The 72,089-nt window shown below is 38.0% G+C and overlaps 1 protein-coding gene and 1 long non-coding RNA gene across 3 annotated transcripts; both read left to right on the top strand.

The window, feature by feature from the left end:
• The first annotated feature begins 32,829 nt into the window (after positions 1 to 32,829).
• Positions 32,830 to 63,952, top strand: PTGFR (prostaglandin F receptor). Of its 2 annotated transcripts, none has more exons than XM_036446726.2 (3): positions 32,830 to 33,027; positions 34,544 to 35,413; positions 61,826 to 63,952. In XM_036446726.2, the coding sequence occupies exons 2-3, from the start codon at positions 34,616 to 34,618 to the stop codon at positions 62,153 to 62,155; spliced, it is 1,128 nt and encodes a 375-aa protein (XP_036302619.1). In that variant the 5' UTR covers positions 32,830 to 33,027; positions 34,544 to 34,615; the 3' UTR covers positions 62,156 to 63,952. The 2 variants fall into 2 exon arrangements, with proteins under 2 accessions (XP_036302619.1, XP_036302620.1); XM_036446727.2 differs by lacking the exon at positions 32,830 to 33,027 and adding an exon at positions 33,601 to 33,983.
• Positions 63,953 to 66,553: 2,601 nt separating this feature from the next.
• Positions 66,554 to 68,220, top strand: LOC118723910. Its single transcript, XR_004989411.2, has 2 exons — positions 66,554 to 66,958; positions 67,189 to 68,220. It is a non-coding gene; the product is annotated as an uncharacterized LOC118723910 (long non-coding RNA).
• Positions 68,221 to 72,089: the final 3,869 nt, after the last annotated feature.

Here is a 72,089-nt window from a genome sequence, read left to right as displayed (position 1 = left end):
CCTGGCCTCCTGGAGCAAAGCACTTAAGTGACACATATTTGGCAATGAATGTAAAGCCCTTTGCAATGGTCTTCAGTTTGTTTTGCTCACTGCTGCTGGGGCGATCTCTCTGAAACGAGAATTTGTTTTTGTCACTCTCCTTGCTTAATAACCTTGAGTGATGTGCTTGTTGCCTAATGAAAAAAGGTCACATTCCTTTGTATGGTTTTAAACTCTGATCCTAGATGAATTTTCCAGTCTCTACCCACTCCTTCTCATGTATCTTAGGCTGTGGCCAAACAAGAATACTTGCTGATCCCCAAACATCTTGTGTATTTTCATGCCTCTGTGCCTTTGCTCACATGGTCCCTTTTACCCCTCCTACTTGCACTCAGATGTCTTCCTCATTCATTCTTTTGGCAAACTTCTACATCCTCATATGCCACCTCTTCAATGATCTCTCAAACGTAATTCAGTGTATTTCTGTAGCATTTTGTTTGTCATTTAAGCATAATTTAGGATAGTTTTTTTTTTTTTTTAATGTCAGTCCCTTGGACTAGAAAACAAGGTCTCTGAGTGTTCTAAATTGGATGCATTTAAGCTTAAATAATCTCTAGAGCTGAAGCTTCCTCAATACTATTTTCTCAGAGATTGCTTTTCTTTCCCCAAATAAGAACAAAACTGGGTCCCACCTTTTGGAGAATTTCTAAGTACACAATCTCTTTACACGTTAGAACTACCTTGTGGAACTTTCAGGGAAAGTAGAATTGCATCCAATTCACAGTCAAGGAATCTGATGCTCAGATCTGTGAAATGTTTGTTTCAAAATAATAAAGTGTTGGGATTAAGATTGCTTTATATTCTCGCCTCTGTTCATTCACATCAATTTGGCTATCTACACCAAAATTTCATATAATCACACCTCTTTCCATAAAACTGATAGTGATACCAGAAATGAAACCCAAGCCATGGCTCTTAGCCTGGACTGAATAATTGGCTGAATAGAATAGATTCCTTTCTGTAGTCCTTGTTACCAAGTTAATCAAGGGCATGGGTCGTCATGGTGACAGTTTGTGCTCTGACTTCACCAGGTGGTATTACTGGCCTCTCTTTGGGTCTAGCTTTTGGGTGCTGAGGACTCTTAGCTGTGAGCTGTGGTTTCAACTCTTGCTGCCTTGACCCCAGGGCTGCCTTTTGTCAGTGTCTAGATTTTGGCCACTGCTCTTTAAGCAGTGTTGGTAGACCAGTTCTTAGAACTGGGGAATATGATTTCACAGGAAATGAAATTTTGTGTCCGCAGAAAGGAACCCAAGGACATTGGCTGGGCCTCACCCTGAGAACTGAGTCTTCACTCTCTAGCAGTGATCAAGTTAGGGCTGCGCCTGAGTCTTTTCACATCCTATGTTAGCGTGAGTTTCTTACAGTTTTATAGTGGGTATTTTATGCTCTGTTTGAGACAACTCTTTGTTATGCTTAGTGTACCAATCTTGAACATTATTCCTTAGTGCTCTTCTTTTTTACAAGAGACTTTATGAGCCCAATACAGGAAGATTTTTCATTCAATTGTCTTTCAACCAACACTTATTGAGTACCTAGTATATCTTAGGAAATATGCTAGAATGTATGTAGCATGTTCCATTTAATAGTCTCAAAATTGCAACTTTACCCCAAATTAGCCCTCTGTTACAAATGAGAGAACCTTGGATCTGAGACTCCAACAATTTGCCTGAGGTAACAAAATCAGTAAGTGGCAGTGCTAGGATTGAAATAGGCCTGTCTGTCGGACACTGGGGGGTGGGAGTGGCCGGGGAGGGGTTGATAGGGGAAAAAGGAGACATATGCAATACTTTAAAAAAGAAAATGAGCTGAAACCGGTTTGGCTCAGTGGTAGAGCCTCAATCTGAGGACTGAAAGGTGCCAGGTTCGATTCCGGTCAGGGGCATGTACCTTGGTTTCGGGCACATCCCTGGAGGGGGTTGTGCAAGAGGCAGCTGGTCCATGTTTCTCTCTCATCAACGTTTCTAGCTCTCTATTCCTCTCCCTTCCTCTCTGTAAAAAAAAAAAAAAAAAAAAAAAAAAAAAAAAAAAAAAAAAAAAAAAAAAAAAAAAAAAAAAAAAAAAAAAAAAAAAATCAATAAAATATATATTAAAAAAAAAAGAAAATGAGAAAAGAAATAGGCCTGTCTAAACCTAAAGTCTTTGTTCTTTTTGCTGCCTCATGCTGCTTCCTAATAAGGACACTATCATGGTCTATAGTCACTTAAGATTCAGAGGATTTAACAAGGAAGAACGACATTGCCCTGAAGTTAGCATTTAAGAATTTACTGGGAGAATACTCCTGCTGAGGCTGCAAGTGCCAAGAGAATATATAAGATTTGTAAGACATCGTAAATGCCAATAAAAGGCAGCTCCCTGTACATATTTAATTTTTGCTCTCCTTCTTTAACTATTGTACAAATGTAGGGGAAAGAAAGACTACTATTTTTTTTTTTTTATCCACTTAACTGTCTAAGTGACTTGGATATCCTGGAGGAATTCTTATTTTCTCTACTCTCATGAGCCCTCTAAGGACCAACATGCTAAAAATTATGATTATTCTTTCCAGATGTTGGAGTTTTGATTGCAAGTAGAATTGGAGTAGCTAAGTGGTGGTGGAGCTGGCATTGGTTAATGGAAAATGTTCAGACAACACATGAAGACCTGCCAAGTCTCTTGCAATTTTATTTGTATTGATAAGTGTTTGGCTCAATTAGTTGTACTTGAGGTTGTGTGGCTGACTTGAATGCACAGGCAAAAGAACTCTCAGGGTATTTCTCACCATTCCACTAGAATTCCTGAGCATTAAGCAGATTAAAGATATCAATTCTGCATTTAGGTAAGACATTGAACAAAAGATATACCATCAATGCATATGTTAAGTATCTTTTTAAAAATTGCTTAAGTCAGAAAGGAAATGATAAATCACACTGGAGGGAAATTCAGAGTATTTAAATGAATATTGGCCTCTAAAATTACCTCTATGTGATTTAAGAAAGTATAAAAATTACCTCTATGTGATTTAAGAAAGTATTAAACTATTTAATTATGTTAATTTGATTTCACCTCTTAAATACAAGTACCTTAAATCGTTTTGTTTTTGTACTTCATGGAGATTCCTTGCCTGTGCTAAGAATATGCTTTTATTTATAATATTTCCAGGGTAATTGCTCAGTTTGCCTTTCCATCACTCTTGGATTTTCTAATGGGAATCAACACTTGATCCATCAAAGTTTCCCATGCAGAATTATCTTGTCAGTCTAGGAGCTGACATGTATCAGTAAATCTGGTGGCAATTTTGACCATGACTATATTCCCATTTTGAACTAAAAGGTGTTTCATACTCTCCACGTGCTGTGGGAACATGTTTGTTGCCGACTTTTGGCTTGGTGTGTAAATTTGCCAACGTCTTCTCAACCCTGAGAAACGACAGCGGGTGTCACACGGTCCCGTGGCTGAGTTCACTTCAGTGAGAAAACCTCCACCTGAGATTCCTGCATGTTGTCTGTTGGTTTCTGTTGAAAAGAGACACAGTGGGAGGTGGGAAGGAGCTGTGTAAACCTTCAGCTGCCCAGGTGATGCTTTTGTCATTCTAAAATCACCTTTGGTTTCTCTGATATTGGGAAATTATTGTGTAACAAAATCAAACTGCAGAAACATTTTCTTTGTGTATAGTTTTGTTGAAATAGTGGTTAGCCAGTTCCAGACATCTCTTTGGAGTTAGGAATTCTGGGCTCAAGAAGAAAGAACAGTTTAGAAAACAATCTTATAAGTTCAATTTTATTAACAAAAGTTTTCCAATAGAGGCAGCATGACAAATGGGAAGACTCTGGGGACAGATAAGTCTAGGTTTGAATCCTGTTTCTGCGGCTTAATAACTATGTCAATTTGGCAAGATTATTGAACTCTGAAAACCTCAGTTTCTTCCTTTGTAAAATGATGAATATATAGGAATTATTATGAAAAATCGATGTATGAAAACTGAGACTAGAGAAGTCCTCTTAATAATTGGAAAATATTTTAAAAAATTATAATGTGAAAGTTGTTATTACATGGGTTAAATTTGCACTGGGAACCATACTAGCCACACAAAACAAAAGATTAATGCTATGTAGACTAAAATGTGGATGTGAATCTTCCTATTGCCATAGCTCTAAATAATAATAACTAATAGCTGTCATTTATTGTGTTTTTACACTGTACTAAGTGTTGTATAAATGTTGTCATTTAATTTTCAAAGCTGCCCTATAAGGCACTTTATGTGATTTTAAGCAGTGAGCTTACTGAAATTGAAAATTTAAAGGTAATGTACTTGTCATCATGTAGACAGAGAAATTGGATTTTTATGAAAATAACGTAGGCTAAATCAACTCTCTTCACAGACCTTAGACATCAGGGTTCTAGTCATGTGGGGAAACTCCAAGAAAAATAAAGATGTAAATAAAATCTGAATGTTTTATTTATTCATTTTTAAAGCAGGTATAAAAACGTCTCACATTTAAATCTTATAAATAAGTATATAAATACTGTAATTTAAAAAGTTTTATATCTTGAATAGCCATAGAAGAGAAATGGTAAAATTTGAAACAGTCCAATGAACTTAAATTTAGAAAACAATCCAGTTCCTCTGCTTTCTGTGAATGTTTTTGGATTACAGAGAGTACATTAAAAGGATAATACACATAGCTAAAATGTTACAGTGCATATAATGTCCTAAACCCTGCATCATGTGCATTGTTTCCTAATCCTCACAATACCCCATCAGGCAAGTATTACTATTCTTTTCATTTTACATGCGAAAAAAACTGAGGCATGGAGTTTAAATAACTTGTGAAGGTCACACAGCCAGCAAGTGGCATAAAGAGTTTGGAGCACAGGTCTCTCTGACTCCACATTTCACAATTCTGCGGGTCTGCTATGCCCAGAGCTCAGGAAGAGCTTGGTGGGTACAATTCCTGCAGGAACTGGTTCCCACAGTGTGCAGGGATGGGGACATCGACCAAAATACTGAGTCCAACTAACAAATAACTTGTTGTTCTTAAAGTACCCCAAATTATTTGCTCTGACAAAAGAAATATCCACGTTAGTTCTAAAATGATCTGATGAGGGAACTCCAGGTTAAAAAAGAATGGATGTGTACAAGAATAAAAGGCCCATTTTGAAACTAAAATGATTTTTTTTTGGAGATATTACAGAGTCAAGCTGAATAGTGAGGAACCTTATAAACTATAAAGTGTGATTCCTGATTTAATATTATTGCTCAGGCTAGGAGTTCTGAAGAAATGCAACTGTTTGGTTATAGCCCCCCACCCCCCCTACCCCCGCCGCCCCCCTGGTGTTAGACCAAACTATTTTGCAGACCTAGTTTGGAATGTGTAATAGCAGATGAAAACCATTCATGAAGCATCATTCTTTTAGGCTAATTAATGAAAAATTATGATTCTTTGTACTTTATTCGAAGTGGTTATTCTGTAGGAGTAAAGAAATTTAAATGCAAAAATGATTTTTATGTAACATTATGTTGATATTTTCATTACAATAAAATAAATATTAAAGTTAAAAGAACTGAATACTAATCCTATCTAATAAAAGAGCAATATGCAAATTGACCATCACTCTAATACACAAGATGGCTGCCCTCATGTGGTCAAAGATGGCTGCCCCCATGTGGACACAAAGATGGCTACCACAAGATGGCCAGCAGGGGAGGACAGTTGGGAGGGACCAGGCCTGCAGGGGAGGGCATTTAGGGGCAATAAGGCTGGCAGGGGAGCAGTTAGGCATTAATTAGGCTGGCATGGGAGTGGTTAGGAGGTGATCAGACTAGTAGGCAGAAGCAGTTAGGGGCAGTCAGGCAAGCAGTTGGGAGCTAGCAGTCCTGGATTGTGAGAGGTAGGATTGGGCCTAAATGGGTAGTTGGAGATCCCTCAAGGGGTCCCAGATTGGAGAGGGTGCAGGCTGGGCTGAGGGACATTTCCCTCCCCCCCATGCATGAATTTCGTGCACCAGGCCTCTAGTCCTATATAAAAGGCTAATATACGAATCAACTAAACAGAACGACTGGTCTCTATGACACACACTGACCACCAGGAGGCAGATGCTCAATGGAGGAGCTATCCCCTGGTGGTCAGTGTGCTCCCACATGGAGAGTGCCACTCCAGAAGCCAGGCTCATGGTTGGCTAGCATAGCAGTGGTGGTGGGAGCCCTTTCCGCCTCCACAGCAGTGATAAGGATGTCCAACTGATGGTTTAGGCCTTCTTCTTAATCAGATATCCCTTGAGGGTTCCCAGACTGCGAGAGGATGCAGTCTGGGCTGAAGAACCCTTCCCCCCAGCCTCTGAGTGCATGAATTTCATGCACCAGGCCTCTAGCAGGAATATAAGAATTTCCCCTCTTCACTTAATTTACAATGTCTTTTTACTACATTACCTTCTATATTATAAGATATTTCAAATAAAAATAATAATTGGATGATAAAGAGGAATTTTTACTTGGCAACACGAAAAAGATTAATTTTGAAAAGCCCAAATAAATGTTAGATGTCAGCTCATATACATTTAAGTACACTTTTCTCTAAATATATTTAACTAGCTAAACCCAATTATCTTGTATTTTATGTGTTTCATATAGTAGTGCTTCAGAAAGCCAAAACCAAGTAGAATAATCAGAAGAATGTACAGTATTTTGTAACTATGTTGTCAATCGTGTCACCTATAATTATTTGGCTATCCACTCCTCAGAAAAAAATAAATGGATTTACAAATTTTCTAAAACAAGCTCAAACAAAAAACAAAAAACAAAAACAAACAAAACACACACACACACACACACACACACACACAAAATCTCTACCTCCAGGGTTAGCAAAAAGCATGAGACGCCCAGCCTAATAGGTAATTGGTAATTGTTTTGGAAAGTTGTTTCTAAAAAGGGGAGAGGTGGGGGCAGCAAATGCAAACACCATCTCAACTGTAGCTAATTAAAAACAGTTGGTGAGTGAGCTGATTTTGGCAAAAAAAAGTGAGTTGTAATACTTGAGTTGACTGGTGTTGAACCAGGAAAGAAATCCAAGAAAAGTATTTCTTTGCCTTGTGGGCAGTTGACTTCAGTCAACCGTCTCTGGGAACTACAGTAGTATCCAAGAGGTACTACTGAGGAAAGTAGATAACCAGCCTTTCAAGGCAAAAGTGTTCTAACAAACAAAAACTCCCTGGTGCTCAAAATTGACTCCCTAAGCAATATATATTTTTCAAGGAGTGGTCTACCTAAGTAGGCATAATTATTTAATTATTTAATAATTCATTTCATTTCACTGAAATATGACAATATTCAGTGCTGGCAATGGGGAGAGGAAATGCTCATGGGAGAACAAACTGTTAAAACCTTTTTGGAGAGCAATGTGTTAATACTACCAGAAATCATAATGTGTGTACACATTTTGGCTTGTCTTCCAACTTTTAGGGAATTATCCAAAAGAAATAATCAGAGATTTAGATGAAAAGAGTAGACTGTTTGTCAATTAACAAGGAAATAGTTAAAGAAAAATAGATACATCTATTCAAGGGAATTCTATGAATTCAAGTTCTGAAAATGTTTCTTGACATAAGAAATAATTATTATATATAATAAAAGCCTAATATGCTAAGTGTCCCATTGTCTGGTCAGCCGTTCAACCAATCAAAGTGTAATATGCTAATGATATGCTAAGGACACTCAACTGCTCACTGTGAAATGCACTGACCACCAGAGGGCAGATGCTCTGACCAGTAGGTTAGCTTGCTGCTGGGGTCTGGCTGATCAGGACTGAATGAAATGGCCCAGACATGCTCTGGAGCCCTTCCATGGTCCCTTCCCAGCTGGTCAACCTCCTGTGTCCCTCTTCAGCCCCAATCATGCACCAATGGGGTACTTTGGCTTGGCCTGCATCCTTTCAGAATCTGGGACCCCTAGGGGGATGTCAGAGAGCCAGTTTTGGCCCAAGGGGAGAATGACTGGTTGCTATAATGCATACTGACCATCAGGGAGCAGATGCTCAATGCAGGAACTGCCCTCTGGTGGTAAGTGCATTCCCATAGGAGCTGGGCTCATGGCTGGTGCGTGCAGCAGTGGTGGCAGGAGCCCCTCCTGCCTCAGTGGCAGTTGGACATTCCCCGAAAGCACCCAGACTAAGAGAGGGTGCAGGCCAGGCTGAGGGAACCCTGGAGTGTAAGAATTTTATGCACCGGGCCTCTAGTATTTTAATATGTTGGTAAGGGAAGAAAAAGACAGACTAAAATAAATATATAGAATATATATACCATTTAACTAAAAATAAAATGAATATATTTCCTGCATTGGGGGAACTTGATAAGATGCAAACCACAATAGGAAAAAAAAAAATAATTAATTTTGAAAATGACTGAGATTGCATGACCTATGATGTGTCAACTCCCTGCTGGAGGTGGGAGCTGTGCTGGAGCAGCAGAACCTTCTGAGATGCCTTAAAGTTATGAACACATTTGTGTGGTTATTAGCTATAGTTTCATATCTGCAATGGCCCAGACCTAGATAATGTTGGAGAAATACGTTTTGTATAAGATCATGGATTAATTTAGAACACATATATATTTGAAAATTCTCAAATGATTGTTAATCACCAGAGACATTAAGACCAAGGTTGTTGTTTGTTTTCTTACATTGTGGGATTTCGCACTCTATAAATCATGTCACCAGTGCTGTCCATTACATACCTCCTTAAGCTGTTTATTTACTGCTCCTGGCCATTAACCTGAAAGCCATTTTGGTTCAGGGTACTTGCCACCTTTTTAATGACATATTCTTATAACCACACATGTCACAAACTGTCTGTCTGGTACTGAAATAGACCCATTGGGGTGCCAATTTTGGTTTTAAAAAATTAGCTTGCATATGAAATCATGATGGTAAGAAAGAGTTCCTATGCTAGTAGATAAACAAAGATGTGGATTGCCCTGATGGATCTTGAGATTCAAAGTTGTCATGCTCTACTTGAAAAGCATTGGTGGTGGCAACAAGACACCCAGAATGAAATGGCCATGCTACAAACAATAAAAGACCATTTTATTCTACAAACCTTTACATAAAACTTGCCTGGTAGCTTGTAGCAACTACTGACTTGTTTCAAAAGTTCTGTTTCTATCTTTTCCTGATGTATTAAAAGTTCTTGTACTTCAGTGAATCTATATCAGTGTGTTTATTTATCAAAAGGTGTTTTATATGAAAGCAAACTCAAAAACTCAAATTTACAAAAATATTGAAAGTACAAAATTTCTCCCCCCTCCCCCCCGCAAATATTTGAGAGAAGTTGCCATCACCCTTGGGTAACTTTAGTGCATTTTCTAATACTGCCAACAGTTTGCCCATTTAATGAACCACAATAAAACCATACAATTAGGAAATTAACACTGACACTTTATTGCCATCTGTTTTTAAAACACCATGCAGGTTTCATGAATTATCTTGGAAATGCCCTTCTTAGCAAAGGATCCAAGTCATAATCTCTTATTACTTTCAGTTCTCATGTGTGCCTCTTTAGTCTATTCAACTTTCCTCACTTTTTTTTCCTTTCATGACCTTGTACATCATAGAGCAGTTATTTTGTGGTGTTTCCTCAATATATACTTTTCTTGTTCTCTAGTGATTAGATTCAGTTATGTGTCTTTGGCAGGAATACCATGGAAGTGGTTCAGGGTTTTTCTCATTGTATTCCATCATAATGTCTATTTGTCCCATTATTGATATACTAGAGGCCTGATGCATGAAATTTGTGCAAGGGACTTGGTCCCCACTGCTGTGGCAACTGCCTCTGCCTCAGTTCCCCCCACCGCAGCTTCATTCGGAAGGTCATCAGGTCTAATTAGCATATTATGCTTCTATTATTTTAGATTCACTTTGATCATTTGATTAAGGTGGTTTTTGTGAACTAATCTTTGTAATTAGTTACTTTTTATAATTAATAAATGTTCTCTAAAGATATATTTTGAGACTAGTAGATATCCCATTCCTTATCAAATTTACTGTCTGTCTACCAATCTCTATCTCAGTATGGACTTATGAATTTTAGAGCCATGAATCAATCAATCTGTATGTGGAGAATATTCATGTCCAACATGAAAGTTGTAGAAAGAATGACCTAATAAATATATTTGTATTATTGCCTTGTTTTATTTGATTCCAAAGGTCCTTCCTCCCTTTTAACTTCTTTTGAGCAGGAACCAAGTGAGATCATGATCATTTCAACAAATATTTATGACTCAAGTTAGGTGATATTGAAAATCGCTTTGTTGTCAGTATTCTTTCTATATCTGCGTTGAACCAGAGTAGTATCAAATCATGCTAGTGACTGGCCAGTGTTGCTTAGTGGTTGAGCATTGACCTATGAACCAGGAAGTCACAGTTTGATTCCTGGTCAGGGCATATGCCCTGGTTGTGGGCTCGATCCCCAGTGGAGGGCATGTGGGAATCAACTGATCAATGATTCTCATCATTGATGTCTCTGTCTCTCTCTCCCTTCTTCTCTGAAATCAATAAAAATATATTTTTATATTGCATATGATTGCAGACTCCCTGCCAGTTGTTTAGACACCAGAATCATAATGGGAAAACATACTTCAATTTCCAGGATCTTTCTTTAGTCTGGTGTTGGCACCTGTTGTAAATATTCAATTGGTATGTTTCAATCATTCTATAATAAATAGAATATAGTTTTGGTTTTATAGTTTCCTTCTGAGGAATAAAAGTAAAAAAAAATGATATATGCAAAAAAGAAGTTTATAGCTCTCTTTCCTCCAATAATTAAGAATTAAGATTTAGCAGATTTGGCTCAGTGGGCTCAGTGAATAGAGTGTCAGGTTGTAGACTGCAGGGTCCTGGGTTCAATTCCATTGCAGCTCTATCCCTGATCTTGGTCAAAGCTTGTGTGGGAGGCAACCAATCAAAGTGTCTCTCTCACATTGGTGTTTCTCTCTCTCTCTGATTCTCCTCCCCCCTTCCACTCTCTCTAAAAAACAACAACAACAACAAAAAACCCCAATTCAACGGAAAATATCCTCAGGTGAGGATTAATAAAAAATGAAGACTTTGTGAAAGAAAATTTGAGCCTGACCCAGAGCTACAAATTGAATTCCACCAGACAGCCTAGCCCGTAAAATTATGAAGCTTTGTAGGGTCTTACAAAATGCTTGGATCAAGAAGCATAGTAGGGGAGGGCCAGCATGAATTTGGCTCAAGGGGGAGGGAGTAAAATCTACTGGCAGGCTCTCAAGGTCTCTTTTCATTTGTTATGTTCCCTCAAGCAACCATTATTCTGATGATATCATGTTAGTTGGTATTTACATTATCTTTCTATATGAGTCACTCATTGCTTTTAACACCAACTCATAAATTTTCACTCTATGCTTGGGTAGGTGAGCAACAAATAGCACTGCAGATATTGTGCAGATGGAGAATTGGTCCTTGTCTCTCTGAAATGATGTGGAAAATTGAACAATTAAAAGGTCTTTCAAGTTAGAAAGTTAAAATGCTCATCTCATAAAACAAACTAGGGCTATGTATTTAAAGAACTATTTTAAATTTTCTGTAAATCATAAAGTTTTAATATGGTTATTGCTTTTGCCAGAGAGCTAGACCCTGCTATGAAGATAATTTAAATTTTATGATAAACATCATATTGGTAATAAACTATTAGACTATTTAATGTTAAACATAAAAACAAGTTACTCAAGCTGCTTGAAGAAAATAGGATGACTGAATGTTGAAAGCAGGTACTTATTAGGTAATTACAATATATTCTACACAAGTGGGAGGTAGGACCACAACTTTAAAAGAAATAAGGTTATGTCCACATTTTGCTGTTTAGTTTAGCAAACTAACTTGTATCCTAGATACAGGGATAGAATATTAAAGAGTTAAACTAAAATATTGCAGGGGTAGAGAGGATTTTGGAATATTAAGGCTTTAAAAAGTATTAATGCAAGAGAGAAATAATATATTACTAGTGGCCTGGTGCACAAAACTCATGCCTAGGGACAGGTGGTGTTCCACAGCCTGGTCTGCACCTTCTCCAATCTGGGACCTCTAAGTGGATGTCTGATTGCTGGTCAGACATCTCTCTCACAATCAAGACCACGGATCCTAACCACTTGTCTGTCTGCCTGCCTGATTGCCTTTTACTGCTTCTGCCTGCCAGCCTGATTGCCTCCTAACCACTCCCCTGCCAGCTTGACTGATGCCTAACTGCTCCCCTGCTGGCCTGATTGCCTCCAACTGCCCTCCCCTGCTGGCCTAATCACCCCGAAGGCTTTTATTAGTATAGACTAGTAGCCCTGCACATGAATCCATGTGCCAGTAGCTCTCTGCGGGGTCTAGCCACTCCGTGCCCTCTGCCCAGAGGCTCTCTGCAGCCCAGAGGCCCTTTGAAGCCGGGGCATGGCTCTTGCCTTGTCTCTGTGGCAATGATGCAAGCATCCTGCTCCAGCTGCTCCATGCATATGTGTGTGGGGGGCCCAGAGGCCCTCCTTGGCTGGGGTGGAATGCTTGCCTCATTGCCACGGTGACAAAGCAAGCATTCTGCCAGGCTGCTCAGGCTTCCCGCTAGCTCTCAGGGGCCACCCCCCAAGACTGGGAAACTGACAGGGCTGAGGGGACTGGGCACCGCCATCTTGTGGCTATGGGCACCACCATCTTAGTGACGGAGTGACAGTGAATTTGCATATTACCCTTTTATTAGATAGGTAGGCAATTATATTCTTAAGTGATCATAGAGAGTCTATTATACCTTCGCTGCTATGTATAATACATGGTCATTTCTTTTTCTTTTTTTAAAAAAAATATATTTTATTGATTTTTTTACAGAGAGCAAGAGAGAGGGATAGAGAGTTAGAAACATCAATGAGAGAGAATCATCGATCAGCTGCTTCTTGCACACCTCCTACTGGGGATGTGCCCGCACCCAAGGTACATGCCCCTTGACTGGAATCGAACCCGGGACCTTTCAGTTCGCAGGCTGATGCTCTATCCACTGAGCCAAACCAGTTTCGGCTACATGGTCATTTCTGCAATTACTTTGATTTAAATCTCAGACATATTATTATATTTTAGAACCTAACATAGTGCTGTGTACAGATAGAAGCTTAATGTTTTTTAAGTTTTAATAAATATATATCAGTAACTCAGCAACTCTTTAGACAACTTAAGGCCAAAATTTTATTAAAGCTTGCTCACTGTAAGTCAGTAGTTCACTTTTAATTATAATTAACAAGTTTGAAATATCAAATATGAAGTAAGCATAAAGGTAGAGGACCTTTATGTTAATGAATTAGAAGTTCATATGGATCTTAAGAAATAAAAATGTTTATAAATATGAAGACAACTCTTTACAGAAAAGGAGAGTTTTCCAGACAAATAAGTTGCCAAATGAAGAGTTTGAACTTAGAATACAAGTATGATAGTATAACCAGTGAAACCATCTAACCTAAGAGTATTGTAATTATGGCAGGAAAGACCTGCAGAAAAGGGAAACCATTAGGTGATCCTCAAACATCAGGGAGCTCAGAGTGAAAACAGTACCCAAGACTTAACCTTCAGAGCACCAATGAGCAAAGTGCAGAGAGTTGTTACTTGGCTGTTTGTCTTAACATTCTGATTCTTCAGGGATGCTCAGTGGGCACACTTGTTTAGGTTGTGAGTCAATGACTAAGAATTCAGTGTTGTATGGAGATGAAACAATAAGAAGAGCAACAATTAAATAACATGGACATTTTCATTAGTGTCCTCCCAGGTCCTTTCAGGAAAGCTCTAGTCTGCTGGCCAGGGGAGGATTCTTTTGTTTCCTCTCTGGGTATTTTTCTTCCACCCTAACCACCTAAAAACTATTGCGTACATTTTCCCTCTGTATTAAAAAAAAAATAAGTAGACAGTCACTCATCCTCTTTAAAGCTTTTACCACAATGAACAATAAAAATTATTGAAGGGGAGAAGAAAAGGGGAATGTGAAGGAAAACAAGCCCACCCACCTTTCTTTATGAAGGATGGTCCTTCCCCTCCGCCCCTCCCAGAGACTGTAAAAAGAATCTACTGGAATGTGAGATGACTAAGCTGATGAATCTTTAATCTTTACAATAAGCCTTGTTTTTGACTTGTGAAAGGACAGAAGGAGCTACTTTGAAGTAGGAGAAAGTTAGGGACTTCACAACCATCTTTTTGTGATGCAAAACTGATTGAAAAAGGATAAATAGTGTTCATTAAGTCCATGACAAGAATTAAGTAACTGGACAGCTGCATATACATTTATTCTCCTTATGCATACAAGGCACTTGAACATTCAAATATCTTATGAATGTGTATCGTATTATGTGCCAGGTAGTACTATGGTGGACATTTTATTTATATAATTTTTTTAACTCTAAAATACCTATTAAATTATTGCAGGATGTTACTCATTGAATTATTACAGGATTGTTATGAGGATTAAAAGAGATAAAAATAGGTAGTATCTAGTACACTAAATTCTCACAACAACCCTATAAATCTTAATAAGGTTAAGGTGACCCAGCCAATATCACACAGCTAGAAAGTGGTCAAGATGCTGTTTTAATCTGGACTGACCCCACAGTCTTCACTCCTGCTGCTGCACTCAATGACTACAAAACAGATAATTGCCTACAACATATGTGATAAGATGTCAGGCCAGAAATTCCAAGCAAAAACCATACTACTGTTCAATTCTAGTTGGAGTAATAATTTGTAGTTACTGGGGGGAGTGAGTGTACTTTTATGTCTCTTCTTTTGAAGTACAATGTTTTGCAAATTTCTCCATTTCCTTCTTATAAACAGAGTACTATAGGCAAGCTATGTTTTCTAATGGCAATGTATTTCTAAACCGATATATAAAGAATAAATTTGAGGAAATTTGATATTCCAAAAATTGTATAATGAAATAAATGTGATACCTATTTGATAATTTTGTGTGCTTGTGATGATAATTTATTTTTTCTAAGCCTTCATAGATGGCATCCTTTAAATAGTTTCTTGATCTGATATAATGATATGAAATACAGGCAAATATTTAATACTCATAGAGATGTCAGGGATATGTTTTTTGTTCTCATAACTACTCATGATATTTTTTGGATGCAAACATTAGAAAGGTGCACAAATATGTGAAATTATAAAGAGCTTAAGCATGAAATACTTTTGAGCACAAAAGTGATAGTTAGTTAATCCACTTAAGTAGATCCTTAAATGTAACATTTAACTTTAAGTGATTTACTATTACTTATCCTTTCTGTCTAGTTAATTTTATAATAACATAAGCTCCAAAAAGACAGAAAAAAATTTTTGGCCAATTTTGGTTACATCTGTATTCTTAGAACCACTACATTTATTTAAAAAAAAGAATGAACAACTTAACAAAGAAATAGAAGGTTAAAGAATTAAACTCTAGGAATGTAGGAATATAAAGAATTCTCTGAGGAATAGAATATTAAAGGATAAATTAAAGTAGACATAAATAGTTGTACAGAATTAAATTTTCAAATAAATTATAAACTTTTTATTATTGTTGATATTTTTATTACAGAGAGACAAAGAGCCTATTGAAGAGAGTTTGTATAAATTCTTTAGGTTTTTCAGAAGAGAAGATTAAAAGGATCATACTATGATGTCAAATATTAAATTCTGAGGTCTCACATGGACTATAGTGAGGTGATTATGGGGCTGGAGGCAGTGGATGAAGGTGAAAAAAAGCATGGAGGGATAAAAAGTGATGGAAAAAAAATAAAATTTAAAACAAGTTCTGAGATCTCATTTTTAAAGAGTGTGTGTGTGTGTGTGTGTGTGTGTGTGTGTGAGAGAGAGAGAGAGAGAGAGAGAGAGAGAGGTGAAAGAGAAAATGAAATGGTAAAGTTTGCATAAAAATATTTTAATTAAGTCTTGATTACATATTATTTTAGAGAACCAGCAAACAACAAAGGCTTTTCATCAATTTTGCCTGTTGTCTTTTTGGTTTTAGCATTAGCAGTGATAATATGATGCTGCAGTGTTACTTCTTTATTTAATTACTAGAGGCCCTGTGCACAGATTTGTGCACCAGTGGGGTCCCTCGGCCTGGCCTGCACCTGCACCCTCTTGCAATCTGGGACCCCTCAAAGGATGTCAGATAGCCAGTTTTGGCCTAATACTCACAGGCCTGATTCAGATAGGAGGGAGACTGATCCTGTGTGTTGAACGTCTTTCCCCTGGTGGTCAGTATGTATCATAGTGACCTGTTGACTGGTTGTTTGGTAGTTCAATTGTTAGTTGCTTAGGCTTTTATATATATAGATTGTTTATCTTTGCCTTTGCTATACAGACTTTACCAAAGTTGCTATTTTGTTTTCTATGAGATTAAATCCCTTGCATTAAATTTTTTAAAACACACATAATATTTTTTTTCCACTAATGATATATAGAAAAAAAGAAATGAAAAGATAGCAAAAAAATAAATAAAATGTTTCAGTTTTCTTTATTCATATTACTAGAAAAAAAACAGAATGTTTTTCATTTCTAATTTAAAAAAATGCTAGCTTTTATATCATAGTTACTTTGAGGTCTAAATTGGTAGGGAAAGGAAAAGGTTTAACTGAATTCAAGAAAAAAAGCTGTCTATTTCCAGAAAAAAACAGCTTTAAAAGGTTATTAATGTAATTTTTACAGTTTACAATATGTGTCTGTTTGACATCAAATAGTTCTTAGAAAACAAAGTTTTATTTGTTTATAAATATATCAGAAACATATGAATTAAATTTCACATAAAATACACTTAACTTAAAAAATTAAATGTAAAAAAGTACTTGGCAAAATCTTATTTGAGATTTAGTAAAGCACAAAACGTGTTTTGGATTTGGAAAAGCCACAGACATTTGAAAAATATCTTGAAATAATTCCCAAGCTCAAAGTGTTCTGAAGTTAGCCTATTCCTTAGAAACTTTTATTGTGATGGTGTCTGATGATTAATCATTTATTTCTTTTATTAAAGAAAAAAAACCCATTATGGAAAATTCAAGGAAAAGAACATTTCTTTTTTCATCAAGTTGTTAGAGTTTAAAAACCCAATAATTTAATAGGCATGTTGTTTTTAAAAATCTCCAGTAACACTCTTTCCCCCCCTCTTTTTACAGTTGAACTATCATATAGCATATGAATATAGAGAGAACTGGCATCTTTATATTCACAGCTCATGTTTCCTCTTACAGTTTGAAGAGAACTTGGGAGTTTATCTAATTTATCTCTTGATCATTCTTCTCCTGTTCCTCCTCCTCTACTTCCTCCTCCTTCTCAATTTTTACCTCCTCTTCTTGCTCCTCCTTTTGTGTTTCATTGCTTTTATTGAGTATATCTCAATAATAGTATCCTTGGTTTGATGTTGGTAATTGTGAAGTAGACAAGTACAGAATTAACTTTAGTCCCCTTCCATTTCAGAAAACCTGTTCCTCCATTATAATTCTTAGCATTTCTTGAGGTGCCTGGTGTCCCTATTCTTTTTAGTCTCCGGCACACACAGATCTATTTATACCTAACACTGTGGAATCCCCAAACTATCTTCTCATCAAAGTTAATCTCGTGGCTAGCCAGCACCACAATGGGGAGAAAAGTGTTGTAAATGGGTTGTATTATTTAATGACTAGAGGTTTGGTGCATGAATTCATTCATGGGTGGGGTCTGGCTGGCTCACCCTGATGGGGGCCCACTGGGCCGGGCCAATGAGGGGAGAGGCTGAGGGTGGTTGGCCAGCCACCTCACCCCGGATCAGGGAGTTGAAACTGATCGAAGGTGAGGCTGGTGGGGGATTGGGTGGGCTGATTGGGGCCTGAATCAGGCCAGTTGGCTGCCACAGTGCGTTTCATAGCTACCAGTCATTCTGGCTGTTCCACCATTCTGGTAGCTGGGCTTTTATATATATAGATAGTTGCTCACATTACTTTGTTGAAGAACGGCATTAAGATTTAGTTGGAAAGTTTCAAATAAAATTCTCTTGTGACTTTTTTGGTACAAGCAGCAAAATTTCATTTGAGCTAGATTAAAGCATTCAGAGGATGCATGGCTATCTCCTGGCACTCAAGGATTGAGAAGTAGTTATATCCAGAACCAGGTGTTACAATATCATCAGACTCTCTGGTTCTCTTATTAACTACTCTGGATGAGTTTGTATCATTTTTCTCTCCTGTAGACAAATTTCTTCTACTTCTTTGGTTTACATGGAAGAACACTACTCATCTCCTTTCCAAGTTTACTTGGAACAAGTTCAACCATGAGAAGAGAGATAGGGGCACTCCACTGAAGAAAGAAGAGTCAGTGAAGTACAACTTCAGCTGTTATTGTTGAGAGTTGGGAGATTAAGAATCAGACAGCCAGGAAGGGGCTAGGGGCAGGGGAGAGGTTGGAAGTCTGAGGAACTTAGAATCCTGGCTTCCCACAGTCTCTTACTGGAGGACCATAAATTTATGACAGCTCTATAAAGATGTAAAAGAAAAATATCTTAGAAAAATATCTTGGTTAATAGATACATTTGGCAAATTTGGAAAAAAATTGGAATTAAAAAAATTGATCATTAGACAATTTAAATTTGTCTAATGTATCTATTAGACACCCACATCTTCCTCTATCTATAATACTCCAAACAAAGTAGCTTTTAGCAATTGTTGCTATTAAGGTTCAGAATACTATAACATAGATTCCAAGATATGAAGACTTAAACTACACTGAAATGGAATCTCTTTTCTTTATCACTCTGAGCCCAATATTAATAGAGCAGTTCCTTGATACTGAACTTAGGCTCTGCCATCCCAAAGTATTGGCCTTGTCCAAATGGTCAAAGAACATCCAAACCACAGTCACTACATCCACATCACAATCAGTGGGCAGACAGAGCAGGACAAAGGAGGGCACATTTATCCATTACCAGGACATGATGCAAAAATTGCACGCATCATTATCCATTACCACTGACCAGTAAGACAGAATGTCTTAGGTTAATATCCCAGGGAAATACATTCTGAAAGAGAGTTTATTGGGGAGTACACTAATGTATTCCTGTAGGAAAGTGGAGGAGGAGACCTGGGCAGTGGAAGGAGTTGAACTGTTACCATACAGTCTTCCCAAGAGATCTGGATCAGGGGAGGCATTTCCCAGTTGTCTCACTTTGAAACAAGGGGGCCTTTGTAGTGCACCTTTTTTTTATTGACTAATGATGAAATCTTAGCTGCCCTATGCAAAAAGATTCATTTTAACCAAGGACAATTTCCCAGGGTTCAGCTGGGATTCAGTGCCTCAGTTTTGAGGTGGGGATCTGAGTAGCACACAGTACAGTGTGGTAGGTATTATGACTCATTAGTGGAATGGTGTTGCAATACTATGGAGAATGATAAAGGCATTTTCTGTGTGTATGTGTATGTGTGTTTCTGTCTGTTGATGCCAATGAAAACTTTCATAGAAGAGATGATGCTTGGGATGCCCGGCAAGATGGAGCTTTACCAGGTAGAACAGAAGGAATGGTATTCTGGGCAGAGAGAGTTCTATAAGTGAAGCCAGGTTCTTTCAAGGAAATGCATGTCTCTTAATGTGGCTGAGAATGTAGGATCCAGGAAGAGGGGAGGAAGAGGAAGATGGTGAGGTGATAAGAAAGGATGAAGTTGCAGAAGCAGCAGGGCCTAGATTTGGTGGGTTTGTGGCATTCTCACCAGTTTTCATTTTATTCCAATAGCAATGCAGGCTTCTAAGCAAAGGAGGGTCTTGATGAGATCTGGCTTTTTTGAAAGATCATCCAGGCTTCTGGATAAATTGAAAGGCAGTAAAACTAGAGGCAAAGAATTGTCAGACACAGTTGCAGTAGCCTGTGTTTTATTCTTCTCTAGATTTTGAGCATCATGAAGGCAGGGCCCATGAATAAATAAGTAAGTAAATAAATAAATGATTTTATATACATAAATATGTATAATTCTCTGTCATAGACTTTATGATTTTATTATGTATAAATGTGCATGATTATATAGAAATATATGATTATATATGAAATATGTATGATTATGTATTTATATGTGAGTATATATATACATAATCATACATACTTTAAAAATACATATCCTTTCTTTTTTAAAAAAATATATTTTATTGATTTTTCATAGAGAGGAAGAGAGAGGCATAGAGAGGAATATCGATGAGAGAGAATCATCGATCAGCTGCCTCTTGCACACCCCCTACTAGGGATGTGCCTGCAACCAAGGTACATGCCCTTGACCAGAATCGAACCCGGGACCTTTCAGTCTGCAGGCCGCCGCTCTATCCACTGAACTAAACCAGTCCCAGCCCATATCCTTTCTTAAGGTACATATCCTCCTTGGTGCTTGTGAAATAGATTCATTATTTTGTACACTTGAAAGTAGTAAAGCTGTAATTCAGAGTATGTTTGAATGCTCCAGGTTAGTGGTCAGCAAACTCATTAGTCAACAGAGCCAAATATCAACAGTACAATGATAGAAATTTCTTTTGAGAGCCAAATTTTTTAAACTTAAACTTCTTCTAATGCCACTTCTTCAAAATAGACTCGCCCAGGCCGTAGTATTTTGTGGAAGAGCCTCACTCAAGGGGCCAAAGAGCCGTATGTAGCTCGCGAGCCTCAGTTTGCTGACCACAGCTTCAGGTGACTGAATGGAGGGGAGAGAGTGACAAGGCAGAACAGGGAGGTAACTGCAGAAAAAAAAAATTGGGGACAATTCCTGTGTTCTTAATCTCCCAGTTATAAAATTATCATAGGAAACTGTTGGCAACTCAGAACCTTATCTTGTGGAGTCACCTTCCTATACACAAAAGTGTCTCAGTAACTGAGAGTCAAGGGTTTGAGGGTGAGAGAGGACTGCTCTGCTTTTTCCTCCTTCCTCTTCCACTGGCTATCACCCAAGCCTTTGCTCACAGATGTGCCTGTGGTATAGTATTTTTTCAGCTTTTATCATACTTGAATGTGACCACATTTTCCTCAATCCTGTATTTTAATTTTATAGTTTTTTCCCTTTGGTCTACCTATTTTAATACCGTAAGTCTTCTTGTATGACTAACTAGGTTTTACAGGCCTGTAGGGATGATATATATACTTTTGTTTGCTTTTGTTGGAACTTTTTGCAAAAAATATTCTGTTACTAGGAATCTTTATAAATCCTTGGGGCTAAGGGATTTCTTATTAACAGTGCGCCTCATTCTTAGTCTCTCATCTCCCAAATAGGTAGAACAATTCTTTTTGTTGACTCCTTACCCAGTAGATGGAATTATTATGAGATTTCTTGAACAACAGGAAAAAAAAATTGGCGATGAAGAATGCAGTATTTTGCTACTTGTAAAGCTTTCAGGCTGTTACTTACCCTATCCCCAGCATAGACATTTGATAGGCAGGCATTGAATATTTAAAAAATAGATCAATAATTTGAACAATTTATTTAAGAAACATTGCTATTTTAAATTAGCAAAGGCTGTGTCTTCTGACAACTCTAGCTGTTATTTCTGACTACACATAAGTCTGTCTGGACAAATTATGAACTCATTGACAGTAGAAATCAGTTTACACACATACTTATTTTGTATCTAGCAATTTATTTGTTATTGTCTTTTTTGAAGTTTTAATTAACTATCTTGATCTTGAATTTTTTTATGTAGGCAATCATATAATTTACAAATAGCATTTTTTTTTCTTTTCCATATTTACCTCTTATTCTTTTCCTCTTATTGCATTGGTTAGGTCATCTAAGAGCAGCAATTTTTATCTGGTGTACTGAGGCACACTAGCGCGCCACAAGAATTTCAAAACATGCAATACCTAACTATTTAATCAGGGGAATTGACGTCTTTTTTTTGGATTGTCAAATAAAAAAATGTTGACAGCTAACACAATAACTGTCAATGAATCAAAATTATACCTATTTTTTGTCAGATCGGCAAAAATATGCTACAGAATTTTAGTAATTAGTTTATGTGTGCCATGAGTTGAAAAAGGTTGAAAATCACTTGTCTAAAGTAATGGTGAGTAGTAGCTGTCAGAGTAAGAATCCTTATTTGTTAATATTTAAAAAAAAAAAAAATATATATATATATTTTTTGATTTTTATAGAGAGAGGAAGGGGGAGAGAGAGAAACATTGGATCCTGCCACCTTCTGCATGCTCTCACCAGGGTTCAAGCCCACAACCCAGGCCTGTGCTCAGACCAGCAACTAAACCAATGACCTTTTGGTGCATGGGATATCACCCAACCAATTGAGCCACATCAGCCATATTTGTTGGTAATTTAGCGCAGATGCCTTTGGTACTGCAGAGCAGCCTGTCTAAACTGTGTGTTGAAATGCTCTCATAAGGGAGAACCAAGGTTGGGTAGTCACAGAAGCTTGGGTAACAGCATGTTAAATGCCCTTACAGAGGAGCTGCAGAACAAACCCATTGGCACAGTAAAGCCCCTGAGGAATCCCCCAGGATAAAAGAATCCCGGTTAACTTGCTTAACAGTTAAACAAACTTATTTGTTCTGGGAAAGGCTATTTTTTTTAAACACATTTGTGGACATCTCTTCCCTAATGCTAGGACTGCTGCTCAACAACATTCTGTTTGTGTAGAGACACTATGTTCCCTGGCATTTATTTGGAGATAACAAATATTTTTGGAAAATAACCCAAAATATAGAATTGATGAAAGTCTAAAACCTAAATCAAGAGAGAGCAATACAATACAATTGCTATATTCTATTAGTGGTATATAATACAATATAATGGTTAATTTAATTAAAAATAAATATTATTATATAAAGATATAAATATATACAAGTATATATTTATATTATATAATTATATACACTATTTGTATATATATATAATATATTGTTATATATTATATAATATACAAAATATGTGCAAGAGTAGGCCTTTGCAGCCTTGGCTGCCTCAGCTGCCTTCGCAGCCCCAGCTTCATCTGGAAGGTCATCCAGAAGGTCATCCAAATGGCATGTTTGGTCAATTTGCATATTATACTTTTATTATTATAGATAATGCAATATTTAATGTATCATGCGTGACATATCATACAATGTATATAATATATCGTATATTACATATAATAAACTATGTAGTATATAAGTTTATTAAAATTTATAATTACATATTATAATTATTTAAATATATTAATAAAGTACATATAATTATATATAATACAAATATATATTGTTAGTGGAATATAGCAATTGTATTATTCTAACTTGATTTAGAATCTTAGCAATTCCATATTTTGGATTATTTTCCAAAAATATTTGTTATCTCCAAGTAAGTGAAAGAGAACATAGCACTGTTATTATTGAATATTAGTAATAATGTATTATCAATTGGTGGTGGAGTTGAATGCACACTGTATATTGCATAGAATATTTATATGTACATATTCATTTCTGGAGGATTTTCTAGTTTGTTAGTCTAGTAGTAAATCACTCACAGAGCATTTGGGAAGCAATACAATATAAAAACCAAGCACAACTTTAGGAATTTGGCTGAAGGTAACTCATGGAAAAGTCCTGTGAAAGAATTAAAAGGTCTGGAAAAACATTAGAGTGATGCAAGAAAGAATGTAAAAATTTATGAATTTATTTAATAAAGAAATTTTATGTTATGATTACTGGAATAACCTATTCCTGAAAGAAATTCTTCTCAAGAACATAGGAATGGAATAAAATAGTTAACGATCACCTCTTGCAATCCAAATTGAAATGTCAAGACATAAGAATCATTGTTCTCTTAACAAAAAATTCTACATAGTATTTTATATCCACATTTCTTGTAAGGTGTAGGTAGATAGCCCAAGATGTATGATTTTGAAATAAACAGATGATAAAAGAGAAAAATGGGTAAAGAGTGTTATACAATTAACCTTTCATAGTTTTAAGATCACCTGGAAAATAAATGACATTTGAGCATTTTAAAATCAATACGTAATAGCCTTGTAGATATCTCTTTCCATTGCACCACATAGGAATATCTAAGACTTACCATATCTGCAGCTGAATTCCTACCTTTCTCTACCCCTCACCTTACCCTTCTTAGCTAAGATAAACTTTGACTCTCTTTCTTTCCTCCCCTATTGTCTTTACCTTCAAAATATGTTCAATCACTTTTTATATTTCCTCAACCTGGTCCAAGCATCCATCATGTCCTTTCTGGGCTAGTACAGTGTCTGACAATGATCACTTTTCATCACTTGTATCGCTTACTTTGAACATGGATTCTTTAAGGTAGATATTGCTATCCGTGTTCAATTGCTTTGCATGTATCACATAATTTACTATTTACAATAAGATGATAAACTAGATTTTTTAAATATCTATTAACAGGTGAGAAAACTGAGGGGCTGGTTTTTAAACCCAGATGTTTGTGACTGTAGTGTTCTTAGTCATCATTGCATATTATATGTTGTATCGTGTTTTGCACATTTCATCATCATATCTTTCACTCATGCTAAGAAAAACTTTTGCTCCCTAAAAGAACTGACATTTCCCCTTTCCTTCTCTCTTTGTAACAACCACATGGCTACTTCTTCCTTTACATAAATGTCTGTTCAGAAGCTTAGATACAAATATGAGGCTCAGACACAGAAATTCTATTATGCTGATAAAATATGTGTTTAAGCTTCTCTGGTATTGATATCCTGATCTCTTATTTGTATTTTGCCCAGTCTTGATTTTGAATTCTAAACTTGTATTTTCATTTAACCATCTGTTTATTAAAACAGCACCTTTTAAGCCACAGTCAGATTTTTGTGTGGAATAAAACAAATGAATAAATAAATAAAGCCTATATTCATAACTTGATACATTGCTCAACATGGTGGTTTAAAGACCTAATAGCTGACCATTGCTTTAAGTTTTTATTTGATTGTTTATGACTCCCAAACAACCAAGTGACAAAATATACATTTCTTAAAGTTAATATTGTAGAGTATTATCTGGAGTTGTAATTCTTTTCTGGGAGCATGCGAGACCAATAGGTCATTCAACAATTGTATTTTATACAGTTTAACTGGCTAGCTAAACATTCTGATTTAATAACTCCAAATGTATGTATCTCAAGAATTAGTCTTTCATATATATTTTATAGTGTATAGACAAAACAGAAAGTTAAAATAAAAATAAAAAGAGAAAACAGAAGGGAAGCTCATATTTCAATCTCATCATTTAGTCAATATTCAATTGAGGAGAGAACTTATTTCTTGCAGAGAAAAAAATATTCTAAGATGTGGCAGAGATAAAAGGATTAGGTAACACTAGGCTGGATGGCTTATTTGGATGCATCTAGCAGTTTGTGGAATTCTCTGTGAATGATTCTTAAAATTGCATATGATTCGTTCAAGTTGCGACCTAAATATTTAAACTACTTCTATGATTCTACCTTATTCAATAGTTTAACATTACTAATCCAATAGATACTTATTGAGTCCCTACTGTGTTCCAGGTTTTAGTTTGAGGTACCTGAGGGAACAAAATAGACAAATTCCTGTTCTCATGGTAGGCTAAATAACACCCACCAAAGATGTCCATCATGATCCCTGAGCCTGTGACTATGTTATTTTACATGGCAGAAACGACTTTGCAGATATGATTAAGTTAAAGATCTAGAGAAGATGGAATACTATCCTAGACTATCCAGGTGAACCCTAAATCTAATTACAAGTGTATTTATAAGAAGGAAGCAGAGCAAGATTTTCCTTCAGAAGAGGAAAGGGCAATGTGATGATGTAACAAAGATTCTGAAGTCATGGAAAGGGCCCAGGACCCAAGTAATGTGGGTGGCTATGAGAAGAAGAAAAAGAGAAAAACAGACCGTCCCCTGAGCCTCCCTGCCCACACGTTGACTTTAATCTAGTGAAACCAATTTTGCCCCCAAGAATTGTAAGAGGACAAATTTGTTATTTTAAACTCCCAAGTGTGTGGTAATTTGTTATAAAGGCCATGGAAAACAAAAGCATTCCTGGAGATTTCATTCTAGAGAAGGAGACAGACAGTAAACAATTACAATAAGAAATAAATCAGATAATAAGTGCTGTGGGAAAAGAAAAAAAAGAAGCTCAGGGTAAGAGGGACAGAGAGGGCCTGGTTCCTGTAGAGGGGCTGGTGAGGCATAGGGGGCAGTTTATAGTATAACTTGGATTCGGTGGAATAGACCTCACTGACCATGAGATTTGAACAAAGACAGGAAGTTGGTAAGGAGACAGACAAGTGTATATATATCTGTGGAAAACTATTCCAGGCTGAGGGAACAATAGTACAAATCCCCTAAAGTAGGGGTGTGCCTGGTTGTCTAATGAATAAGGCCGGGGGGATTAAACAGAAGGGACAGTAGAAGGAGGAATAGATAGTGGCAGTGCAAAAGCCTACCATCAGGAAGAGAAACGATTTCACAGATTTGCTAGCAGTTATTTTCTACATGATAATACAGATCTGGCCAATTCAATTAAATCATTTTGAATGGAAATAAGCTTGGATAAGGTAACTATAAACTCAGAGACACCTTCTAAATTAGGAAGCACCAAACAGTTTGGAAGAATAATGCCAATTATTATGTATGCAAGAAAAGGTTTGTCATTGATTTTTGTTTTCAATTTATTCATTCTTTTTTCTTTAAATAATTTTTTTTTTTTTTTTTTACTTTTCAGTTGACATAGAATATTATATTAATTTCAGGTATACTACACAGTGATTTGACATTATATAATCCCTTGTAAGGACTCAAGGCCAACTGAATTTCAACTGATATCACTGCCTTCTTTATTTTATAAATTTTTGATTGGTTATTTTAAGGTCAAACTCACTAAGAATGATAAGCAGCAGGACTCCCGTGCACACTGTGGTTGGATTCATGGGGTTGTGCAGGGACGGGTGGCTATCTTAGAATATCCTTTTATGGTTACCAAGGGTCATCTTGAGTTCTTAACTGTATTAGTACTTGCCCATGATTTTCACTTGAACTTTGCTTTAGTGAAGCTTCAAAACATTCGCATCCAAAGCCAAAGCGAATCTGAAACCACCATGAAGAATAATGAGATCACCCTTGGAAAAGTAAAGAAAATCAACCATTTAAACACACACACACACACACACACACACACATTGACAATTAATCTTGAGTGACAAGTCAAGTTGAGATTGGCGAGGGACATACTGGTAGGCTCAGTGTTCCTCTAACTCAGCACAAAAAGAAAACGGCTTTCCCTAAAAGATGAGCCTTCACAGCTGTGGAAACAGTACAAAGAGCTGAACTTCGTGGGCATGCAGCCAGTGCAATCCTGAAATCCTGAAGAATTTTATCTTTGACTTTGGGACAATGGAGCATACTCCAGGACTTAAAACCTCTGATTCCTTCCTGCACAACCCCACCTCGCTGGGATGGGCCTCCCGGGGATGGGTTCTCAGCCACCCATTCCCCAAGTCCTGGATCCCAGCCAGTCTCCCCTCCCCCATTCCACCCCAAAGTTGCTGCCATTCTTCCTCTAGGAAGGGGCCTGGCCACGAGCTTGGGTAGAATTGGGGTCAGGCGCACACCCTGCGGCATCTCAGCACCAGGCATATAGCTGCTGCCATTCCTACTCCGGGTGAGACTTGTCTGGGCCAGGGCAGGCCAAGCCTCTTACCCATCCTCATCCAGGTGTTGCAAGCACCTGGCTTAAGATCTTTAGGGGGTCACTTGTCTACAGTTGAGTTGATCAGACCTGGGACTGAATTCTTCCTCTACTGCTTTGTAAGTTAACCCCTTAATCTTTCTGTGCCTCAGTTACCACATGTGCAAAATGAGGATCATGGTTTTGCTCCCCCCTTTTTATTTATTTATTAGCATTCTTGTGAAAGTTAATTAAAAAATACACATGTAAAGTGTTTAGCTTGGTCCTAGAGACATAGTTCTCCATAGATATAAATTCTATATATTTTCATATGCAAGCAGGAACAAAAACGTGAAAGAGGCAAAGTGTCTTTTTTTGTCCCTCTGTGCTTTGATCCTTGGTGCCTTCAGGCATTTCTGTGATGCTGTATCTGGTCCATTCCCTTCCATGCAACAAACTGTTGCTTGTTACTTTCATTCATGTCAAACACTATGTGTTGGGCCCATCCACTCAAGGCCATGCAAAGCAATAGTTCACTAGGTAGATTAAATTTATTTATTTATTTATTTATTTATTTATTTTTTACTGAATCCTAGATAGCTGTATTAAATATTGGAATCAGATAAGTCAGGAAGAAAAGTTCCAAAAGTGCAAAAGGATGAAGGCAAATTGGAAATAAATTTGGGGTTATTAATAAGAACTAGCATGCCACTCCAGGGCAGAAGCATGATATCTGCACTTTAAGAGTCTTAGCATCATGCTTGCTCACTTTAAGAGTCCAATAAATTCGTAGAATAAATAACAAATAGTGATAGGCACCCTGGCTCTGGAAGGAGTGGCCAGGAGAAGGGTCCCGCTGAAGGGTAGGTGTGGAGATAGACAGGAGTTGTAAGAGGGTCTCCTCCCCTGAATGAAATGAAGAGCAGAGTATTTCAGGTTTGTCTTATATCTTGGGCAAATAATTTATGCATTTTGGGCTCAGTTTTCTCACCTGTCCTCTGTATAATGAGGATAAAATTAACCACCTGGGGTGTTAATGTGTGCATGAAAAGACCCTGTCACAGTGCTGGGCACCGGGCAGGAAATCAATGAATATTATCAATCCAACCTTTCCCTCCTTTCCACCTCACAGACTTTCTGTTCTGCTCTTGTCATGAAGAGTTAACAAGAACATTAGCGCTTAGCAGTGCCACTGTTGGCCTTGAATGTTGTGAAAGAGTGTAGATGGATTGTTGCAAAACTTATTGCACTAAAAGAAAAACAACACAGGCATCTGTTTTTTTCTGGTGGTAGGATTAGTAGCAACAAACCCTCTGTGTAAAGGACAGGACTTGGTGATTTATTAAGCCCAGAGGCAATTGGAAAAGTTGGTAAGTATACGGGTTTGTGGTAAAACAAGACTTGGTTTTGTCCCACGTGTTTGCCATTCTAATCAGGCAAGTTACTTAACGTTTTGCGCTTAGGTTTCCATATCTGTGGCATGCCTACTTGCGTTCATTCATTCATTCATTCATTCCTGAGTACCTCCACAGTATGTGCAGGGCGCAGGAAACACAGTGGTAATGCAGACATACAGATAGCATGGTGTATAGAAAGCACACTAATGTGTGGGGAGCTAGCCATGAAGCCGGAATAGGAGCCAGGCACTGCATGAAGGGCTGAAGAAAAATTGTTCAAAATAGGGGGTGAGTGAAGGCCAACAGGCAGGTTTCAGGCTCTGAGAATGTTAGTGCTGCTGAGGCATAGAGTTGTAGGGGCAAGGAATGAGGGTTAAGCTCCAGTGAAAGGGATAGCTGGGGTGATTAGGAAGGGCCTTGAAAAACACGTGAAGGCATTCAGAGTTGATCCTTAGGGTGACAATAGCACTTCCCAAGCAATGCTTCCCAGTGGGACCCTCTCCAGTGGGGCCTACTGAGCATCTTCTCCCTTCTACAAGATTTATAGGGCACATGAGTATCTATTCTTTGGTGAAGAATTCTGTTTAATATTTGTTTAACAGTTTTTCCAAAGCTAACTTATATTTAAAAAAATTAACCTCTTCTGAACTGAGGCCTCTGAGAATCTCCTTGGGGAAAATGATGAGTAAAGGGAAGCCACTTTATGGTTGTAAGTTGTGGCCCAACAGACCCCTATTTGCATGTTATAAAGAAATGATCATTTTCTACCACAAATGATACACCAGGTTCTCTCCAAAGCACTGAAATTAACTTTATTTCATAACAAGTCCACGAGGAGGGTATTAGTATTCTTTTATGAACTGTTGAAATGAGAAAAACCAAAGCATAAAAGAATTCAGTAATTTCCTAAAATTATGAAACTAGTTATAAGTGGAGGATCTTGAATATGAGCTTGACCAGTCTGGTCTTGGAACTTATACTTAGATCATTCTGACTGCAAGATAGAACGGATTCTCCCTCATAGCCCTCAGAAGGAACCAACCCTGCCAACACCTTGTTTTTAAACTGCTAATCTCCAGACTGTAAAAAAAAAATTTTTTTGTTTTGTTTAATCCACCCAGTTTGTGGTACTTTGCTTCAGCAATCCTTACACTAGGTAGTAGATACATGGGTGTTTATTTTATATTATGGTTTATGACTTCTAAATGTGTTACATGTTACTTTTTATGTACCAAATGTTTACATAATAAAAATAAAAGACAAAAGGAGTTATTATTCTTTTCATTACTATCAAACTGGGGCATGTTTCTGCTATTAATCTTTATGGTGAATTCAGGAAAAGCTTTTCTTGACATTTTTATTAAAACTATAAAAATCAACTTCCAACAGTCCTCTGGTTTTTATAAGGTTCTCATTTCAACCTCAGTGTCACATCTTCTGAGCAAAGCATCCTGTATCTCCTGAATGAGAGTGATTGCCACACACACACCTGTCTTGGTATGCTGTCTTCCATGGACAGGCTGACATTTAACACAAGGAGTCCTGGACATATAAAATCACATGAAGATTTTGAGCATGCATGCACACTCCGAAGTTAAGTGCCTTCCTCCGGCTTAGAAGCCATGCAGAGCTGGGGCTGCTATGCTTTGTTCGCACAGCTGTACCCCTGCCTCCTACAAACAGTGCCTGACACAAAGGAGGTCCTCAAGAAATTTGAAGGTATAAATGAATAGTTTAACATGAGTGTCCACTTCTCAGAAATAACAATACCAACTACTGCTTTTCAGAAGACTTTTTCAGCCTTCCCCCAACATCTACTAACTTTTGATCTGTTTATTTCCCTGATCTGCTGATTAACTAGTTCTTCTCCCTAACTTGAGCATGTGTGTGTGTGTGTGTGTGTGTGTGTGTGTGTGTGTGTTTGTATTTTTCTTTTAAGGATATTTAGTTGTTTAATTTCCCATATTACTACTAATGGTAACATATTCTTTCTATCTTGAGCAGAAGAGGTGTGAGTGCTTTAGAATCTTTTACGGATATTCAGATTAAATGGATCTTGACAAAGGAATAGATTCTAAAAATGGAACTCCAAGAATATATGCAAAATAAATATCCATTTTAAAAAAATGGAATTTATCTAGTACTCTGAAAACCAAATCAATATTTTAAATATATTACATAATGAATGTTATGATTTGACATTGCACGAATAAATTTTTTTTCTTTTTTCACCCAGTAGATAAAGCCTCTGATGTTAGTGAAGTGTCCCAGTGAGAGACATCGAACTATAATACTGGAATGCTGATTGTAACATTGATGAACTCAAACAACATTTGATAAGTGACCAGGCATAGTCCTAGGTGAGGATGGAGAGATGAACAAGATCTCTGCGGAAATTTGGTTCAGTGTGGGAGACAAAAGTAAACAGATAATTGCAATGTAAACTGATTAAGTGCTATTAATCATTAAAAAGAAAGAATAGTGCTCTATGCCATTCAATTTTTTTTACTGTGGTTTATTACATATTCTTTTCTTTTTTGAATACTAGCCATCTAGATAAAATATTATTCTACTAAACAAAATATTTGATTACTCAAATTGTTTAATTTCCCAACCATACATGAGTAATGATTTATTTTACAAGTTACAATCATATCATTAAAAAAAAACCCTCAATATCTATTATAGGGGAAAACTGTGCAATTGTTCTTTTCTACAGTTAATGGCTAATTTATGTTATCTTGCTTAAGCATTTTATGATCCTTTTTAATTTACAGGAATTTAGATGTCCCTTCTGGCTTTAGAATGGAGAAAAGAGGGTTTATTTCCATGTGGCACTGATTTTTGCCATAGGTCGTGGCACTACTGCTCTAAAATAAAAAGAGCAAAGGTCAGTGATAGATGCCCTCAGTGTTTATCTGGAAAATGAGGCCTACTTAATAGGTATGGGTCAAAACGATATCAACAAAAAGCAGGTATAGAATTAAAATGGCTAAAATTGTAATTTCTAACGAAGTAGTGGATACTTCTTGATCGTAAAATGATCCCCACAATATCTGCTAGGTTCACATCTCTTTGGGTAAACACATCACTTTTTAAACATATTCTTTTTAAATAATTAAAACGTTACTAATCCCTTATCTGCAGGTGCCCTTTAAGAATACCCCACATCCCTTCCTTTCCCCACATTACTTAGTAGCTTGAAATGCAGTCCAGCCCTCTAAGTGACAGTGAACCTAAGCAGTGACTGTTTCCATTCACAACATGTGGCTTGAATCCCCGTTTTTAGCTCCCTGAGGCTATCAGCCCCAAAGCCCTTCCTCACATACACCATCACCGGCTCCATCTTTCTACCTGGTTTCCCTACCCTATTCGAGCTGGATGTGGGATCAGTTCAGTCTGCAAACAAATTACAATCTGACAGTCCAACACGCTGTTACCACAGCTGTTTGTAAGCTGTCCTCACCTCCCCAGATTCCTAGTTTGCAGCCTTCGAGATGGCGCCTTGAGCTTGAAAACGAGTTTGTAACAAAACTTTTCTTCGCAAAGTGGTCAGGCGACGAGAGAGCAGCTCTGATGCTGGGGTGGTGGTGGTGGTGGTGGTGGGGCATAGCATGGGAGCGCGATGCCCTCATCTCCATCTCTCAGTCCATCTCTGGGCTCACGGAAAAGGGGGCGGAGAGGAGAGAGAAGAGAAAGGGGCGGAGGTCACCCTTGTCCTCCATCCCTCCCAGGCTGCAAGCGCCGCTAGGTGCTGAGGGATCCGAGGAAAGGAGCAGGACCGGCAGGTTCCGCGCAGGGGGAGCGTTCAGCGGGGCCGGCAGCGGGACTCAGCTGGAGCCCGAGCCCGAGCCCGAGCCGGGAGCGCAGCGCTGCGCCGGGCACCGTGGCGATGGCGCAAGGAGCGGCGCGCTCCTCTGCTCCGCCGTGAGCCCTCCGAGCCCGGGATGCCAGGTAACCACCCCTCCAGCCGCTGATTCCCAAGCATTGGCCTCCGGATGCTCAACTGCCACCGAGCTGTAGCCACCCCAGCCCCGGACGCCCAGGAGGGCGCCTAAGCCTGCGTGTGGCCACAAGTTTGGACCAGATGCCCGCGGTGGGGAGACCCATAGACAGAAGGGTACTCGGGCGGATCCATTCCCATTCTTAGCAGCGGCTTGAGGAACAGGTAGACAGGATCCCAGAAGAGGGAAACGGGCAAGAAGGAGATGATCCCCTTTGCGCCTGTGGTTCCCTGCCCCCCCGGCAGACCCTGAGTCCGGCACCCTGGCCAGCGCTGGCCTTTGGGGCCCCGAGCCCCTCGGGGTGGGAGGAAAACCGGCCTTTGGCGCCCCCCCCCCCCCCCCGAGGGTGGGTGGGAGGAAATCTGGCTTTTGGTGTCCCCCAGGGTGGTGGGAGGAAAACCGGCCCGCTGGTACTTGAGCGATTGCAGAAAGTTTCAGCAAGGAAGGAGGTTTGGGAAGGATGTTGCAAACAGACACATGGGGGCGGAGGGGGGCAGTAATGTGAGAAAGGCGGGCGGTGAGTAAGATTTGAAGGAGGCAGCCTGGGCAGACCCAGTCGGGCGGGTCCCGGGGCAGGCTGGTTCCAAGCATTCCCAGCCTCCGGGAAAGCTGCTTGGGAAAAGGCCAATGGGACTACCTCCCGGCGGGGTGGGTCTGGTCGTGGGTATTGAGGGTCTGTGACTCAGGCCTCAAGGCATGAAGCAAAGAGCGACGAAACATACTTCGCATCTGACGTTGCTACGTGGCTACGCTTAAGCTGTAGCTTAACCAACATCCGCTGGGCAGATGTGCGCCTCGCACACAGCTCGCCTCCCTTCCTGGGATTTCTGCGCAGGTGGCAGCTGCCCCAGAAAGCCTTCCTAGAGACTCACCGCTCTGCCTTCCCTTGGGTCGCTGGTGCGTGCGGTGAGCTGTTATTTGATCTCAATCAAAATAGTTTCAGAACTTAATTGAGGAAAGCCCCATGTAGCACCAGTGACCTTGCTGCCTCCTCCCAAGGTTTGGGGAAGCTTGTTTTGTCTGCCTGGCAAACAGGTCGTTTATCCAAGCAATAATCTGCAGTTTGGGGACAAAGCCCATTTGGGAACTCCCCTCCCCTCCAAAAAAACACAACCAAACAAACACAAACAAACAAACAAAAAACCCCAGAAACTTTAGAAGATCATCTAGTTATTTACATAGACTGGGGCTTTTTCACACTTTACTGGGTTTCAATCTCATCTTGTTAGTGACTTTGCAAACCCATCAAGAGGTTAATCAAGGGAGCCTCAGTCTCCGCAGCTTCTTTTCCTGAAAAATGAGACAGGGGACCACGGGCAGAGGTGTGCTGCCTTCAGGATGATGCAACCCTGCTTAGGATAGGTCGGCTGCATCTGATGCCTACCACAAGGGACTGGGGCCCTTCGGCCTTCTGTACTGGAGGAGCAGTTCTGCAGTGCTATCATTCCTCTGTCTTTATGCCACAGATGCTGGGAGGACAAGCTTGCACTCGTCTCAGAGGGAGATGACTTGAGCAGCCCCCGTCTATCTCCACAACCATGTCCATGAACACTTCCAAACAGCCAGTGTCTCCCGCAGCTGGGCTCCTTTCCAATACAACGTGCCAGACGGGCAACCGGCTCTCTGTCTTTTTCTCCATAATCTTCATGACGGTGGGGATCTTATCAAACAGCCTCGCCATTGCCATACTCATGAAGGCCTATCAGAGATTCAGGCAGAAGTCCAAGGCGTCCTTTCTGCTCTTGGCTAGTGGCCTGGTAATCACAGACTTCTTTGGCCACCTTGTCAACGGGACGATAGCCGTGTTCGTTTATGCCTCCGACAAAGACTGGATCCGCTTCGACCAGTCAAACATCCTGTGCAGTATTTTTGGCATCTCCATGGTGTTTTCTGGCCTGTGCCCCCTTTTCCTGGGCAGCGCGATGGCCATCGAGAGGTGCATCGGAGTCACCAAACCGATATTCCATTCTACAAAAATCACGTCCAAGCACGTGAAAGTGATGCTGGCCGGGGTGTGCTTGTTTGCTGTTTTCGTGGCTTTGCTGCCCATCCTCGGGCACCGAGACTATCAGATTCAAGCCTCGAGGACCTGGTGTTTCTACAAAACAGAACATATCCAAGACTGGGAAGATAGGTTTTACCTTCTCCTCTTTTCTTTCCTGGGGCTCTTAGCCCTCGGGGTTTCCTTCGTGTGCAATGCCGTCACAGGAGTTACCCTCTTAAGAGTGAAGTTTAGAAGTCAGCAGCACAGACAAGGCAGGTCTCACCATTTCGAAATGATCATCCAGCTCCTGGCTATCATGTGCGTCTCCTGCGTCTGCTGGAGCCCGTTTCTGGTAAGAGCCTGTGCCGAACCTCTGGACGCGTGTTGCTTTCTTCTGTGTTTCAAGTCAGAGCAAGATTTGCTGTCTTTTGCAAAGTTATTAGTCTTGGCGGGTGACGCTGCTCAATCTTTTAAATGCTGTGGTTTGTGCCTCCTTAAAACGTATGTCAGCACTCAGCCCTGGCTGTGAATGGAGCTATTGGTGAAACACAGTGTCCCTTCCCCACAAGCCCCGAGGTGAAAGCGATGTCTTTGCTAAGTGATTCTAACAGTATACTTGCAGTGCAGTTTAAAGTAGTTTTAACAGAAGTAACATCATTTTAATGTACTGAATATGATTAATTTCTAAAATGTGGGGGGAAAAATGACAACTCTAAAATACAGTATTGGAGTGGACTCCAGTCAGTCTTGCTAGAAAATCACACAGACTTTTAATTTATAGAAAAGGCATATTAGCTACTGGGTTCTTCTAAACACACAATGACCAGCTCTCAGCTGGCCAAGGGTGGTGTTGAGTGGAGATAGCTGGATAGTTCAGGTGAACTGTACACCTAGATCAGGTGAAGAAATCTCTCGTTCACAAAGCCAGTAGTGCAGGGAGAGATACGATCGGCAGGAGAGTGGAGAAATTCCACCCTTGTCATTCATTCTTTAAAAAAGCTGTGTTTAACAGCTTGTTGTTTTTAGAAGTGAAGGCTTAGGTTAAGGAATGGGCAACACATATAAGTCATTTATGTTATTTGGCAAGTAGAAGAAAAAAATATTTATGTTTGACAAGTGTGACCTTAATGCCCTTCAGTGTTTTCTTTTAGGATAGAAAGAGTGACCACATGCCATGAAAGAAAAAAAAAATTCACCTGTCCATAGCTACTGATGGCAACAAAGATAGTTTTCATTCATTTTTCTGTACCAATGGGGAAATAGGCTGGAATCCAGAGACATACAGGTGACATACAGGTAGAGGTGAGGCAAAGGGTAAGACCAAGGTATACATAACACAAAGGGCATGGTCAGACCCTCCACGTTAGTATGAAGGGGTTTGTTACTCATGCAGTTTTCCTAAGGCTCCAACAGATCCATTGCCCAAGAACTGTTGCCAGTGGAGTTTAATAAATAATCTCTGATGCACAGAAAAAAGTGCGAGAGCTGCTGACACAGACAGATCCTGTGACATCTAATTTTATTTTATAGAAGGATTTCAACTTTTTGAATATTTTTTTATTTCTATCCATATTATTTTCTCATAATTTGAATTTAGCCTGTTGAATAGTATTTCTTTTTATGTTGTTCCTGAATTTGTCCTAGGAACCCAGCCAAGATGAGGCTAAACTGGGTCTGTCAGTGGTAAGTCAAAATTTTGAGGCCTGCTTGTTATCAATGTCATAGGCCTTGAGTGAACCCAAACTCGGATCTGATCTGTGCTCGTGGTCATGGTATAGTTAGTTGAGTCTTAGCAGCTGAGAACAGTTCTGTCAACCCTTGGAATCACTTCAGTGTTCATTCCTGAAGAGCTTAATTTATGCCACTTGACTCAGGAAATTTCCTTAGAATAATGCTTCTTTTTTTCTTCTTCTTCTTAACTTTGAAATGCAGTAGGTTTTCAAAATAGAAAGTGAGTTTGAATAGAACTGAAATTGATTTGGAAGTTGGAAAGGGAATACCAAGAAGGTGAGAAAAGAGGTAGTTGAAAATATTTAAAGACTTTTTTTTTTTTTTAAAGTAAGGTCCTAGTTCTGGAGAAAAACCTTAAAAAGTAAAATATGAACTCAGAGAGAGACAGATAATATGGACACCTGAGGTAATCATTAATATTTTAGTTTTTATTTGTTCTGAGTCACCTTTAAAATTCTGCTTAGTTCTGGCTCTGATTTTGATAAAGCAGAGTGATAGGTTAACTATTGTAAGACTATGGGAAGTAGGAAATTTCATTTTTGCCATGGATATTTTGGTTTTAAGTTTTTCTCTAATGTATTTTTCTGAATTCTTGGATTCCTTCACTATTAAAATGGACATTACCATTTCACTCACATTTTGAATATATTTCTTAGTGGAAACAATTTTATTTTCATGAAACATTTTCTGAGGTCAACATTGTATTTAGCTATGAATTATTGAGACATCTATGACACCAAGGTATTAATACTTCTAAAATGCTTTGTATTATGAAAATTATTTCTGTGTAATAGATGCCTAGTAGGTATACAACAGGAACTCCTTGGTGGATTGATATTTTATTTCAAGCATTCTTTTTTTTTTTTTTTTTTTTTTTTTTTTTTTTTTTTTTTAACATATTTTATTGATTTTGTACAGAGAGGAAGGGAGAGAGATAGAGAGTTAGAAACATCGATGAGAGAGAGAGTCATCGATCAGCTGCCTCTTGCACACCCCCTACTGGGGATATGCCCGCAACCAAGGTACATGCCCTTGACCGGAATCGAACCCGGGACCTTTCAGTCCCCAAGCCGACGCTCTATCCATTGAGCCAAACCGGTCTCGGCTATTTCAAGCATTCTTTACATTCCTGGTTTCTCTTGTGCAGACATGGGTCTTCCTGGCAAGTTCAGGCTAAAGGGCTTATACAGTTAGTGGTCTGGACATAAGTGCCTTGGGCATTAGGTGAAGGCCGTTCAGACAGCTCTAAATCGAACCCTAATAAAAAGTCAGGCTTGGGAATGCCAAAATAATAGCCAACATGAATATCTCTCAGTTGAAACATTTCTCCTTTTTTTCCTTAAATGCCCAGGAGGAGTTGTATAATTGTTAATGACGGAGCCATCTGTCTATACCCTGTATTTTAAAAGCTTCTTAAGTTTTACAAATACCTCTGAAACCAGAATCCCATACATGTATGATAATGATCGCTTCTAGGCCAATGCTCTAATTTATACCACTGCCTTCTGTCTTAATGGATAAGTAGGAATTGTTGGATTTGTAATTTGAATGAATGTCTCTACACGCTCTTCCACCTGTTGTCACTGTCACTTTCAAGCTGGAAACTGGACAGAAGGTACAGGTACACACACCAAGAGGAGCAAATTTAGATGATAGAATCTGTGTTTAATAGGACTTACTGCATCAAAATTGATCAATAGTGGCATCATTTTTAAAATGATTTAAATTTGTAGCTGATGACAAAGGGGATACTTTATTAATTTTGATGACTGAGTTTAACCAATACAAAGGCAAGATGGTCATGATGTTTGTTTGATTTCTCTCTCTCTGTTTTTAATAGGCTTTGGTTTTTCTTGATTAGTTTTAGATTTACTGTAAAATAAAATGGAAAGCACAGAGTTCACATTTACCCCCTCATATCTCCATCTAACCCCCAGTCATCCTTATTAACATCTTGCATTGGTGACATACATTTGTTACAATTTATGAGTAAGTACTGAATACATTTTTATTGATTAAAGTCTCTAGTTTACATTAGGGTTTTCTTTAGTATTTTACATTGTGTGGCTGTTGAAAATATATATTGACATATTTCTACTGTTATGTGCCCTAAAAATCCCCTGTGGTGTTTTTCTTTTTAATTTGTGTCATTTTTCCTAAGGGAAAAATATAAATGTGTGGATTGAGATCAGTAGTACAATCATAGTATTAGTTTAAAATATATATTGTTAATGACTTTTTATAGTATTTTTATAATATCTGGGTTTTATAATTTTAAACATGGTTAACACATATCAATTATCCTAATTATAATCCCAACTGAAAAATACAGAAAAGCACAATAGGCATTTATTAGCTGATAATTCCATTTAGTAATAAGTTAATACAAAAATCTTTCAAAGTCTAATAGTAATAATAAATTGTGTTGTGTGCATATGAGGTGAATCATTTTCTCTAATAAATAACTCTTCAAGACATTTTTCCAATGTTTCTTAAGTGAGGGGAAAAAGACATTTACTAGTGCTATCAAGTAATATTTCCTTAATATTATTTGTTTCTGTTTTTATACAGGTAATGATTCTTTTAAAAGTTTCATTTCTAGGATATATAGCTCTAAAAGGAATTTATTATTATTGCTATGCTTATTTCACCAGCTTGGTAGAGCAATAAATACTTGTTGACTGGCTGACTGTAACCTAAGTAGTATGAATGTCAAGAGATTGCAAATGATTGACCAGAATGTGGATTCTGAGTTTTGTAGGTAGCAGTTAATAAAACAAATACTGTAACCAAATGGTAGTTTTTCATCTGTTCCCTAAGTTAGCAACTATACACTTCTGACACTATTAAACTTCTTTTACCTTCTCTTCTGAGATAGAAGATCATTTTGAATTGGGAAAGGAAATATAAAGTATATGAAGAACCAAATGGTTTCTTATGTAGGTGAGTTTTACCTCAGAAATATGTTTTATTAAATATGTTTACAGCAGTAGAGTTTGAATATGATTTTTCTAAGAGTTTATGTTAGTATTTCTAGTCAATGTAGTTAAACATTTGGTCACTAAGATGTTTGTCAATATAAATCAAAGTCTTGGGTGGTTAATTGAACTTTGACTGAATTACCAAAGGTATTGGCAGCATAATGACCAGGTCTGAGAGGGACAATGGCAAATGATGGAGCCAAACAACGTCATAGCACATCTTGACTCACAGTGAAGATTGTTTTCTTTGAAAGGTGGGCCCTCATTTTCGTATTTAATAGCTGTGTCATGGAAACCTGTGTAGTGTCTGTGCATTTGCCACTACACTGAAAGAAATGGTTAGTGGATGTACACATTTAAGTATAAAGGAAATGTGAAAATGTATACACATGCACATATATAACATGTACATATGCAAATGATTTACCCAGTTAAGAAAATTAATTGAACAATCAATCCACCATTACATCTAAATGTCCCAAAAGAAGGGGCTGCTAAAGGATTTCATTCTAAAGTTAAAAACAAAATGGATTCTTTTGTAGTTTTTGTGTCAGAACCTAGAAGGTATGTCTTTTTGATTTATTCCTGGGATGCTGCTGACTTTAGAGGCATTACTGTCATACCTTGTTTCAGGGGGTTTCCTTTGGAAGCTGCATGTGTTCCCATGTTTGGAATTTGGAAGCAGCCATGATGTTGTCTGGATAAAGGACTGATGATGATATTTGGGTTCTTTTCTATTCTAGACAATTCTTAAAACAACCCAGACCCTTAGAACTCAAAATTCATATCAAGAAGAACAAGTATATTTTAGAACTATATTAACATAGTGTACATGATGGGAATTCAGGCTGCTTTTGTGTTTGGGTGGGGATAGAATAAATGGCATGAGGTCGATGACAGTCACTGGCAGAGGACTAGCTCTAGGCCAGTGGTCAGCAAACTCATTAGTCAACAGAGACAAATATCAATAGTACAGTGATTGAAATTTCTTTTGAGAGCCAAATTTTTGAAACTTAAACTTCTTCTAACACTGCTTCTTCAAATAGACTCGCCCAGGCCATGGTATTTTGTGGAAGAGCCACACTCCAGGGGCCAAAGAGCCGCATGTGGCTCACGAGCTGCAGTTTGGTTACCACGGCTCTAGACTATTTGGGAGCACATTCCTGTCCCTGAGCTTTGGTGTCCTCTTCCTGACCCCTCTCTTAAATGTCATCTGCTCTATCTAGGCTATCTTAAAGTGCACCCTCTCTCTTCTTTCTTCCCTCCCTCTGCTTTATATCTCTCCTAGCACTTACTAGTAGTTTCTGATGACATAGGCTACCTTTCTTGGCTTTTGTCTGTAGGGCTGGAAGCTCCTTGAGCGGAGGGACCTTGTTAATTGCTATCCTCAGTTCCTGGACCAATGCTCGGTACATCGTTGGGGTCAGTGAGAATTTGTTAAATGAATTTTGTGTAAGGAAGGACTCACTCAGTCCGTGGCAGTACTCGTCTCCATTCAGGAGCCACTCTCCAATAAGGGCATGACTCAGTTGGTCAGCCTCAGGGACACTTCTACCTCCACTGGGAATTTGCACTGGAAGGGTCAGAGACGGGGAAATGTGATCTGAGGTCCCCAGGAGTATTAGCTGGGAGTGGAGTTCTGGAGAATCCTGAACATTCCACTGTTTGAATTTGGTGCTAGAATCTAGGAATTTTGTCAGCACCCAGAGGAATTTCATGGATCAACTATGATCATGTTATTCTATTATGGTAATACTAGAGGCCTGGTGCATGGATTTGTGCACACTGAAAATAAATTAATTAGAAGAACTATTTTAGAGACTGGGGAGGGACCTCAGGAGGTTGGCCAGCCTGGGAGGGACTGCAGGAGGGCTCCAGGGTATGTCCAGCCTGTTTCACCGAGTCCCAATCGGCCAGATCCCAGCAGCAAACTAACCTACCAATCGAAACATCTGCCCCCTGATGGTCAGTGCACATCATAGCAACCAGTCGAATGGTTGAATGGTTGGACACTTAGCATATTAGGCATATATATATTTGTTTACAAACGATTTGTTTACAAGCGATTCCCTCTGTTAGTCTTGGTCCTTGGTGGCTAGGTTCTGCATTATTGGTTTGTGTTTTAGTTTCTACAAACAGTAGGCCATAAACCAATGTTTGTTGAATGAATAAACTAGGAATCAAGTATCGAATGAGAAGTGTTAGACTAGGTTATATGACTTACTCTAAGTTATTTTTGTCCCATCATCTTTAGCATTGCTTCTCTCTGTACATGCACACATTTCTCCGCCCAAATGTATTTATTTATTTTTTATTGATGCTTTATCTTTGAGGGCATCCTGTCAGGAGACAAAATTTCTTTGAGTAAAGATCTACAAATATTTTTCTCTCATTGACATAAATACAATCTCTATAGGAAGTGTTGAATGTTTTCTATAAAACAGGTTTGCTTACCCCAAGTCTCTACCAGCTGGCTCAGTGAACCTATGGCTCATTTTGTATTGCTAATGGTAGGTTTTATATTCACAGAGGAGTAATTCTCAGAAAACTCCAACAGACCTATTTAGTGGACACTGTGGTGCCCCACCCAGCTACCTTTTGGGTGAGTCTTGCTCTTGGAGAAATTACCCTCCACCAAGGGGAGCTGCCTTCCCCATGGTTTGCTCGCTTCTCTTTGGTCGCTCTGTGGGCAGTGACAGGTGGATATAGGGATACAGAGAATGTACCCCCTTCCCTCATTTGGGACATTTCAGAAGGTCCTCCATGCTACAGAGCTTTCTGGGGCCTTTCTTGCACCTGGATTGCAATTTTGCTTTTCTCTATGCCAAATCCTGCCCCCATCACTGCCTCACACTCCCCAGAAAACTTTCTACATGAGATTTCTGTTTCAGAGTCTATTTCCTGCAGAGTTTTGCTCAGGACAATCTTCCAGAAGTCCATAGTTCATACAGTATCTAAATATGAAATATAGACTTTATTGCACATAGTTTTCAGTGACTTAATCAATATACTGAGGTATGTGTGAGCCTTTGGAATTAAACTCATTTGAGAATATTATCCCCTTTCATGGAGATGTATGGTGTAAGAGTGGATCAGCAAAGGCCAATCTATTGAAACAAGACAGCCCTAGGTTGAGAATTTACCCTAAAATCTGTTGCTCCTGATATGCACAGTGGTCTAGAATATTTTGGTATTTAAATTCATTTACTCTTGGCAAAGCATGACTGCCTGTTTTTATGGAGAAAGTCTTATAAAAATCCCAAAGAGACTGTAGACACTGAGACAGTATTTATAAATCATTACTTGAGCAATTCAAGTCTAAATAAATCAGAAACATGTGGATTAAATTTATAACCTCCTGGGTATAAAGATCTTGTCGATATATGTGTTTTGAGGTTTTTATTAGGCTCCCAAACATTTGAAGAACAATTCAAGACATTGATAAGCCTAAAATATCTTTGCATTACCAATTTTAATTTTATTTGCTTAGTCTTATCCTTACAGGAGGTATATAAAATGTATTCCATTTGTATCTGCTTTGCAAGGCATTTCTAATCACACCCAATTTTACCTAGTATATCAGTGCTATTTACCTATATTTAGAGGGGACTTTTTTCTAATAGGAGAAATGTGTCTCTTCTGTGTGCAAATATTACCTTTCAAAACTTGTGTAAATTTGTCATTCGGTGTGTCCTCTGTCCTGGGAATAAGGATGCTGCCACAGAGGAGTGGATGCACTTGTAGCTTTGTGCAGAGAGGGAGGTGACTCTTCTCACTTCTCCTGCTATTGAACCCCCAAATACAATTCAGAATGTGGGATGCCAAATACAGTTCAGGCTGTAGTGTGGCTGTGGTGTGATGGTGAAGGAGGCAGAGATAGTCAGGTTATGTAAGAGGATTAATTTTAGCTTTTTGTGCATGGTCCCCAGTTAAGCCTTCCCTTTAGAATACTACAGGTACCCAAGTGCAGGCAAAGGACAGGGTCCCAGCCCCACCACCTCTTCGCTGTGACCTGGAGTCACTCTAAGCCAATTTTGTAGATCTGTGAACTTATTATAAGGGTAGTACTTTAAAGTACTAACCAAAAAAAAAAAAAGCGACCTTTTTACAATCTTATAACATAGCCATTGGCACATAGTAAATGCTCAACAAAATCCAAGAATCCTCAGAAAGCCTATTGCTATTGTTGCCACCCTCCATCTCAATTAGAAACAGTTATCTGTGTTACTTTAGATGTTTTCTATTTGCTCCTCTATTAGGAGGGTTTGGTTGTAGTGGAAAGGAACAGAGGGAACCTGTAGCTTCAGAACACTTTCTTGGACATTTCCAATCGAAGTTACTTCACTATCTCACCAGAAGTGAAGATGTCATCCACTCATCTTTCACATGTTATTCAAACTTAAATAAACTAATAATTTATGATGATAATGATGTTTAAGGTATTAATTTATACATTATTGGAATCCAGTTAAAAGGAGCAAACAAAAAATTATTGAGAGCATTATATATAAGGCACTATTCTTGGAGTTATATTTGCAGGGATTTAAATATAAAGTTCTTTCCTAAAAGAACTTATAATTCAGTTGGAGTAAGCAACATACCCATTCTAATAGTTAAGATATTAGCTCGTGGAGAGGCAATATAATGTAGTAGTTGAGTATGGGTTCATCCAGCCAGTGTGGCTCAGTTGATTGAGCATCATCCCATGCCCGAGGAGGTCAGATTCCCAGTCAGGGCACATGGCTGGGTTGATCCCCAGTAGGGGGCATGCAGGAGGCAAACAATCAATGTTACTCTCTCATCAGTGTTTCTATCTCCCTCTCCCTTCCTCTCTTGGAATCAGTAAAAACAATTATTTTTCCCCTCAAGAGTTTGGGTTCAAGTCCTATTTCTTCCACTTCCTGGCTATGTGACTATTACCACTCTGCCTCAATCTCCTCCTTTGTAAAATAGATATAGTAATAGTACCTGCCTCACTGGACTGTTGTGAGGACTAAATGAGTTAATATATGTAATTTGAATAGTGCCTGACCTAGAAAGTACCATATCCTTCAGTTATTATACTATTACTAGAGGCCCAGTGCACAGATTCGTGCACCGGTGGGGTCCTTCAGCTTGGCCTGCAGTGATCGGACTGAAACTGGCTCTCTGATATCCCTTGAGAGGTCTTGGATTCTCAGATGACACACCCCAAAATCAGGCTCCTTCCTCCCTGGTTCTGGGTATGTCACCTGAGAACCACAGCTGCCAAGTCACCGCAGCTCAGCAGCTCCTGGGTTGAACATCTGCCCCCCCTGGTGGTCTTTTTGCATCATAGTTACCAGTTGGATGGTCAAATGGTTAGATGGTTACTTAGGCTTTTATATATAGATCTATATCTATATCTGTATCTATATCTATATCTATACCTATACCTATATCTATATATCTATATATTTATCTCATTATTGTTGATGTGACTATTAAATATTGATGCTGCCAGCCAATAATTTGGTGCTCCACAAGTAATTATATGTATATTTATTTGTCAAATATTTATTACCATGTGCCAGGCAGTGTTCTAGATACTAGAATAACAATCTCTGTGATTTAACTTTTCACAGTACCTAGGGCTTTAAACAGCAGTACTTCTAGAAAATGAAAAGAGAGGACATGTGTAGGAAATTGAAATATGAAGATGTTCAATTATATTTTTTGTTAGAATAGCAGGTATTCTGTTGTGAATGTATATGGATGAGATTATTTTTGATTACTTATAAAAGGGAAAACATTCTATAGTACATCATTTAGAAGGAAAAATTACTGGAAATAAATGTGATCCTAAGTTAAATAATGTAAATTGTAAAAACCAAAAAAGAAAAGAGATATTGTATATGTGTCCTAGTGCTACAAAAATCAGTGAATAAGAAACTCTTTAGTATTTGAGACAGGCTTGGACAAAATTAGAATACAGTAGGTTGTAATAAGTTAATATTAAATACTAGGAAAATTTTCTAATGAAATGAAACATGAGCTTCATTAATTCAGATCATGAAAAATTAATAATTCAAATTAGTATTTTATTCAGCCTTTTGATAACAAAAGTGACTCCAGACTAGAACAGAAATAAATGGTGAAATAGAACATTACAAAAATCACCAACTCTTTCTAAGAATTTAGGTTAAGGAAGTGTTAGAGGGCTGAATATAAGGAAGAAAATTTCTGTGAATATTAATAATACTGTATCAATGAATAAAATTTAAAAATTCATGTGTGCTTTAATTTACTTGTTAATTTGATTTATTCTTTCAGCAGGCCTTTGCTGACAAAAAGCTGGGTGTCTCTCCAGTTGAAAATGAATCAGAGAGACAGAAACCTGACCTGGGAAAATAATTCAGAGGCAAATTCTAACAATAATACTTTCTAGCTCCTTTATTTTAACCACCATCTTTGAACTCTCTTCTCCAATCACCAACTCTTACACATACCTTTCTTTTTATTTCTTTCCACTTTTAATATAGAACAAAAATAACTATCATATTTTTCTGGCCTTGCCTGGGAGCAAGGCAGAGGGTTAATTGCATTAGTAATAGTGGAGGAATCTTTGGGCCCCAAGGTACATCGATAAATCTTAAATAATAGTGCTGCTGTAGCAGCTGCAGCAACAGTAGTTATTACTGTTATTACCTTGATTAGATATTCCCTTAGCTTGCTTCTTGCATTTATATTCATGGCAGCAGCAGACCAGAAAGCAAGGAAAATAAAAAGCACACGAATGATGAGAGACAATGCAGGAGACGGGAGAGGAGCATGGAGAAGGCTATGCAGGAGCAGCAAGCTGGCCGCATGCAGGTGGAAGGGCCGAGAGAGGCACTTGCATGTTTTAGGAAAGCGATTGGAAAGATTAGGTCTCCCTTTTTTTCCATAGACTTATTCTCTGTATTGAGGAATATTAAATTTTGTGTATTATATTTCCTCAAACTACTTTTAACAAGGCATTGTTTTCTTTATAACATCTTATAGTAAAAATAAAATATGGTAAGCTATAAATTAAAATTTTAAAAAATTTTAAGTACTGTCTGGATAACAAAAAACAGATATTATCCTATATAATAAAACCCTAATATGCAAATTGATTGAACAGTGGAATAACTGGTGACTATGATGTGCACTGACAACCAGGGGGCAGATGGCTCAATGCAGGAGCTGCCCCTTGGTGGTGAGCGTGCTCCCCTGGGGGAGCACCGCTTAGCCAGAAGCTGGGCTCATGGCTGGAGAGTGCAACAGTGATGGCAGGAGCCTTTCCTGCCTCCGCTGCAGCCGGGCAGTAGGAGCGAGGGGTCCCAGACTGCGGACTGCGAGAGCCCAGCTTCTGGCTGAGTGCATGGACCACAAAGGGGGCAGCTCCTACGTTGGTCGTTCCACCTTTCAGGCCTAAGCTGGCAGGTGGACCTCCCCTGAGGGGTCACATACTGTGAGAGAGTGCAGGCTGGGCTGAGTGATCCCCTCTGAGTAATCGAATTTCATGCATAGGCCTCTAGTTCCAATATAAAAGCAGTTGTTTCCCCAGGCTCATGGTTAGCCTTTTCATTTAGTATTTTAATTTATAAAAGTAGTGAATTAATCAATAATTTCTTTTGTGGTTACGGCTTTCTGTTTCATGTTAGGAGATACTTTTCTCAGGCTAAGACAATATCAGTATTCATCTTTTTAATCTTATATAGCACTTTTGCCATTTCATTTTTTGTGCTCTTGGTTTTAGTACATTTACAGTTTATTTTGGTTTAGTTTGCAAGTTAATAATATGAATTTTCTTTTGAATGGTTAACTAGTTGTCTCAAAATTACTTATTGAATGATCTGTCTGCAATTGTTTTAAATGTCTACCTTTATTATATCTGAAATTCTTAAGTGTGTTTGGATCTTTCTGGACTCTGTATTACATCTTACTGAGCTATCTTTAACTTTATATACAACTGCCATCTTCTTCAGATTTTACTGAGACTTGTGTGCAGTGTATCAATTACAATGTAGAGTACCCCCACTTGTTATCATTATCTATCTGCCCTATTAGTAAAGTCATGTTTTGAATACTATTTCAGCAGTTTCTTCATAACAGTATATAAGATAGCACTGACTTAACACTTTTATTTTTATTGTGACAAAATACACATAAAATTTTACTATTTTAACCACTTTAAAGGGTATGATTTATTTTCAATGAGCACATTCACAGTGTTGTGCAACCACCACCACTATCTTGTCCAGAATATTTTTACTCGCTCCAGAAGGAAATCCCATAGACGTACAGAGCATTGTATAGTTTAATAACTTAACAATTTCTTATACTAACTTTTAAAACTTACAGTTTTCAAATTAGTCAACTTCTTATCAGATTTCGTAAATATTTTTATGGGCTTATGAAAAGAATCCACATTTTCTCTCCCTCTCTCTCTCTCTCTCTCTCTCTCTCTCTCTCTCTCTCTCTCTCTCTCTTAAGTTACAAAGCACAATCCATAGCTGTTAAATCAAGAATATTTTATAGGGTCCCATTTCCTTATTTTTAACTATCGTGACAAATCGTTTTCTCAGTTTATATATTTATTTCTAATAGGTTTCAGTGGTTTTGGATTTCAATGTAATGTCACCAGAGATCAAACATTCATGTCTGTTCTATCTTTGTTGGGAATTTTCTCCTTTTATAAATCTCAGTAACCTTCCCTTTCCACTTTAAAACATTTTGCCTTGAATTCTTCTTTATCTTATACTGAAGGTAAGTATTATTATTGAAATTATAACATAGACTTTTTGAGTATGTTGCATTTTCTTGTGCATTTACTATTACAGGTATCATCTAAGAAACTTCTAATGCCATTTTTGTTGTTGTTGTTGTTGTTAATCCTTACCCGAGGATATTTTTTTTATTGATTTTTAGGGAGAGTGGGAGAGGGAAAGACAGAGAGAAACATTGATGTGAGAGAAACACATTGATTGGTTGTCTCCTGCATGAGCCCTGACCATACCTGCAACCAAGGTATGTGCCCTTGACAGGAATTGAACCCTGACCCTTTGGTCTGCAGGCTCTATCCACCGAGGTAAACTGGCTAAGGCTCTAATACCACTCTTATTAATGCAATACAGAATCATGATAATATTCAAACTGAATAAGTAGAGCATTTCTTTGCCACTGTCATGCCCCCAATACCTCTGGGCTTAGTCCCAGATATCTGATAGTAAAAACAACAACAACAACAACAAAATACCGTCAGGAGTCAATTTCCTCTATTATATAATATTGCCTGTATTCTAGTAACTGCGTTGGTTCATTAACTTGGGAACTATGAAGTTAAATCAGTAGGGAGTGAAATAATCGAAGACTATGGCTATATTTTCAGTTTAGAAAACAGGTCAGTTCTGCCTCAACCCAGGAAAATTCCACTGCAGACACCAGCAGAACTCTCCACCTGTAATTGGACTGGCCCTTTCCCAGTTCTGCTTAGGCAGGGTTTTTAGTTTGGAATTGGCCAAAACTAGGAAGGAACTTCTGAGAACATTTCTCCCACATAGCATTTCCTTTGGATCTGCTTCAATTAGAATGCGCTTTTGGGGAAAACGTGGGTTAGAACTGCATATAGGGAGCAAGAACTGCGTGCATGCCTTCTGACTCCTCTTTTCCAAATTGCAGCACAGAAGTAGCAACAGGCATCTCTGTCAGTATTCCTGTGCTCATTGCCGTGGGCAGAAGATCAGTTTCTGATACAGTTTAACCTTTCCATGCTTCTCTATTGACATTTTGTGACTGACAATGTCAATATTTCTCTCATGTACTATTTCTGAACCAAAAAAACTACCCTATATACCAAAGAATTTTTTAAAAATTCTATAGTCTTTATAAACTTTGATAGTACCAGGTGGTTTTAAAGCTGTTATAGAGCATGTGGAGATATTTTTCTCCACTGAAAGTCTAAAGCAGACTGTACCTTATTTCAAGGGAATATAAAAAACTGCTGTTTTCAGTCAATAAAATATAGCAAGCAGTTCTAAATTCATGGCACTTAGAGGAGATCTTTGCCTTTTCCCTTCATCTCTCTAAGCTCATAGCAGGCTGACCTATGGATACAGATGCTGAAGCCAGCTTGCGAAAAGCTTTTTTGGGTGGTGGGAAAGACAACAGTTTGTCTAAGATTAATTTCCATTGTGTGCTGCTTACCTTCTCCCTATTGCCCACTTTAGGTTTGTTTGTCTAAGGCAAATAGTAGTAATATAAAAGCCAGTCTGCTTACTAAGACAATTTTAGATTAATGTGGATTTCTACATTGTCTGTTTAGCAAGCCATTTTGTACTTGGTCATAAAGATGAATGGATAACCTGTTTTGCCTATATTGCTGCCCTTGTCTCTAACACCTCCCTTAAGTACGAATTGACAGTAATATGTGACTGCAGCACTGATGCCACTTTTCTCTTGGACCTCTTGGTTTGAATTACATGGTTGCCTAACTCACGTTGAAATCCATTCAACTCACTCAGAGATTATTTATCTAGTAAGCAGCATAAAGAGACAAGGAAGCTATGAATCGAGAATCATGCTTCAGAGTGATTTCTGAATGATACACTGTGTAATCAGGTACCAAGCAAAGCATAGAAACCGATGAGTTCTGAGATATTTGTCTGTTACCATCCCTCCCCCCAACTCCATATGAATCCTACAATAAGGCCAAGACACTAAAAAACTATTTCAGCTTTAAGAATAAAGGTCAATATACTGTATATATATTTTTAATCCTCACCTGAGGATATGTTTTATTGATTTTTAGAGAGAGAGGGAGGAAGAGAGCAGGAGAGAAACATCGATGTGAGAAACATCGGTTAGTTGCCTCCTGTACATACCTAACTGGGAATCGAATCACAACCCTCTGGGTCTGAGAATGACGCTCCAATCAACTGAGCCATACTGGCCTGGGATGGTCAGTATCTTGGAAGACCACCTGGATTGGGGGGAAACAATCAGGATCCTTCCCTGAAGTGGGTAGAGGGAGAACCCCAGTCGTAGGCCTCCCTACTCAGTGACAGACCTACCCATCAGAAGTGGGGAGGGAAGAATGAATGTGCTGTCATGACTCTAAGAACAGGTAAAAGTAGTTCCTTAAATAATGCTTTTATAATTAAAATAAGTAAAACCGAACACTCATATATTAAATGCTTATTAAGTAAGATATCAGGTATTTTTTTCTTCTAAAATTGCTAGAAGGAAGCCCATTGTTTCATAAGTACAATGCCAATATTGCATAGTTTAGCATGGAGTGTAGTCAAAAGTATATGTGACTGGTGGCTAAAAATCATGTTTCTAAGAAGAATATGTTATTTCAGCACATTACACGAATCCAAATCTGAGTTTACTAGTTCAGAAAAATCTTGATTTGTTTTTATTTAATTTATAATGATTTTCCTTAGGAAACCTGCTTTGCTTATTTTAGTGCACATTTTAAATCTCTCTTTCTATGGATAAAATACATCTAATTCTATATAATCATGACAGAATAAAAGTCACATTCTCCTACTCTATTTCCTGTAGTGCCCGGAAGGCTCTAGGAATATGCAGCTCATTTGTTAGAATCCTTTAATCATAAATGAAATTAGTAACAACATTCTTATAGCTCTGGTATATAATTGCATATGATATCACATAAGGATTTTATTTGTAAGATGTTATTTTTGAAAGAAAAGAGTAAAGTTTTTGAAATATTACTTATATTGGTGATGACCATTTTAAATGTAAAGTTCTTGCTTAAAATGTGATTTTAGAATGTCAGAATCAATTAGTTAAAACTCCCCATCATCTCCCCCTTCCACTCTCTCTAAAAAAATCAATGGAAAAAATATCCTTAGGTGAGGATTAAGAACAAAATATTTGCTTTGCTTCTTCCTTCCAGAGCATTGACAATGCACTTAGCCACCTACCTTTCTCTGTCCCCTATCTAAATGGGTCTCAATTAATCTGGAAAAATTTAAAAAATCAAATTAAAAATAACATGGCAGCTTTGTTAGTTGGTTTTGAGTATTAAAAATAACCTAGATTTTGTGCAGAATTTTTTTTACCCTCTGAGACATCTTTTTTCTTTCCTCTTTTGTCATCAAAAGGTTAAAGCCCCATCTAGAGGAGAAAAGTCCTTGCTGGATGTTGTGGGGGACCAGTGAGGCTTTGATTAAAACCAGAGAGTGCCATGAGGAGCCAGTTCCAGAATTCTGATTACAACAAAACAAAGTTTTATCTTGAAAATGTGTTCATGTCTTACTGAACAGCTTGTTTATTTCAAACGTCTTGCAAAATCTGACAGTTTTGCCATCAAGACACTACTGTTTGCAGACAGACTCAGACATGTTGGCAGCTGGAGGATGCCATTGCCTTTGACTTTTAAAGAGAGCGGAAGATGTGACCTTAGTGAGAAGTCACTGCAAAAAAGTAATTAAATCCATAAATATAATACATTTAGAAATGCTCATTCTTCTATTCATTAAATATCTTTCTCAGTGCCCTCTGTGTATCAGATAGTTCCAGGTGCTAAAGCTCTGGTGCTGATGAGAAGGGCAGCATACCCTCTTCCAAAGAGGTTACATTCTCCCAGGGGAGGGGTAAGAAGAGGGAACGCCAGGGGTTGGAGCTCTTTGGAGAGAGATAAGTAAACAAATAACAGGATGTTTTCAAATAGTGGAAAGTTCTGTTCCTGCGGGTGGAGATAGGTTGGATGGTCAAGGAAGACCTTCTCATGAGGACAGCCCTCAATGACAAAAGGAGCTAGCCATGAGACAGGGTGGGCAGGCAGAGGAAAAAACTAGCACAAAAACCAGTGCTGGGGCCCTGGCCAGGTAGCTCAGTGGGTTAGAGCATCTTTCCGATATGCCAATGTTTGATCTCCAGTCAGGGCACATACATGAATCAAAAGCGAATGCATAAATAAGTGAAAAACAAGTTGATCTCTCTCTCTCTCTCTCTCTCTCTCTCTCTCTCTCTCTCTCTCTCTCTCTCTCTTATAAAAATTTTAAAATCTTGTAGTGAGGGACAAAAGAAAGGCTATTAACTAGAACAAAGGGATCTTAGGTGAAGGTGGTAGGACTTGAGGATAAAGAGGAAGAAAGGGAGGGTCAGATTGTCTAGATTTGTAGGCCTCGGAGAGTTTGGGTTAAAATTTGGTGGGAAACCATTTGAGGGTTTCTTAACAAGTGAAATATATCACCCGATGCATGGCTTAAGAAGAGCTTGTTGGTTGCTGGACAGAAAATGGGTTACAATGGAGCAGAAATATAGCAGAAAGTTGTTTGCTTAAAATTTCATTTGACACAGGAACAGTGAATTAATTACTTTGCTAGAACTTATATTGGGAAGCAAAGCAAATAATAAATCATTGTTAAATTAAGATTAGCTTTTGGGTAACAAGGAAAATACTTTCAAAATGATTCTCATGAAATAAAATTCTATTTTGTGGCAAAAATTTTAAAGAGAACATATTTAGCTATACTTTATTCTACTTGCTTGATAATCTCAATATATTTTTCTGCTGGTTTAGCAAAGGGCATTTTGACTATCTTTCATTTAGTTAAGAATATGAAATTATCAATTTGCATTTTGCTTTTGAGATGAAGTTATTTGGCTCTCTTTTAATCACCCACACGTGTGAACACATACAAATTAGATCATTCCATGTTTTAGTTATAAAATGATTTTGTTTCTTGCTGAAACCAGTTTGGCTCAGTGGAAGAGCGTTGGTCTGGAGACTGAGAGGCCCCGGTTCAATTCCAGTCAAGGGCATGTACCTTGGTTGTGGGCACATCCCAGTAGGAGGTGTGCAAGAGGCAGCTGATCGATGTTTCTCTCTCATTGATGTTTCTAGTTTTCTATCTCTCTCCCTTCCTCTCTGTAAAAAATCAATAAAATATATTTTAAAATGATTTTGTTTCTTGACCCCAGAAATGCCCTAATAATTATTTACTACAAAAGAGAAATTTTCAGCCTTTGCTGCATTTGTGATTTTAGTATGAGGATGTACATGCACATACTCTTATAGGAGAGTGTATCTTAGATGTCAGATGAGCTATGGGTATGGAGTTTCCATTTCCCTTGGTTGGAATTTATTTAGGCTTTGAATCTGGAATTAAAAAAATACCATTGGCTTTAATGTCAAAGTTCTCACTGTTTAAGCTGCGTAAAACATAAACGCAGAATATCAATTTATTTTGCAGACCTTTTCTCTAGGACCTTGGAATATTCTAAAATTTCCCCACAGAAGTGAATCTTCCTGGGCATGGAAAGAGAAATGGCCCCACCTGATGAGCCTCAGCAAATTCTGACTCAAGAAGAGGCTGTGCTTCTGAGTCAAGGTGCTTAACTATTCTCTAGCTTCTGTTATTGGAAAGAAAGGACCAGTGGTTATTTCATTGTTAGGACCTTCATCTGCCTGACTTGGAAAAGTAATTGAATTTCCCACTTCAGTTCTGCATTCACTTCCAAATATTTAACAAACATTGGCTATAAGCAAAGATATATCAATTTATGTTGCCTGATTCTATGGGTATCTTCATATCTTAGTTGACTCTACATCATATGACGATACAGAATCACCTGAGCTTATACTTGAATGTCTACTTCTTTCTTTCTTTCTTTTTTTTAATATATTTTATTGATTTTTGTACAGAGGAAGGGAGAGAGATAGAGAGCTAGAAACATCGATGAGAGAGAGAGTCATCAATCAGCTGCCTCTTACACACCCCCTACTGGGGATATGCCCGCAACCAAGGTACATGCCCTTGACCAGAATCGAACCCGGGGCCCTTCAGTCCCTAAGCCAACGCTCTATCCATTGAGCCAAACTGGTCCCGGCTTGAATGTCTACTTCTAGTTAGGTGATCTTCTAGAGCCTATTGTAGGTGCAGAAAATTTTCAGCACCTGAGTGTGGACATACTGTCCACATATCCTTTGGAAATTTATTAAGGATCTTTGTGAGCTTCAATTTTAAGTTTTTAAAGCTATGGATAATAATAACAACTATATCACCCTTTTGATTACATAACTTGAGTTTTCACATGATGCCTACTTGGTAAGCGTCTAGTGAGAGGTGCTGTGTGATGGTTGTTATTACTGTCCTAACCATTATTCCATTTGGTACTGAGTTTCACTAAACGCAGTTGTAATTAAAAAAACATTCATTCAGTGACTACCATGGACATTTGCACATGTGTTACATGGGCATATAAACATACTAAAATGGGATACTAACTTCAAAGGAATTTGTAGTTTCTTTGGAAAGACATCAGCAGAACCACTCTATTTCAAAAGAACCCTGCGGGCAAGTGCCCACGGCCTTCGAAGGAACAGCTTTGATGAGGAACTTCATCTGTGTTTAGTCTATGCCAAACAACTAAGGGTAGAGAATTCTCGACCAAAGTTTCCTTGCGTTCAGGTTCATTGTTGTCTCTGGTGGTCTTCGGGCTTAGTGAAGTACTGAGTTCTCTTGTAGAAATGCAATTCTTATCTTTTGACTTACAAACTTTCTTTTCTTCTCTTTAATGGGTGAAATTACTTCACCTTTTCTTCACACCGATTTCTTTTCCATAAACTTGTAGCAAATGTCATTTTAGGTGAGTACCACCTTTTTTTATTTTCTGTGCTTCTGGATATAAATGTTTTTAATAAGATCAATTCTTCTCTAAGAAGCCAACCATAATGCATTTTAACTTTTGGGATCTGGGACTTTTGCAATTTCAGATTAGGGTAGTTTTGATTCTTGTATCTTTTTCTATTTAACCCCTCTGGGAAAATTTGAAGGCTAGTTCAGTCCACCTTTTTTAGCAAATCTTTTACCTGAATGCAAAGCCTAATTTCTTGTGAATTACTTATGTTTATCTCCTCTTGTTTATTCTGGGAAAAGTCATGTTTTTTTGTAAGGCCATTTTTTTGTGGTATTATTTGCAAAACCTCTTGAGAATACAATATCTTCTATATAACCACAGAAGAAGGGCTTGGTTTTCTGGTATTGCAAATAATACCACAAAACTTGATAGCTTGATGGAAAAAATTACAGAGAATTTATATAATGGAGAGAAGGGAGTTGGAATTGGAGCCCAATTTTACAGTAGTATAAGGATGAAATTTTGCTGACAATTCTCTAAGGGAAGGAGAACCATAAAGATGCTTTTGGTGGTCATTTTCAGACCTACTTGTTAGATTATTTAGACCTTTCTTAGTCATATGAGTGAATCATTAGTGTGGTTTGGTGATGATTCGTCTTCAGTTTAGGATCAATCATAATTACAGTATATAGAAGGTGTCTCGGTAGCCTAGTTATAAATGTGTTTATAAAGTAAAAGCAAGTTGACCTCATAAGCTGCTCTTTGTGTTAAATGTACTTACTAATCTGGTGGATTTTGTAAAAGTACTTATAAAATATGTTGATGTGCTTTAATTACTATCTTTTGATGACTCCCTGGGTCTGAGAATCAAGCTCCATGAGGAATTTTTAACCTTATCATTTCATAATTTGAAAACAGGTAATGGCAAGGTCTGCAGCATTCACATTCTTGGAGCAACTGAGCTCATGAGAGGAGATGTAGTCTGAGCTACACTTTTTAACTCTGTCCCCTCAGTCTGGATAGGATGGGTAGCCTGCTGGTCAGGTGCAGGCCACGTGATATTCCCCTTGCTTATTTTCCTGTTCTCCAGCTCCTTAGACATGTTCTTCTCCCTCTATGCCAGCTCTAGATTTTGTTCCCTGCAATCCTTTAAATAAGCTACCTTGCCTTATTGCTCTCAATGTATTTGTTCTATTCCCTTTGTCCTGAGTACAGGAAAAATCTTGAGAGAAATTCTTCAGAGAAAGTAGAAAGCCAAAGTTTGTCCTTCCCAGCCAGTTCTGGGATATATACATATATATTATTCACATAACTTACTCAAATAATTAATTAATAAGGTGCAAGGTTTTTTCATCAGGCAGGGGCCTGTGTGGCTGAACTACCTATTAATTACCTGTGTTGTTCTGATTGGTGCCAATGTTTCTAAATATGCCGAACAATTGATATGGTATATTTTCATTAGCAAAATACAATAATATATGTTCATAATATGAAGTTTGAAAAATAGAGAACAGAAGTTAAAATTGTAAGCGTCTTTAAAGGTGTTTATTTCTTAAGTAAATTCTAAGTACTTTATAATTTCTATGCTCTCCTTTTGGTATTTTTATTATAGTTTATAGTTAATAATGTTAGTGTAGAGAAGCGTTTTTGGTTTTCTATGTTGGTCATGTACTGCTGAACTCTCTTATTGGTTTTATGTATATATTTATTCTAATCACTTCCAGATAACTAAAGTTTGTCTCTTTTCTTTAAATTCTCATATACTTCATTTTTTCCTTATAGCATTAACCAGGAATTTTGAAACTATGTCAAGCAGTGGTAGCAATAATGGGCACCCTTCTCTATCAGATCTTAAAGCATCTATGTTTTTTGCATTGAGTGTAATGATTGTTGTAGATTTTTGTATATAAATTTTATGGTTTCCTAATTTAAGTCCCTCATAAGTACTGTATTAGTTTTCGATGGCCATGTAACAAATCCTCACAGACTTAGCAGTGTGAGGTAGTGCCCACTTTATCATCTCCCAGTTTTGTGGTCAGAAGTCTGGTTTGCTCAGGGAAGCAAGTCAAGGTAAGACATGTATCTGAAGTGATGAAAACTACAATACATGGAAGAGGGTAAATTTGATCAGAGTTAGGCCAGTAGGCTGTTATCAAGTGGATAGTAGCATATATATTAAATAACTAGAGGCCTGGTGCATAAAATTTGTACACAGGAGATAGGGGGAGAGGGTGTCCCTCAACCCAACTTGCACCCTTTCCCATCTGGGACCCCTCTGGGGACAATCCATGACTGCTGGCTCCTAACTGCTCACCTGCCTGCCTGCCAGATTGCTCCTAACTGCTTCTGCCTGCCAGCCTGATTGCCCCCTAACTGCTCCCCTGCCAGCCTGATCACCCCAACTGCCCTCCCCTGCCAGCCTGATTGCCCACAACTGCCCTCCCCTGCTGACCTTATTGCCCCCAACTGCTCTCCCCTGCAGGCCTGGTTCCCCCCAAATGTCTATCCTGTAAACCTAGTCTCCCTTAACTTCTCCCCCCTACGATTGTCTTGAATTGCTATCCTTGCCTGCCTGGTCGCTCACAACTGCCCTCCCCTGTTGGCCTGTTTGACCCCAACTGCCCTTCCCTGCTGGCCTGGTTGCCTCTAACTGCCCTCCTCTGTTGGCCTGATCACCCACAATTGCCCTCCCCTGCTAGCCATCTTGTGGCCATCTTTGACCACATGGGGGTGGCCATCTTGTGCAAGGGTGTGAGGGTCAATTTGCATATTACCTCCTTATTATAGGAGTTTCCCCCTTAACTCACTACATGCCACATGACATATACATTTTATTTATTTTTAATATTTATTATTTTGGTATTCTGGGATAAATGACTATATTTTATTCCATTGAAAAGTGTCATAGAAAGAAATTGCAATAGCATTTTGTAAGGATTAGCAGCAGAGAACCATGGACAGTTATTCCAAGGAGTTGTGGCATAAGGCTTTCCAATAAACAGACTCAAAAATAGTGCAGGTCTGGGAGAAGGGACTGGAATAGCAAATGAAAATACATGGATCCTATGCATGAACCTTCTCTAGAAAGATTAACTTTTCTTTTTCAGGTATTATACATCTTTTCCCCCTATGTATTGTTCAGTTTATTTATTTATTTATTTTATACACCATTTTCTCATTATCATGAAGGGGTGAAGAGGAATATAAAGTGTTAGATTTGGGAATGTCCTATTTTGAAGAGAGCAGTTTACTCACTGCATGTCCTCTTTTCTTGTTTCTTTGCAACTTTCAATGTCTTTGGGCAGAGTCAGGAGTGTGTTGTCATTTTGGTTATTGGTTAAGCCTCCACCAACAAATCCAGCTGGAAAAAGTTTATTTGCACAACTGTTTATATTTTGGAACACTGAGGTATAGTTTGGGGTGGGCAACATTTCCCAGCTGTTAAAAAGTTGTGGAATAAGAATTACCATACCCCTTTGTTCTTTTATTCCTCCCTATTGTAATATTTCTGTCTTAACTCTGAATCATTCATCATGTGCAAAATAATTAGTTTTAATGAGTATCCAATAAGTGGTAAATGACTGAAATGTTATTGCCTTCTATATTCAACAATGTAGCCATGAATATAATTTAAGTCTGAATAAAGCTCATAATTGAAAAGATATATTCTATGAGAGCTTCTGATTTTCAGTTTGTTACCTGTTTTCTTTTCTAAACCTATTATTCTGGAGTTGCACAAGAGTATGTGTTTTTTTTTTTCTTTTTCTTTTTTTCTGAAGATTCTTGTAGTCACTATAACAGAGATGAAATAATCTTTTGCAAAAATAAACACGATTAAGTTAAATTAGCACAAATATGTTTAAGTCTAAGAGTCATGTGCTGAACACAGGTGGATTTGGCGATTTGTCTGAGCTGCCTTTTCCAAAATTGCCATTGAGGTTAAAATAAAATGACATTTCTCATTTGCTAATACTCAGAGATGCTGTGACAGTAGTTATCCAATTAACACAAAGATTAAACTTCTCACATGGAGATGTAATAGAATGGCCTTTTGGCAAAGCTTCCAAATTGACCATTTTGATGATTCAGGAAGACTGTAATGTAATCACACAATTAGTCCCCATTTCTGTGATTATTCAAGTGCCAAACCTAAAGAGCAGTCTCTGGATGACAATGTTATAAGGGGCTAATCACTTGTAAATCAGTGAATTATACTTCAGGGTGCTCTTTCAGTCCCCAAATAACAGTCCCTGAATTAGTCTTCTATGATGACAGAAAGGAGGAAAGGAATGGTCTGGCTCTTGGAATAAGATAACTACATGTGAAAATACCTGCTTCATTGACTAGGTGAGACCATGTATAATTGCCATAGAAATTGTTTGTGTGAAAATATATGTTAATAACCTAAATAATGGTTTTGTTCCTAAACAAGTTGGACATTCCACCAGATATGGTTTTGATTATATATTCATTTAAATTTCCATAAAAATAATGCTAAGGGGAAATTCAGAAAACCTGCAGTTAGAATTGCCAAAAATTAAAAATTAGTCAAATCTGAATAACTGATGTTTTGATATACTAGAAAAATTGCAAAAAAGCACACCTTTTAATAACCACATAGGGATCATGTGCCAATAAATAGCCCTGCTTGTGATATACTTGACATGCCTTTATTATTTACAACATCATAATTTTGCTTTTGCCTCCTAGGGCCTTTGTTCGTTCAACAGATATCAACTTCCCTACTGTCTGCACATTACTGGGGCTGCAGAGAAACAGACAAAAATATGCTTTCAAGAGTATATTTTAGTGTGAGAGACTGAAATGAGAACTAGATACATAAGCAAAATATATCATATGTTAGATAAGATTTCTTAAATATTACTTCCAGCATCACTAGCATCCATCATGGTACCTGGACACAGTAGACACTCAAAAAGGACTCCCTGCTGTATTGGTTTGATTTTATGACTACGCAAATGGACAGAAGCATAATTCTTGATTTACCATTGCTTTTCATTGTGAGAAGGCTCTGGAGTCCTGATACTGACTACAAGATATTCAGATGTAGGGGGAAGGGATGATGGAATAACTTCCAGAAGGATTCCTTAGTGCACATAAGCTCTGTTATCTGTGAGTAAAGTAGCCTGGCAGATTCACAGATTCATTCATATTGCAACCTTAACCATTGACATATTGTATTGTAGTATATGGCCTAAAAGACTGTAGATTTTATTGCAAGTGTTATCTATTTCATTCTTTGCAGTTGGCAATGAACATAAACGTTTCTTTCCATGCATTTCTTTGACCCTCGCATATTTGCAGGGAGATTGGATTGTAGAGGTGCACTTCAGATGCATAATCAGGGAACCAGTTAAAGAGTAGCTTGTACTTTGTTGTATAAATAATGGTGTTGACAAGGGATATTTATCCTTCAACCATTAGTATCATCAGGCCCAAGTAAGATGTTTCCTTCTGATAGATGTCCATTAAGAAGACCAAGAAGACTTACTTTTCTTCTTATTTGGGCTTTAGGTTTTGTTACATCCGCTCTTTAACCTGGTGGTATAATAGTCTAAGCCCCCCTTAGTTTTTCAGTTTCACCTTTTGTTCATTTATTTGTTTTTATAGCCAAATTCTTTTCAGCGATTGTGCTGCAGATGTTTAATTAGAAGCCAAAGCTGGGCTCAGTGATTAGACCAGATCTAACATATAGTGGGGACTGTTTATGGAATTTATTCCACAAAATGGTCTCTTTTTCATTATGGGCAGTCAGAAAATAGATACAAGATCAAAATCTACATAAAATCTGAGTGGTAGTTACAGAGGGGAACTCATTTTCTCAAAGCCCTTAGAAAATTCCATAATATACCTTGGAATGTTTTAGCAAAGTTAAGGTTATGAGAGATGTAGAAAAGGGAAAACAAAATAGAAGACATTGGTACCATTGTAGCTACAGAAAATTCTAAAAGTAACATTTCAGAAAAATATGATAGGCCAGGTACAAATTAATATCAAATACTTTAAATTTATTTTTTAAAATTCCTATGTTTAGCCTATCTATACTTTTGCTTAATTACACTTTATTTATACAAATACATTTTAATTTTTTTCTTTGAAATATACAAATGTGTGTTGGCTTTTGAACTTACTATTCTCAGAACCGCCAGTTACTAGTATCAGTGTTTGCCCTCTAGGGTCTTTCTATTTGTGTACATTTGACTTACCATATAAATTGTAATTTTTGTAGTTCTGATGTCAATTTCAATTCAAAGGGTTCAGATGTATGCATCAATGTTTCTGCTGTTGTTCATTTCTTTTTGTCAGTATTTTGTAAAATAACATCCCATTGTGGAAGCATGTAACATAGCTGGTTAACTTAAAAATAAACACAAGAAAACTGCAGGACTGAGAACATGTCTATCAACTGATTTCCCTTGTTTGTTTTGCAGCTGACAATGGCCAACATTGGAATAAATGGAAATCATTCCATGGAGACCTGTGAAACAACACTCTTTGCTCTTCGAATGGCAACGTGGAATCAAATTTTAGATCCGTGGGTGTACATTCTTCTACGGAAGGCAGTCCTTAAGAATCTCTACAAGCTTGCCCGCCGCTGCTGTGGAGTGCATGTCATCAGCTTACATATGTGGGAACTTAGCTCCATTAAAAATTCCTTAAAGGTTGCTGCGATTTCTGAGTCACCAGTTGCAGAAAAAGTAAATCAGCAATCACCTCGTTTAATAGGACAGCAAGTCAGCATAGGTATGGGACAAAATTAAGAAAAGTTTTGGCAATATTTTAATTATTTGGATAACTATTTAAAGCCTAACTGGAATATTCAGGCTTCAGCAAATAGTTTGGGGGGCACTTTGGTCAGATTCAGTGTTTGAAATTTGTGAAATTAACTGTTTAATTGCACCTTTTCACTTGTTTTGCCAATTGCAGATAAACATGATGAAATAATGCCATGGAAGGCAAGTTGAAAACAATTTTATTTTCTGCTTTTGGGATGAGTGACTCTGTTGAGTCCTAAAGCATTCACTTGGCCTATTTGCCAAAGAGCATCTTAAAACTACCACCACCATGAAATGGCTATTTGGGGTCCCTACTCCGTAGCTGTTCCTTATAGACTAGGCTTTATGAAATGAAGCGCTCTCACATTTTGATCTGGCCTCATCCTGTAGCCTCAGCCAATATAGGTATGGTCATGCCACGTGGGAATCATTGTGGCTTATTATAATGACCTCAATAGACACCAGGTGTGGCTGTCAGTTTGCCTGATCTTGTGAACCTGTTAGAATGAGCCTATCTTTGTCATATTTGTCACAAATGTGACTGCTTGCATTGGTTATTATGAAGGTGAGTGGTTTCTTGGAAAGTTGTAGATTTGCCTAGTTTACAAATAATCCCCCTTTCCTCTGAAAATTCTAGTGCAAAGAAATAATTTTTAGAGAAACAAAGGCTCTATCTTAGCAAATATGGAGGCGATTTGCATTATCACAATTCCTGAGAAGCTCTGCCATTGATCATGCAAACAGAACTTCAACTAAGTGATAGGTGCAAAGAAGCTTGGCACAGGCACTTTACTTTGAGTCGTCATTTCTTTGAGAAACACAATCTATATGTAAATATGCAAAGACTATCTATAGGTAATGTGTTTTTGCTTTCCATGTGTACACACACACACACACACACACCCCAAAGGACATAAAAATTTCTGTTAAAAACAGCTTCATTAAATCTGTAAGACAGAATCTTCTAAAGCCGGAGCTACCAGTGTTAAAGGGAGGACTGGCAACAAGCCAGACATTTGGAGATTATTATAATGGTTAACCAAGAGATCAAGGGGTATTAAACTTTCCCCAAATTTCTCATGAATACTTTAGACTTTTTTTTCACTTGTTTGTATAACTCAACCCATGGAGTTTTAGTAATCATTCAAAATGTCCTGGGTCCATCAGAGCATAAGCAGGTAGTTCTGCTTTATAACGGAACTGTAAAAGAATTCATTGTTTTCATTAACTGGGGTATGTTTTAAAATTAATGTTTCCTGTGAGACTGATTTCAAATTCTCCAGGAAATTTGTGCAGTTCAACTAGACTCAAATTATATTCACAGGTTTTTGCTTTTGATTGGTAATGTACATTGGAAGTTATTGTCTACTTTTGTGAATTTTGGAAAATTCTCATTAATAAGTTAAAATAAATTAAGCAAATAGTTTACTGAAGACTTAAAGGCAAGCATTTTTTTTTTTCAGTGAACTTAAAGGCAAACATATATATACACACTGACACATATATTCTCAATTTAAGACCAGTAAATAATTAATCATACAAATTTAGTTTTTTCTCATTTATAGAGCACATAGTATATGCTCAATAAATACTTGCCTAATTAAATCACAAGAATTCTTGGTATAAAATAAGCCTGGAATTGCAAAGATTTTGTACATTTTTAATTTAAATTGATAATTACATGTTTACTGTGAGATATATATGCATATATTTGTGTATGTATATATATTTATATATCCAGTGTATATGCTCTTAAAAAGCCATTGCAATTTATGATTGCTGTTATCTATATATATAAAAGCTCAGCAACCAAATGGTGGAACGACCAGAATGACCACCAGGATTTGCCCCCCAGGTGGTCAGTACGCTCCCACAGTGGGAGCACCACTCAGTTGACCAGGATGAGTGGTGCTCCCTCAGTCAGCTGATCCCCATAGACCATGACCTCCACCAGTGCATGAACCCATGCACCGGGTCTCTAGTATTATATAAAAGTTCTTTTGTGTTTCAAGAGTATGTAAAGCCCAGAAGAACTTTGAGATGGTTCAGAGACTATATCTATTTCTTACAGCTGCTTAAGAGTGTGGGTGTCCTGTGAACTGAGGCTAGGGAACCAAAGCTCCATCCTTCTTCCTTATGCTGGGTAGGAGGCTGCAGCAAACACTTCCATGCATCATGACCTGGGAGAGGTGTGAGGGAGAAACTCATCCAGAGTCCCAGTCCTCTTTCCTGGAGCCTTCTCCTAATTGAATGGCACAGTCATTGTTCTATTGCCGTGATGCCCAGGCCACTATGTACCCGTATGGAGAAGATACTAGGACATGACCATATGAGCATGCAAGGTTTGGGAAGTGACAGGAAACTCACTCTGTGCATATCCTGGATTAATTATCTATATTATTTGAGCACAGGTTCAAGACAACTAAAGTGTTTTATGATGATGCCAAATCCAGGAAATAGACACCAAAAACTGGAAATAAGTTTAGTAAAAGAATATGCGTTTACATTGTTTTAGGCTTTCACCCAAGGAAATGAATACAACCATATGCATATCTGACTTCCGAATGTTATTCCTGCTATTATGCGTATTTCCATGTAGTTAATACATTTTATTGTATCATGAATAATAGAGTGGAGAATTCACTAATAACTTTCATATAAATGTTCAAAGTAGAAGCACATTTGTTCTTATTACTAGACATAAATAGTACAAATAATGTTCAACCAGTTTACCAATTTTGACATTTCAAGCCCTGTTTTAAAATTCATATTTAGACCAGAGTAACTGGATTTCCCTTGTCATTGAGTAAAGTAGTAGCTAAGCAACTTATACTATTTGTCATCTTATTTCTGAGGAATTATATTATTATGGGCAAATGACTTGAAAATGCCAACCTTTTCCTGAAATTAATGAAGTCTTAAAAAAATAAGACCAAAGAAAGAAAAAAAATCCAATAGAAAATGGGCTTTTATAATTATGAATTCAGAACCAGATAATGCTGACTCATAATTAGCCATGAACCAGACTTTTTACTGGTGGATTTAACTAGGTAATAGAAATATGCTTTAATTTTTTTCCCTAAAGGCAGAAATTTGCTTCTACTTATCTGTATTGCAGAAATGGAAGATACTTAAAAGTTCACAAACACAACACACACACATTTATATAACAAATGGTCTTGTTTGCCCATTTTCAGACTTAAAAAGAAAAACCTGCTTTAGTTGTGTGTCTAATTTTAAACCCAAGTAAGAGCACTTGCTTAATACATAGAGTGAACTTTCTGTACAACTTGCTTGCTACATTCACCTGTATCGTCATCATTGCTCAAATTAATAAACTAAGGTCAAATATATAGAATGTAAATATACATTTTCTTTCTTCATCTGGTTGTCAGAATATTTTGCCATCTAGTAAATAATGTTGGACTTGAACTTGTTACTGAAATAACTTTTTACTCACACATCTATTAAGAGTAGATGAATGTCTTACGTGAATAAATGTATGTTGTGCTCTTCATACTTGTTGGGTGGAGTTGGAGAGTAACTAGGGATATGTATGTTTTGTGGCTTGCATCAGTGTGCCAATCATAATTTTCATGCTTTGACTAGTTTAAAACTTCAAACAAATGATTTTATAATAAACTTGGACTGGTGTTTATCAAGAGTGGTTATTTTTTAGGAAAGTCATTTAAAAGTTGCAACTCTTGAACCTAAACTCCCATTTTTATTTGCTATGCCAGCGATTTTTCAACCATTTTCATCTCATAGCACACATAAACTAATTACTAAAATTCTGCGGCACACCAAAAACTATTTTTTTTGTGATGTGACAAAAAATAGGTATAATTTTGATTCATTCACACTGGACAGCTATTGTGTTGGCACTTGTCACTTTTGTTTTCCTAAGGAAAAAGAGTTAAGTGTCCCTGTCTAAGTAGTCAGGTAATATGTTTTCAGAATTCTTGTGGCACACACATGGTTGAGCTGTGCTATGAGATGGAAGAAATTAAACTTGTTTTCCGTTATTATCTTTAGCTATGCGTCTTCTGTTCACCCCTCTGTGATATCATCTTTCTTTTTCCTATCTCACCTGACCCAGATAGGTCATAATTATCATGGGAATCTGGTCATTTCCAGAACACAGTGACCTAGATGTGTCAGGATAGCCAAGCTATATTTGTCTCAGTGCCATAAATCCACACGTTTGTATCTCACCTATGGCCCCTGCCACTCAGAAGGGAAGCTCTGCTCCTTGTAATCCCTCAGAGACCTCAGGAGTCAAAGCAGCTGCCACCGTCTATGTTGCTGTTTGTCATGCAGCAGGGGACAAGTCGGCATGGTGCATCATGCCCTGGCTCCTAGAGCTTCTACCTGGAGCTCTAGCCAAAGCTAGTAATATGGCCCTGCCACTTCCACGGGGGCAGATAAATGCAATATGACATGCCCAGGAGAAGAGCTGAAAATAATTGGTGGACAGCACTAATGATTTCAACATTAGGTAAAAAAAATTTTTTTTTCATTTATGCCTTCCTAATGTAATTCAGACTGAAGCACATGTGTTTGTCTTTTAAATTTTTTAAAAAATTATTATTTAGGAACATCATTGGAGGAAAACCTTTAGGATTCACTCCTTCTAGGTATCTTGCAATCTATAAAAGAAAAGGCAGAAATAATGCCACATACATGCCTCCTATGCTGTTTGCAGTTAATAGACATTTTAGATGATAAGAAAAAAAAACAACACTGTAAAATAAAGAGCGGAAACCTTGGTTCTTAAAAATGAGAGAAGTGTGCCAAAACCAGTTTGGCTCAGCGGTAGAGCGTTGGTCTGCGGACTGAAAGGTCCCGGGTTCGATTCTGATCAAGGGCATGTACATTGGTTGCAGGCACATCCTCGGTGGGGGTGTGCAAGAGGCAGCTGGTCGATGTTTCTCTCTCATCGACGTTTCTAGCTCTCTATCTCTCTCCCTTCCTTTCTGTAAAAAATCAATCAAATATATATTTTAAAAAAATGAGAGAAGTGAAACATTCCCATGTAATGCCAATACACTGCCTAGTTGTAGCATTGCCTGAAATTGTTGCTTTTCTAATAAACATGTCTGAAATATAGTTTTGTCTTTGTACTTTCAGTTTCCTTGTGATAGAAATATGTGTACCTTGATATACCCCATGCCATTGAAGTGAATTAAACTGTCAGAAAACCTGAGGAATAGAAGAGAATTAGAGCAAGATTAAGCTATTTTCCCCCTCTTGTTCTCCCACGTGAGAACAGTCCCTTCATTTTGAACCCAGTCATCACAGTATAGGAAGTAAATCAGAATCGCGGCTAAAATTAGATCTTACTAATCTGGAGCTGTAAATTTATGTCTCGAGCGTTCTGTTTAAAGTTTCCACAGAGAGTTACTGCAAAGAGTTTCTGCAGGGCTGTCTTCCTGCCCTGCAAAAATAGCAACTAAAAGTAAATATGATAAAGACATGACATTCAATTATGCGAAAGTAGTCTGAAGGTCTTGATGCTATAAAAAACAACAACTACTTGCTAAAGTATATTATTTAATTTAGATAGTTTATGAAAGAATAACGAAAATACCATTTGACATACATCTTATTAAGAAACTGAAGGCAGAATTATTGAAAACTAAAGGAAATGTATTTTGGATTTGGAGTATATTTTACCTTTCTACTTATAAAAGGGTATACATTCAGTCTTCGTGTTTGATATTTAATTCAAATTAACAAAATTTACCCCTAATGTCAGCCAAAACATTCAATAAAAATTGAAAAAAAATACTCTTTTGTTATCATGTGAACTTTCCTATATTAAATGAGGCAATACTACACACTTCTACACACCAATATAATTTTAGTTTAAAAACAATGAGATCGTATTGGATGTGCTGTTGTGTTGTGCACGTTTTTAGTTCCCATCACTTAATTCATACAGAATAATATCCTTTTCAACAGCTGAATAGTATTAACAACTTTCTTTGAAGGAGAGTTGCTTTTGTTTCAAGTTACTCGCTACTTTCAAATAATGGTATTCCCCCCCCCCCCCCAAAAAAAGAATACCATTTCAAGATGAACAACCTGACACCTTCTTTTTTGTGTATGTGTGTTGTGGAATTGGGCAGGGGGGAGGGGTTAAAATATGCTCATTTTTATTGCTGATATGTGCTGATAAATTGTGCAATGTGCGCTCCCATTCTCTGCTAAGAGAAAACGCCCTATTTCTGACATCACCCACTTTGTATTTCAGTAATCTTTTCATTGTCACTGATCTGATTGGAAAAAATAAATCATATTTGCGTCATTTGTTGTTATGTTACTTGTATTTCACATCGCTAATGAAGTTGAGCTTCTTTTCATACTTTTGTTAGTCATTTGCCCTTCTTCTGCATATTTCCTGTTCCTGACCTTTATTTATTCTTAATATGTTCAATTTTTTTTACTGACTTACGGGAAGACTGGACATATTAAGGGTATCATCTCAGTCTTTCAGGTTCCTGGACCCAATTCTAATGTGTGTGTGTGTGTGTGTGTGTGTGTGTGTGTGTGTGTAGGGGGTTCCCCCAATAAACAATTTTTGGACACCTGCATCAGGTTCCATAGGTTAAGTGTTCAGTCCTCCAGGACTGTTTCTTCTCCCTGGTCTCTCCGCTTGTCAGATGCCAGCTGCAAACCCACACTCTTACTTGTACTTCTGACTAACTGGCTGTAGATTGGGGGTTCCAGTGATCTCCCAACTCAGAATGCCAATTGAAAGTCCAGGTCGTTATTTGTACTTCTGGCTGTCTGGCTTTAAATCTGAGGTTCCCATAACTCCCTCCTTATATTCAATTAATTTGCTGGGAAAACTTGCAGAACTCAGAGAAACAAATTACAAGATTGCTGGCTCATTGTAAGAGGATATAACTCAGTAATCGTCAGATGGAGAAGAGGCAAAAGGCAAGGTGTATAGGAAGAAGTGTGGCGCTTCTCTTCCTTTCTCTCTGGGCTCACTCCTCATCATGCACCTGCATGTCTATGAACCCCGAAGTTCTCTGAACCCCATCTTTTTGGGTTTTTATGGAGGTTTCATGACCTAGGCATGGTTGATTAAATTGTTAATCACCAATGATTGAACTCCATCACCCCACCTCTCTCCCCACCCTAGAGATGTGGGAGTGGGACTGAAAGTTCCAACCCTTTTAATAACACGGTTGGCTCCATTAGCAAAAAATACCTTTATAACTCTCAACACTTATGAGAGTCCAAGGAATTTGGAACCTGTGAGTTAGGAATTTTGGAGGAAGACCAAATAGATATGAGAAATGCTGTATATTTTGGTCATCTGAATGACCCAATATATATGACTGATGCATCACAATATTACATTTAGTTTGGGCTGCGATAGCAAAATACCATAGACTAGGTGGCTTAAATAACAGAACCTTATTCCTTACATTTCTGGAGGCGAGGTCTAAGATTAGACACTTGGTGAGGTCCCTCTTCCTAGCCTTCTTCTTGCTGTATTGTTATGCTGCAGGGAGTGAGAGACAGTTGTTTCTTCTTATAAGGCACTGATCCCATCATGAAGACCCTGTCCTCATGACCTTATCTAAACCTAATCACCTCCCAAATGTCCCGTTTCCCAGTCCCGTCACATTGTGGAGTACATGAACCTTTTTATACCTTAAACATTTGCATGGGGGGCATAGGGGAGGTACAGTTTAGTCTAAAGCAGCTATTCACACTTAATTTTTTATATATGTTACAAATACTCTTCTGCTAGGCTACCATTTTCTTCTGTATTGAAGGGTCTTTCACCACACAAAGATTTCTGCTTTTTGCTTGGGTGCAGAATTAATCTTTTCTGAATTCGTTGTTTTGTTTCTTGTTTAAAGTCACTTTTTTGCCGCTGGAAGAAGCATTTCTGGAGGCCCCCACAGGAGGATGAGAGGTGGCAGAGAGCTATATATGCATGGAATTACACCCCTCGGTTCTAAAGTCCCATTTCCCTTAATCCACTCCTAGGAGAGGTGCAGCAGGGGATTCAGGAGAACTAGAGGCAAAGCCAGCATCCAGAGCTTCCATTCCATAGCAGAGCTGGGTCTGGTGCAGCCTCAGGCTAGTTATGGTCCATTAGTCCATTGCGTGTCTGGTCCACATGGCTGTGGGGCCACATGGACAAATGGAGGGGAGCCAAGAAAGCACCTCCCCTGCAACAAGAGTCCCAGGAGAACTGAGAGGCAAGAGAGGGGACACCTTTATTTAGGAGCTTAAGTATCCCAAATGTTTCTGTGCTTTCAGTGGCCATGCCTACTCTGGCTAATGACCTGTTCCCAAGTGTGACTGAGAGGCAAGTTCCTTCCCTACATCACCCAGACTTCCCTGGGCCTGCAGCTTGTATTTGGCCTTCCATTTGCTCCTTTCCAGTTACTCATAACAAGTTTATCATATAGGTATCATCAGGACCTGGCCTTTGAATTGTGTTTCTATTATAGTAAAGAACGTACTGTTATGTAATGGCTTTTCCCCCCCCTTTTTTCCTATATGCCTTCTGTGACCAACAACAGTTTCCAGATGGTTAAGTAAATTAATTAGAAGGTGTATTAGTTTGCCAGGGCTGCTATAACCAAGTATTATAGACTCAAGTGGCTTAAATAATAGCAGTTTATTTCCTCACAATTCTGGAGGTTAGAAGTCTGAGATCAAGGTGTCGGAGGGTTGATTTTTTTTTTCTGTCTTTTCTCTTTATCTTCACATGGTCTTTTGTCTGTATCCAATTTCCTCTTTAAACAAGGATACAAGTCATATTGGATTAAAACAACTCTAGTGACCTCATTTAACCCCAGTTACCTCTTTAATAATCCTATCTCTAAATTCAGTCACTTTCTGAGAAACTGGGGTTTGTGACTTAAACATAAGCATTTAGGAAAGGCACAATTTAGCCCACAACAAGAGTACAGACAGTGCCATTAAGGTAAAGGTACAGTAACTGGCCTGTACAAGGATTGAGTCAATTCAGGTTTGTTATCCAGCGTTTCTTAAAAATTAGCATGCAGCACTTTTACATGGAAGGCTTGCTAAGTCAGATTGTAGGGCCCCAACCCAGTGACTGATTCAGTAGGTCCTGGGTAGGCCCAGCTAATTTACATTTCTATTGAGGAAGGTCTCAGGCAATGCTGGTCTGAGGAACACACTTTGACAAGCACTGGCCTACTTAACTAGGCTGACCAGCCACAGATGGCACAATATAAAACATACAGAGAACCATAAAGCTTTTTGATAATACAGGATTGTATCACTATGTCAGTACTGGCAACTTAATTTTTTCTAAATGCTCTCTCTCCCCAACCATTCCAAATCCCAAACAAATTGGTCCTGAAAAATGTAAGAGCCATGCAGAAAGGGAATGAATGAATGAACATGGGATGATACAAATTGACAGTGAAAATAATATACAAAAAGGCAAATAAGTGAGGCCACAGTTTAGCTGGTTGCCAATCTCTTACTAGTATGAAAAGGATTTTTGTTGTTATATGAGCAGGCAAAATTTCCACAGTAGTCTGGAAATATTACTTATATTTTATAATTATAACCAGAAGACCCCTTTCCTAAAAAAAAAAAAAAGTATAAAGCTATTTGGATAAACTTTACATTTTCCTTCCTACATTAGAATGAAAGTAGAGAATAAGTGGGCCAAAATTAAATAAAAATGCTTGAACACAAAATATCATTTTATGGACATTAAAAATAAAAGACTTTTATGCAAGTCCAAATAAATGGCATTTGTGTTTTTTTTTTGTTTTTTTAAATATATTTTTATTGATTTTTTACAGAGAGGAAGGGAGAGAGATAGAGAGCTAGAAACATCGACCAGCTGCCTCCTGCACACCCCCTACTGGGGATGTGCCCGCAACCATTGTACATGCACTTG

This window comes from Pipistrellus kuhlii, unplaced genomic scaffold, assembly GCF_014108245.1.
Source record: "Pipistrellus kuhlii isolate mPipKuh1 unplaced genomic scaffold, mPipKuh1.p scaffold_m20_p_2, whole genome shotgun sequence".
Lineage (NCBI taxonomy): Eukaryota > Metazoa > Chordata > Mammalia > Chiroptera > Vespertilionidae > Pipistrellus > Pipistrellus kuhlii.
This window is presented reverse-complemented; position numbering and strand designations above follow the sequence as displayed.

Bases quoted from the DNA above. Each gene is read 5' to 3' on its own strand.
- PTGFR (XM_036446726.2), top strand. From the start codon at position 34,616: ATGTCCATGAACACTTCCAAACAGCCAGTGTCTCCCGCAGCTGGGCTC. The intron at 35,414-61,825 runs GTAAGAGCCTGT...TTTGTTTTGCAG, and splicing joins TCTGCTGGAGCCCGTTTCTG to CTGACAATGGCCAACATTGG.